Here is a 72,089-nt window from a genome sequence, read left to right as displayed (position 1 = left end):
CGATAGTGTCTAAGGCAAGCCAAGGCAGATCCTCCCACTGATCTCACTTACCTGACCAATTCGGTAGATCATATTTTGATTAGATTAATTGATTCGAGGTGACCCATGCCATTAAGATAAATCAGTATGATCGATGTAGATGTCTTTAGACCAGCTTGTATGAAGTCCTCTTCACGACTTGGTTGTTGGAAAATATATCCTAAAATCAATCATCTAGGTCATAGATGATAGAGCTCCTTATATGTATATGAATTATAAATTGATAAAAATTATTTGGTAAATTCATCATAAGGTGAGCATCTTCCTTAATTGAACTCCAATGTTATGATGAAGTCTTTAGAACTACTTCTAATCGATAAAGGAGGATTTATCGTGTAGTTCTTAAATAAGTTCGTGATCAAATAATATGCTATTAATAAGGACGATAATGTTTTATCAAGAATAAGTCATTATGTGCCATATGGATTGGTTATCCTCTAAATCACAGAGTGTAAAGACATTGATATAGCAAACATCGGAGATGTAGGAGTACATCATCACTGAATAGTGACCAAACTATGGAGCACTCTACTGTCAAGAGTAGCTCACGAAAGATATGGGTATAAGTGTCCCTCTGACTTGAAATCACCATGATGACTTACAAGCAATTCACCGTAATTTGGTGTCAGTGTTGGATTTTTTATAGGTGCTAGTGTATGTGGATTTCAAAACTTTTCTAAATTTAAAATATAGTAAAAAATTAGATTAAAATACTTTTAATCTAAGCATATATTTATCATATGAAAACATCTATGGATCTAGTTCATATGCTAAAATTAACATTAACTAATTTTAGGATGAATAAATAAAAGCCTGTAATCAATTCACATACCTGAATCGCTTTCTCTTTTGCCTCAAATCTGTAACTGAGGTTGAATCTAATTTAATCCCTGGATCTGGAGTTGAGTACCTTCTGAATCAGTAGCACAAGCATCCTACCTCTATAGATATCCAAAGAGCTGATCTAGATAAGCTCCTCTTAATACAACTTGAAAGAAGAGTGCCCTATAAGCCAATCGCAAGTGTACTGTGATGGAACTTTTCTTTATAATTTTTCAACTCATGAAATGATATTTATTATTTAAGGTATTGATTCATCATATTAGCTACATCTTATTATATCTAAGATTATGATGAACCCCAAAGATTAGAATAATAATTTTAGGAGATATGAATGGGTCATGCTAGTGAGACCTAAAATCCTAAAATTCTAATCTTAAATATTTCTGATCGTAGGAGCATTGAGTCGGAGATCAATATTTCAGATAGACTGGCACATCCTATGTATGCTCGATGGAGAGGATGGTAGATATCACTAACCACTTGTGTGGGACACTAATACAAGGATGTGGGTGCTCATTTAAAAAATGAGTCTACTGAAATGACTCAATGAAAAAGAACATCTTGTGGAAGCCTTACTTGCATGTCAAAGATGGTTCTCTAAGTAGGAGTTGTGTAAGTGATCCTTAGACCTGAGACCACTATAGAATCTTATACACATGAATTCATATTTTGGTTCATACCCAGACATGGCATTAAGACATGTACGTGGTATTCTAGATATGGTAAAGTGTATATGGAGGTTATGAGTTGGTCAACATGGAATCGATCACTCCTAGTAAGAGGAGATCGCATCCTGTGTATTCTCAATCCTAGATGACTTGGAAAAAATCTTTTGTCCGAAAGTAAAAAAAAGATTAGAAAGAGTTTCTAATACTTTTTCATTAGAGTCATCATTGATTAATTAAGAATCGATATAAATCTGTGTTTGAGTTTGACATGATTCCATACTCATAAATATATTCAGGGTGTAGAGATGATTGAAGGATTGAATTGTATGATAACTTACCAGTGAAGGATATATTTGATATTTTTATCAAAAATTTATATCTTCTAGGTAGTCATGATATATTACTAGACGTCAATCTTGACTTGTAAGTTTTTGATCAAATTAAAGAGTATAATTCGATCATCAATTAGAAAAGATTATAATTGTTGAACTCGGGTTAGCTCGATTGGACCTAAATCGATTAGATTGAAATCTAATCAAATTTGATCAACTTGCACCCAGACCTACTACTAATTAGATGTGAAACCCAATGGGTCACACACATATAAAAATTGGCCAAGGATCCTTTTGAAAAAGGTTGATTGAAATTTTGGATTCAATCAGGGCTCTAGTAAGCATGCTAGCACGTGTGGAACCCTTGCTCCTTTGGAAGTCAATTTGGTCTCATCCCTTGCTAATTAGCTAGCCCAATTTAGTGGATATTTGGGTTAGGTCATGCCACCTGGAAGCAACTCAAATTGGAGTGCCACATTTCATTTTAACACCAATTATAAAGAGTCCAAGTTGTGAAGGACTCTTGGCACAAAATAGGTTCTGTGTACAAGTGTTGGTATAGGCAGAAGAAAAGAGTCCTTCTGGCATGGGATTAAGATGTGTGTGGTAGCCCATATCACCCTCCATCCTCTGATGCATATCTCAAAGTATGCGATGTATTTTTTCTAGAATTTTTGAGATAGAGAAAAATTAGAAAAAGGAAGGAAGTCTCGCACGTGCGTGCGAAGCTGAAGGAAAAACTGCCTTTTTCCTTGTAGGATCTTTCAGATTTCATCAAATTTGAGATGGAATAATTTAAAAAAAAAAATTATCCTATATTTATTTCAAATCTAAATCTCTAGATCTAATTTTATTATCTAATATTAATTTAAAAATAAATCTAAAAATATGAGAAAATATGAAATACCTCAAGAGTAATCTGATTACCCTATAGATGATCACAGCAAGTCTGAGGTTCTGATTTAGCCACTCAATCATCTGGTCTCTATCAGTATCCACTCAGATAGGATCTGGATCATCTTCTCCTCATGAATCTTTGCTCCAAAAATTAAAACAAAATTTGATTAGAAAGATCTTCAAAAGTCTTCCTGAAGTTGAAGCAGCAGCCTGTCGAAGAAGTCCTACAGCCTTCCTGTTCAAGGCATCACCACGCCTTAGACCTTTGCCAGATGGACATCCAAAAGTGAATTTTAGTGCAGGGGTAAAACGATAATTTTAAAACTTTTTCAACATCACTATTTTACAGTAACAATTATTAATTAATTTAATTAATTAATATGTGTTTACCCTACACTAGGATCTAAATATAATATATAGCATGCATGCATTTAAATTTGAAATTCAAACTTCTACAGTAAATAATTTACTGTTATGTGTTCAGAATATATTACCTTTGTACGGGTAGTCGATCGCCATAATCTGATCACCGTCGGGAGGGTCTGATCGTCGCAACACAGCCACACAGTGTGTCTAGCCTCTGCAGATCATCCATATGAAGCTCTCGGTCTGATCGACACCTCACGAATGCAAGTTCGTGACTGCACCTTTTTGATGGCCGATGTTGATCGAACTCCTTCGATCGATGTCTGCCGACTCCTCAAATACTTTGGATCATCAGCAAAGATGGTAGAGAGGTTGATGATGCTCTCCCTGAAGTTTGGTGGGCTCACGATACTCGTAGCTCACGTTCTCACTTCCCGAATCCTAAGCCAAAACCCTAGGGTACACTCCGAAGAAACTAGCACCCACTTGTTTCTTTCTTTTATATCCTTTTCTTTTCTTTTCTCATGCAAGAAACCTCTCTCATGCCACCCTTTTTTCTCAGATATCCCGTGCACACGTCCTCTCTTATCTCCTTTTTAAAATGATGCAAGATCGCATTTTTGCAGTATTTTTACCGTGTGAGAGGATAAAGATAAGTGGTTGCTCATTTGAATTCAAATCGAATTTGAATTCAAATACCAACCAACTCATTCCTATCCACTTTATGTATGAGAAGAGAGGGATGTGAGCTCTCTTGTGCATGAAGAGTTTACACAAGAAACTCTTTCTCGTGTAAAGAAAATGGCACACAAAAGGATAAGGACATGGTGCATGGGATTAGTTATCCATTTAAATTCAAACACCCTTTGAATTTGAATGGCTAACAAATCATGTTTATCCAAATAATTGGCACACAAGTGTGGGTGTGGGAAGGCCTTTGCATGGGAGAAAATTTATGAGAAGTTATTTCTCGTGAATTCAAATGGGCGCAGAAGAAGTAAGGTGGCGCAGGGAGTTGATGTCAAGGTGGTTTCTAATTTTAAATCAACCTAATTGAACCAACTTAATTAAAATAAGTTAGATCCAATTAGACTAGTTTAAATCCAACACAATTAGGCTTAATTAGGCTTAATAAAATTCTAATCAAATCAGAAATTGACTAAGCCCAACCCCTGATCAAATCAGGGACCAAACCACTTCGACGATTAGGTCAACACTTAACCTAATCGGGTCAAACCCAACTGAATCCAATTCAATTGGACTTGATCCAAAAATAATTACTCAATCAAATTGAGTTAATTAGTGATAAAATCACTAATTAAACCTTCATAAATATTGAGTCCAAATCTGATGGGCAATCGGATATCAAAGTCCATCGATATGAAACCTTGATCGAAGAGTCCCAAACCAGTGGGACTCTTGACCCCGGTACGCAAAATGTGTGGGACTCATGATCAGAGAATCTTGATTCTCATCATAGAGTCTCAGACACATAAGACTTATAGTCCACGAGCATTAGGACTCTTCATCAGGCATCAGATCAGATAGGAACCTCTAATGTGTGTGACCCAGCAGGTTCGAACCTAAGTCGGTAGCATAGGAACCAATTCCTGTACTAATCGAAGTGACCATCTAGCAATGGTACCCGACATCTGGATAGGTCGAATAGTTATAATCACAACATTCAGAACCTACGTGAATATGGTTACTGTATAATTCATCCCTTTTGACCCCTATGTATAGGACGACTCCGGGTTAAACTGTCAACCCTGATTAAATCATCCGAATCGTGCTCAATTCAAACAGTCCTGTGACTCCTCACTAAGACTACCCTGGTCAAGGTTTTGCTAAATTGAAACATGACTGTACACAGCTCCTGAACTGGAGTGGTCAATCCCATCTTGACACATGCACCGACAAGTCAAGTACTTGACTACACCCAGCAGCCTTCCGTCACTGAATTAGAAATTCAGGTAGTCCAGTGCCTAAGTGCAGTGAGTTGCTTGCAAGTCACCGTGACGGTCTCAGGTCAGAGGGACAGTTATACCCATATCCCATCGGAGCAAATCTTGACAGCAGAAAAAGCTCCAGAGTCGGTCACGTTCAGTGCAGATGTACCCTTACATCTCACCTGTATGCCATACCAGTGTCTCCACACTCCTTGGTTAAGAGGACAACCAACCCATGTGGCACACAATGACCTATGCTTGATAAATGTTATTATCCTTGGTAATAATGTATCATTTGGTCGCGAACAGGTTTAAGGACTAAACGACAAATCCTCCTTTGTCGAGTCTAAATAGTCCTAAGGACTTCACCACAACACAGGAGTTCATTAGAAGATGAAACAATTTATGATGAAAAATATCAAAATAACTTTTATTAATTTATAATTCATATACTAATATAAGAAAGAGTACAACCGTCAACAGGCTAATGATTGGCTTTGTTGGGAAATGTGTCTCAAAAAGCCAATCGTCAAGCTGTTGACGGTTGAGCAACCAAGTATTGTAATTGATTTGTTAATAAATAAAATATATTTGGCATCTTCATCATAAGCTTTCATCTTCTAATAAACTCCGTTGTTATGATGAAGTCCTTAGGACTATTTAAGTTCGATAAAGAGAGGATTTATCGATTAGTCCTTAAAACTGTTCACGACCAAATGATAAGCTGTTAATAAGGACGACAGCTTCTATCGAGCATAGGTCGCTGTAGGCCATATGGGTTGGTTGTCCTCTTAACCAAGGAGTGTGGAGACACTGGTATGGCATACAGATGAGATGTAAGGGTACATCATCATTGAACGTGACCAACTCCAGAGTATTCTGCTGTCGAGAATGTCTCTGATGGGATATAGGTATAAGTGTCCCTTAGACTTGAGATCACCTCAGTGACTTGCAAGCAACTCACTGTGCTTTGGTACTGGACTAACTGAATTTCTAATTCAGAGACAGAAGGCTTCTGGGCACAGTCAAGTACTTGCAAAGTCAGAGTGTGATCGAGATGGGATTGACCACTCCAAGAGTTGGACAAGAATGAGTTGCTGTATTTCAATTTAGCAAAACCTTGGCCAGGGTAATCCATAAAATGGATTTGATATTTTGAAATACAATGTGGACAACCTGATCAGAGTTGACAGTTAAACTCTGGGGTGTCCTATGATCATTTTGGTCAAGGGGATGAATTATATGAAAACTATATCCGCATGGATTCTAAGGATGTTGTTCTACACATTCGACCTATCCGGTCGTCGGGTACCATTGCTAGATGGTCACTTCGATTGGTATAGGAATTTGTTCCTATACTACCGGATTAGGTTCAGACCTATGAGGTCACACACATTAGAGTTCATGATCCGATCAGATGGTTGATCAACGATTAAGAATCATTCTAAGGTTAAATGATCAATACGATTGACATTTAACCCAGTGCAAGTGTTGCAGGAGGATTTATTAGCAATTCGATTGCTGATTGGCTTAATTTGATTAAGCCAATGGGCTGAGATTAAGTCTAATTAAATATAATTTAATTAGATTTAGTTTGGGCTTGATTGGATCAAGTCCAATTGGTTTATTGGATAAGCCAAGTGCAAGGAAAAACTAGTCCTAGTTCAACTAGGACTTGGGTCAATCTAATTTCTAATTTGATTAAAAAATTAAATCAGATTTAAATCTAATTTAATCTGATTAAATTAGGTTCTTAATTGGGTTAAGACCTATTTTAATTGGGTTGATCTAATTTTGATTTGATTTGGTTTGGGAAACCAAATTAAAACAAGTCATAAGACAGAATCCTAGTAAGACTAGGATTCCACCTTGCGCCACATAAACCTTCTCCACGCCCTCTCTCTTATTCAATGCCAATCTCCACTTATTTTGTGCGACAAAAGCCCTCTCCCAGATCTCTCCCACGTTCACAAAAGGTCTCCTCTTTTCTTTCTTACATGGAAGGTGGTTTGGATCAAATCTAAAAGGAATAAGTTTGGATTTCGAATTCTATGAGATAGAGTTTTAGAAATCCAAAACTCTTTCAATTTTGCACCAAATTTATCCAAATTTTTTTTGAAATTTTTATGACATTTAGGGTATACATTGTGTACCCTTTTCTGATAATCCATGTATGAAAATATGAAGGAGGTGCTCAAGAGTTGGGCGTCCCTTAACTTGCCATGTTTGGATAAGCCTTGACTAGGTGTTTGACCTAGACAAGGACTCTATCATATCTCTCTATATAAGATGATTTTCTTTGTAAAATTTTAGAAGAATATAGAGATTTGAGAGACCTTTATTCCATCCAAAAATCAGAGAGAAAAAACTTTGGGTTGTGGAGATATAAAAGATGCAAGTTTGGATGTCTAGAGAGAAAAATGTGAAGAAGAAGAGGGTCTTCTTCCAGGGTTTTTGTTTTCATATCTTTCCTCCCTCCATCTTGAGTTTTCTGAGAGCATCTCAGATTTAAAACTCCACCTTCTACTTTCCATCTTTGGAAGAGTCCAAATCAAGAAGAAGGAGGCACCTGATCAACCATCAAAGAAGGATCAGTGCAGTACTAGCACACTGTGCTGATTTCCTGAAGCAGAACTTCTGATCGAGATTCGTGGGCTCGTGTGGATGAATCCTAGAGGCCGGATGCATGTGCGGCTTGAAACATCATCCTCAAGCCCAGATCAATAAGGTTAGAACGTCTAACTTGCAAGGTAATAGATCTGATCTATTGTTTAATACATACATTAGATGTAGTATAGAAACATGTTGATATGATCAACATGTAGTTCATGCTATATTTATATATTTTAATTTCTGATTTAGTACTATATAATAATCATGTAATCGGATCTTAGATTTAGAGATTTTATAATTTTAAAAAATAAATTTTGATTTATTTTAGTCTTCCGCTGTATGATCTTGAAAAAGTTTCAAGATCTAACCCTGAAACCCTAGATATGGTTCCTACAATTGGTATCAGAGCCTAGGTTCTTTATTACATGATTATTTATACATGCTTAGATTATTTTTTAGATTAGATATAATTTATAATCTAATTATTAAATCTAAAATTAAAATTTTAGATCAATCACAAACTGCAAGGTTGTCCTGCTGTAAGGTTTACCCCTTACAGTGCAAAGGTTGTCCTAGTTTGTGTAGATCTATCTTTAATCATAAATTTGTTAGATATGATCTAGATTAAATTTATGATTTATTAGATTTAAAAGATGTTTAAATCTGAAATAAAATCTCTTTGTTAATAATTTTTGTGCAAAGAAATTGTTTAAAGTTGAAATTATTTCAATTACATGAACCTGTTTAGATTAGATCTAAAGTAGTTTCATGTTTATTTCACTTGCATCTTGATTATGAATCAAACATGCAATATGGTTGGTAGAATCATATTTTAAAATTGTTTTACAAATATGAAAATTTTTTTTTGAAAAGCCAAACCCAACCCTCAGCCCAAAACTTAATTAAGAATTAAGAAGTTGTTTGATTAGGTTCTAGGATTGTGAATTGAAGAACCTAAGACACAAACCATAACACATTGGGTTAATGGGTTAGTGGGAATTAGGTCCATTAATTGGGTTAGACCTATGGTTAGATTGAAGATGGACTTAATTAGAGAATTGACTAAATCTAATCAATTGTTGTCTTAGATTAGGTCAAGGATTCTCTAGATCAATTACAATAGTTGTAGTTGGTCAAGTCCATGTCTTTAACGAGAACCAAATGGACTTGATTCTTGGCTAAGCGGTCTAGCACGAACTGTTAGGTTGATCTAATCGAAACTAATTAAACCAGTTGGTGTCTAAGGTAAACCAGATCGGTGGTTTTTAATTGGGAGCCTGCTTACCTGGCCATTTCTGATGGTGTCTAAGGCAAGCTTTGGCAGACCCTCCCACTGATCGAACTTACCTGACCTCTTGGTGAAATTATGTCTTGATCGAATCACTTGACTATTCGAGCTGACCCATGTCAGCTAGGTATATCAGTGTGACTGATTTAGGTGCTCCTAGACCAGTCCTGGTCTCCCTTAAGCTGACTTGGTGAAGCCAGTGGGAGGATCATGATAAGCTGGTTCATCTGACCTCATCCTCTATATTATTTAAATCTTCTAAAATTATTAGTCCTTAAAATGATAAAGTTATGGAGATAACTGAGTCATAGCCTCCCATTAAGGTGTTTGATAATGAGTCCATTAACTCAATAATCATTGCAGACCCAAAGGCCTGGTGCTTGTTGACTAATGGAATTATCACTCATCATATGACGACTTGGAAGTGTCTCTCTAATGGTGGTTAGGTGAGCCAACCAAAGTTGGGCTTAATCATTCGTTGGTTAGATACACCAAGTATGATCATGTTAATGGTTGGACCTAACCGGATCCTTACAGTGGAGGCCAAAGCCTACTGATTAGGTTTCTGGGGCAAAATTAAAATTACTAGAAATTGTTTAGAGAAACAATTGGTTATGAACCTACCCTTAGATGTACATGGGTTGGCCAACCAAAGTTGGGCTTGTGTGCAGTCTAAGTGGATTCTAGTACCCGCTAAGGAATTAGGGTAATTCCTCAAATTGGAGGTAGAGGCTACCAATTCGAATAAAATAATGGGAGAAACCTTTTGATTAAAGTCCAAATCTTTAGATTTAATGAATCAATTAATAATTAGGTTATGGTTCTCCTTTGTGCAAATATGGCCACTTCCCTATCGCTCCGATCATTATTAGACAATGATAAGTTGGTGGGACCCAACTTTGGTAGCTGGTACCGAAAGTTGAAGATAGTCCTGGAGCATGAACGGATCCTATATGTGATAATGGATCCTGCACCTGAGGAGCCACTGCCAATGCACGTGGAACAGTCAGAGACACTTACCAGAAGTGGCTCAGTGACCGGACCACGATGCACTGTATCATGCTGGCTATCATGAGCGACGAGTTCAGTCGTAGATTCGAGACGGCTCAGCCAAAGGATATGCTTCAAGTGTTGGAGGATGCCTTTGGCACACCCGATGACGTGGAGAGGCACAAGACTAGTTGTGCCATCTTCAACGCCAAAATGCGGGATGGTGCCTCTGTCACTGATCATGTATTGTACATGATCGAGCTGATGGAACGATTGAGCAAGCTCGGCTTTCCCTTATATGAGCAGCTTGGGAAAGATGCAATACTGAACTCGCTGCCCAAGTCTTATCTCCCATTCCTCACTCATTATAGAATGACAAAGCCTGAAGAGAACTACCACGGGTTACTGGGGTTGCTTCAGAACTTTGAGAAGGATCACCAACTTCACAAGGAGTCGGTGAACTTAGTGGGAGGTTCGTCTTCTGGTTCTTGACCTTTTGAGAAAGGGAAGAAGAACAAGAAGAAGAAAGTCAAGAAGGTGCAAGTTCAGGCTGGGACATCTGTGCAGAGCCAGACCAAAAAGATCAAGCCTGATAAGTGTCTATTCTACTGGCAAGCACCCTAGATTAGATAGTGTGTCAGATATCTACTTATGGCACTGTAGGCTAGGTCATATAAACAAGAACAGAATAAACAGGTTGACTCAAGAGGGAATCCTCGAAGTCAGTGATTGTGAATCACTTCCAACCTATGAGTCCTGTCTTCTTGGTAAAATGACCAAGTCATCTTTTACTGAAAAAGGTGAGAGAGCTACTGAGCTCTTGGGCCTAATACATACTGATGTATGCGGGTCCATGAGCACCAGTGCTAGAGGTGGATATTTCTACTTTATAACTTTCATGGATGACCTATCCCGATATGGATATGTCTATCTGATGAAACATAAGTCAGATTCATTTGAAATATTCAAACGATTCCGAAGTGAAGTAGAAAAACAAACTGGAAGAGTATTAAAACTCTTCGATCTGATCGAGGAGGAGAATACCTTTCTAGTAAATTTCTCACATATCTAGGAGAGAATGGGATTCTCTCCCAATGGACTCCTCCAGGAACACCACAGCATAATGGTGTGTCTGAAAGGAGGAATCGGACTCTGTTAGACATGGTCCGATCCATGATGGGTTTTGCTAGCTTGTCGATATCCTTCTGGGGATACGCACTCGAATCGGCCTGTTATCTGTTAAATAGGATTCCAAGTAAGTCTGTAATTAAGACTCCATATGAGATATGGACGGGACGTAAGCCAGCACTTTCACACCTTAGGGTCTGGGGGTGCCCGGCCTATGTCAAACGATTAGTCACAAACAAACTTGGACCTAGGTCTGACAAATGCTCATTCATAGGGTACCCCAAAGAGACAAAAGGTTATTTTTTCTACCATGCTGATGAACAAAAGGTGTTCGTCAGCCTTAAGGCAATCTTTTTAGAAAAGGAGTTCCTTGGTGAAGGAACAGTTGCCTCTAAGATTGAACTTGATAATGTTCAACAGGTAGAAGGACCGACACCAATAGCTGAACCTGAGTCTGATATGATTAGATCATATCTGGAGCCTAATGTACCTGCACCATTAAGACGATCTGGTAGAGTACCGCGTCAACCGGACAGATACTACAGTTTCTTGGTCCGAGACGGTGATCCCATCGAACTTGATGAGAATAATGAGGATCCGATCACCTATATGGATGCAATGCAGAGACCTAATTCCGAGAAATGGCTTGAAGCCATGAAATCCGAAATGGAGTCCATGAAGGTCAACGATGTATGGACATTGGTTGACCCACCTGAAGGGGTTAAACCCATTGGGTGTAAATGGGTCTTCAAAAGGAAGAGGGGCACAGACGGAAAGGTGGAGACCTATAAAGCCCGTCTGGTTGCCAAGGGGTATCATCAACGTTATGGTATTGACTATGATGAGATGTTTTCTCCTGTGGCAAAGCTCAAATCCATTCGGATAATACTTACAATAGCTGTCCATCTGGATTATGAGATCTGGTAGATGGATGTAAAGACAGCTTTTCTGATTGGAGAGCTGACCGAAGAGGTGTATATGATACAACCTGAGGGGTTTACATCCACAGATGAGTCCAAGGTGTGCAAGCTTCAGAGATCCATTTATGGATTGAAGCAAGCTTCTCGGAGTTGGAACATGCGTTTTGATAAGGTGATCAAAACGTATGGCTTCATTAAGAATGGAGAAGAGCCCTGCATCTATAAATGGGCAAATGGTCCAGTTGTGGTATTCCTTGTCTTGTACATGGATGACATTCTCTTAATCGGGAATGACATCCCCGCACTACAGGGAATAAATGTTTGGTTGTCATCACAGTTCTTCATGAAGGATTTGGGTGAAGCATCCTACATCTAGGGATGAAGATCTATAGGGATAGATCTAAAAGGATGCTTGGGTTATCCCAGTCTATGTACATAGACACTGTGCTGAAGAGGTTCAGCATGGAGAATTCCAAGAAGGGCTATCTACCGATAGGCCATAAAATTTCTCTCTCTAAGAAGGATTGTCCTACAACTCCTGAAGAGAGAGAGCGTATGAGTAGAGTCCCATATGCTTCAGCCATGGGATCTATCATGTATGCCATGACATGTACAAGACCAGATGTGGCATACTCACTAGGAGTAGTGAGTAGATACCAATCTGATCCTGGAGAAAACCACTGGAAAGTGGTTAAAGCCATCCTTAAGTATTTGAGAAATACTAAGGACCAATGGTTGGTTTATGGCGAGTCAGATCTGAAACTTGTGGGGTTCACAGACTCCAGCTTCCAATCTGACCATGATGACAGCAGGAGTGTGTCGGGTTATATCTTTACTCTGAATGGTGGAGCCATCTGCTGGAAGAGTTTCAAGCAGCATACTGTGGCAGACTCTGTTTGTGAAGCAGAGTATATCGCAGCATCAGATGCCATGAATGAAGCTCTGTGGCTGAGAAAATCCATCACTGAGCTCGGAGTAGCACCCTCCCTCGATGGTCCAGTCCTGCTCTACTGCGACAGCACTGGTGCCATAGCTCAGGTGAAGGAACCCAAAGCACATCAGCGGATGAAGCACATCTTGCACCGCTTCCACCTGGTCCGAGAGATCGTGGATCGAGGTGACGTCGACCTTCAGAAGATCGACGGAAAGGAGAACCTGACCGACCCCTTCACTAAAGCCCTGGCAATAAAGGAGTTCGACAACCACAAGTCGAAGATGGGTATTAGATACTGTGCCGAGTTGCTTTAGGACAAGTGAGAGTTGTTGGGAAATGTGTCCCAAAAAGCCAATCGTCAAGCTATTGACGGTTGAGCAACCAAGTATTGTAATTGATTTGTTAATAAATAAAATATATTTGGCATCTTCATCATAAGCTTTCATCTTCTAATGAACTCCGTTGTTATGATGAAGTCCTTAGGACTATTTAAGTTCGATAAAGAGAGGATTTATCGATTAGTCCTTAAAACTGTTCACGACCAAATGATAAGCTGTTAATAAGGACGACAGCTTCTATCGAGCATAGGTCGCTGTAGGCCATATGGGTTGGTTGTCCTCTTAACCAAGGAGTGTGGAGACACTGGTATGGCATACAGGTGAGATGTAAGGGTACATCATCATTGAACGTGACCAACTCCAGAGTATTCTGCTGTCGAGAATGTCTCTGATGGGATATAGGTATAAGTGTCCCTTAGACTTGAGATCGCCTCAGTGACTTGCAAGCAACTCACTGTGCTTTGGTACTGGACTAACTAAATTTCTAATTCAGGGTTGGAAGGCTTCTGGGCACAGTCAAGTACTTACGAAGTCAGAGTGTGATCGAGATGGGATTGACCACTTCAAGAGTTGGAGAAGAATGAGTCGCTGTATTTCAATTTAGCAAAACCTTGGCCAGGATAATCCATCAGATGGATTTGATATTTTGAAATACAATGTGGACAACCTGATTAGAGTTGACAGTTAAACTCTGGGGTGTCCTATGATCATTTTGGTCAAGGGGATGAATTATATGAAAACTATATCCGCATGGGTTCTAAGGATGTTGTTCTACACATTCGACCTATCCGATCGTAGGGTACTATTGCTAGATGGTCACTTCGATTGGTATAGAAATTTATTTCTATGCTACCGACTTTGGTTCGAACCTATGAGGTCACACACATTAGAGTTCATGATCCGATCAGATGGTTGATCAACGATTAAGAATCGTTCTAGGGTTAAATGATCAATACGATTGACATTTAACCCAGTGCAAGTGTTGCAGGAGGATTTATTAGCAATTTGATTGCTGATTGGCTTAATTTGATTAAGCCAATGGGCTGAGATTAAGTCTAATTAAATATGATTTAATTAGATTTGGTTTGGGCTTGATTGGATCAAGTCCAATTGGTTTATTGGATAAGCCAAGTGCAAGGAAAAACTAGTCCTAGTTCAACTAGGACTTGGGTCAATCTAATTTCTAATTTGATTAGAAAATTAAATCAGATTTAAATCTAATTTAATTTAATTAAATTAGGTTTTTAATTGGGTTAAGACCTATTTTAATTGGGTTGATCTAATTTTGATTTGATTTGGTTTGGGAAACCAAATTAAAACAAGTCATAAGACAGAATCCTAGTAAGACTAGGATTCCACCTTGCGCCACATAAACCTTCTCCATGCCCTCTCTCTTATTCAACGCCAATCTCCACTTATTTTGTGTGACAAAAGCCCTCTCCCAGATCTCTCCTACATTCATAAAAGGTCCCCTCTCTTCTTTCTTACATGGAAGGTGGTTTGGATCAAATCTAAAAGGAATAAGTTTGGATTTCAAATTTTATGAGATAGAGTTTTAGAAATCCAAAACTCTTTCAATTTTATATCAAATTTATCCATTTTTTTTTAGAATTTTTGTGGCTTTTAGGGTATACATTGTGCACCCTTTTCTGGTAATCCATGCACGAAAATATGAAGGAGGTGCTCAAGAGTTGGGCATCCCTTAACTTGCCATGTTTGGATAAGCCTTGACTAGGTGTTTGACCTAGACAAGGACTCTATCATATCTCTCTATATAAGATGAGTTTCTTTGTGAAATTTTATAACAATATAGAGATTTGAGAGACCTTTGCACCATCCAAAAATTAGAGAGAAAAACCTTTGGGTCGTGGAGATATAAAAGATACAAGTTTGGGTGTCTAGAGAGAAAAACGTGAAGAAGAAGAGGGTCTTCTTGTAGGGTTTTTGTTTTCATATCTTTCCTCCCTCCATCTTGAGTTTCCTAAGAGTGTCTCAGATCTGAAACTCTCCTTCTACTTTCCATCTTTGGAAGAGTCCAAATCAAGAAGAAGGAGGTACCTGATCAACCATCAAAGAAGGATCAGTGCAGTACTAGCATACTGTGCTGATTTTCTGAAGCAGGACTTCTGATCGAGATTTGTGGGCTCGTGTGGACGACTCCTAGAGGCCAGATGCATGTGCGGCTTGCAACATCATCGTCAAGCCCAGATCAACAAGGTTAGAACGTCTAACTTGCAAGGTAATAGATCTGATCTATTGTTTAATATATACATTAGATGTAGTATAGAAACATGTTGATATGATCAACGTGTAGTTCATGCTATATTTATATATTTTAATTTCTGATTTAGCTATATAATAATCATGTAATAGGATCTTAGATCTAGGGATTTTCTGATTTTAAAAAATAAATTTTGATTTTTTTTAGTATTCCGCTGTATGATTTTGAAAAAGTTTCAAGATCTAACCCTGAAACCCTAGATATGGTTCCTACAGGCTTTGGGACACTATTTCCAACAATCTTCCACTTGGCCTAAAGCCAATCGGTGCAGTATCTAATACCCATCTTTGAATTGAAGTCATCGAACTCCTTCACCGCAATGGCTTTAGTGAATGGGTCAGCCAGGTTCTCCTTCCCGTCGATCTTCTGAAGGTCGACGTCACCTCGATCCACGATTTTCCAGATGAGATGGTAGCGGCACAGAATATGCTTCGTCCATTGGTGTGCCTTTGGTTCCTTCACCTGAGCAATGGCTCCAGAGCTATCATAGTAGAGCAGAACTGGACCAAAAAGGGAGGGTGCTACTCCAAGCTCGATGATGAATTTTCTCAGCCACACTGCTTCTTTGGTAGCATCTGATGCAGTGATATACTCTACCTCGCAAACTGAATCAGCCACTGTGTGCTGCTTGGAACTCTTTCAGTAGACAGTCCCACCATTAAGGGTAAAAATAAATCCCGACACACTCTTGCTATCATCGTGATCAGACTGAAAACTAGAGTCTATAAACCCTATAAGTCTCAAGTTCGATTCACCATAAACAAGCCACTGGTCCTTATTATTTCTTAAATACTTCAGGATGATTTTAACAACCTTCCAGTGATTCTCCCATGGATCAGATTGGTATCTACTCACTTCCTCTAGTGAGTATGCCACATCTGGTCATGTACATGTCATGGCATACATGATAGATCCCACTGTCGAAGCATATGGAATTCTACCCATACGCTCTCTCTCTTGAGGTGTTATCGGACAATCTTCTTCGAGAGAGAAATTCCATGGCCTATCGGTAGATAGCCTTTCTTAGAATTCTCCATGTTGAACCTCTTCAGCATAGTATCAATATACATAGACCGGGATAAGCCAAGCAACCTTTTAGATCTATCCCAATAGATCCTCATCTCTAGGATGTAGGAAGCTTCTCCCAGATCCTTCATGAAGAACTGTGACGACAGCCAAATCTTTATTCCCTGTAATGCAGAGACATCATTCCCGATTAAGAGAATGTCATCCACATACAATACAAGAAATACCACTACTAGACCATTAGCCCACTTATAAATGCAAGGCTCTTCTCTATTCTTAACGAAGCCATACGTCTTGATCGTCCTATCAAAATGTATGTTCCAACTCTGGGATGCCTGCTTAAGTCCATAAATGGACCTCTGTAGCCTGCACACCTTAGACTCATCTGTGGATGTGAATCCTTCAGGTTGTATCATATACACCTCTTCGTCCAGCTCTCCATTTAGGAAAGCTGTCTTCACATCCATCTGCCAGATTTCATAGTCCAGATGGACAGCTATCGCAAGCATAATCTGAATGGATTTGAGCATTGCCATAGAAAAAAATATCTCGTCATAGTCTATACCATAATGTTGATGATATCCCTTGACAACCAAATGGGCTTTATAGATTTCTACCTTTCCATCTGTGCCCCTCTTCCTCTTGAAGACCCACTTACACCCTATGGGTTTTGCTCCTTCGGGTGGGTCAACCAATGTCCATACATCGTTGACCTTCATGGACTCCATTTCGGATTTCATGGCCTCTAGCCAGTTCTCATAGTCAGGTTTCTGCATTGCATCTATATAGGTGATCGGATCCTCATCATTTTCATCACGTTTGATAGGATCGCCGTCTCAGACCAAGAAACCATAGTATCTATCTGGTTGGCGTGGTACTCTACCAGATCGCCTTAAGGGTGCAGGAACAATGGGCTTTGGATCTGATCTAACCAAATCCGGTTCAGGTTCAGCTACTTGTGTCGATTTTTCCACCTATCGAACTTCCTCAAGTTTGAGCTTAGAGGCAACAGTCCCTTCACCAAAGAACTCTTTTTTCAAAAAGATTGCCTTAAGACTGACAAACACTTTTTGCTCATCAGCTAGGTAGAAATAATACCCTTTGGTCTCTTTTGGGTACCCTATGAAATAACACTTGTCAGACCTAGGTCCAAGCTTGTCCGTAATTAAACATTTAACATAAGTCGGACACCCCCAAACCCTAAGGTGCGAGAGTACTGGCTTACGTCCTACCCATATCTCATATGGTATTTTGGTTACAGACTTACTCGAAATCCTATTTAGAAGGTAACAAGCCGATTTGAGCGCATATCCCCAAAGAGAGATCGGCAGACCAACAAACCCCATCATGGATCGAACCATGTCCAATAAGGTCCGATTCCTCCTTTTAGATACACCATTATGCTGTGGTGTTCTAGGAGGAGTCCACTGAGGAGAATCTCATTCTCCCCAAGATATGTCAGAAACTCATTAGAAAGGTATTCACCTCCTCGATCAGATCGAAGAGTTTTAATACACTTCTCAGTTTATTTTTCTACCTCATTTCGGAATAGTTTGAACATTTCAAATGACTCCGACTTATGCTTCATTAAGTAGACATACCCATACCTCGATAGGTCATTTGTGAAGGTTATGAAGTAGAAATATCCACCTTTTGCACTTGAGCTCTTGGGTCCACATACATTAGAATGTACCAGACCCAAAAGTTCACTGGCTCGCTTACCTTTTCCAGTAAAAGGTGATTTGGTCATCTTTTCAAGAAGATAAGACTCACAGGTTGGAAGTGATTCACAATCACATACTTCAAGAATTCTTTCTTGAGCCAACCTGTTTATCCTATTCTTCTTGATATGACCTAGCCTACAGTGCCAAAGGTAGACTTCTGACACATTATCTATTCTAGGGCATTTACCGGAGGTTTGAACCACATTAACAGGCTGTGATAGTAAGTAAATTTTATTATTTAGTTGTCCAACAAATATTGTTACACCATTCAAAATGATATTATAAACATTTTTTTAATTAAAAATTCATAACCGTACATGGCCAAAAGGCTTATAAAAATAATATTTAATAAAAAGTTTGGACAATAGTGACATTCACTCAAAATTACATTACGAGAATTGATTACAAGATTTATGATTCCTAAAGCGAGAACTGGAACTTTGCTTCCATCTCCAACATTCAGAAACCACTTGCCTTCATCAAATCTCCTACTGACCTGCATATCCTGCATCGAATTGTAAATATGATAAGGGCTTTCGGTATCCAATATCCAGACAGTAGTATCACAAATGAAAAAGTTGTAAGGTGTTATCATATAATTACCTTGTTTCTTCTTTGGCCTGTTCGGGTCTAGGGAGACAATGTATAGAGGACAGTTCCTCTTCCAGTGCCCCTACTTCTTGCAAAAGAAGTACTCCGCCTGGCTCTGATCGGGCTTGCACTTCTTGGTCTGATCCTATGCAGACGTCCCAGTATGCGACTGCACCTTCTTATTCTTCTTCTTCTTGTTCTTCTTCCCTTTCTTAAAGGGTCGACAACCAGAAGAAGACCCTCCCACAATATTCACCGACTCCTTATAGAGCTGGTGGTCCTTCTCAAAGTTCTGCAGCAACCCCAACAAGCCAAGGTAGTTCACTGCAGGCTTTGTCATTCGAAAATGAGTAAGGAAGGGGAGGAAGGACTTGGGCAAAGAATTAAGGATCGCATCTTTACCGAGCTGCTCGTGCAAGGGAAAGCCCAGTTTACTTAGGCGCTCAATCATTTCGATCATGTATAGTACATGATCAGTGACTGAAGCCCCATCCCTCATCCGAGTATTGAAAATGGCACAACTAGTTTTGTATCTTTCAACGTCGTCAGGCGTGCCAAAGGAGTTGTTCAACATTTGAAGCATCTCCTGCGGCTAGGCGTTCTCAAACCTGTGGCTGAACTCATCATTCATTGCCGCCAGCATTATGCATCGAATGGTGGTGCGATCGTTGAGCCACTTCTGGTAAGTATCTCGGACTGTCCCTCTAGTGTTCAGGCTGGCTCCTCGGGTGCCGGATCTGTTACTACATAAAGGATCCGCTAATGCTCAAGGATGATTTTTAATTTTCGATACCAGCTATCGAAATTAGGTCCCATGAGCTTGTCATTATCTAATAATGATCGAAGCGATAGGGTAGTGGCCATAGCTGTATAAAGAAAAATCAGACCTATATTAGTATATAAATTATTAATAATAAAGATTTGGACTTTAGTCTAAAGTTTCTCCCAGTATTTTTACAAACTGATAGCCTCAACCTCTAATTCGAGGAATTACTTTAATTCCTTAGTGGGTACTAGAATCCACACAGACTACACACGAGCCCAACTTTGGTTGGTCAACCCATGTGCATCTATGGGTAGGTTCATAACCAGTTGTTTCTCTAAACAACATCTAGTAATTTATTTTGCCCCAGAACCTAATCAGTAGGCTTTGGCCTCCACTGAAAAGATCTGGTTAGGTCCAACCATTAACATGACTTGATTTGATGAATCGGATCAATAAATGATCAGGCCCGACTTTGGCCGGCCAACCTGACCACCATCAGAAAGACTCAACCAAATTATCATACTATGAATGATAATTCCATTAGTCAATAAGCACCAGGCCTTTGGGCCTCCAATGATTATTAAACTAATGGACTCATTATCACTCACTTAATGGGAGGCTATGACTTAGTTATCACTATAACTTAATCATTTTAGGGACCTAATAATTTTGAGAATTTTATTAAAGGAAAGAAGAGAAGAAATTAACCAGCCAATTGCAATCCTCCCACTGACTTCACCAAGTCAGATTAAAAAGGATTTAATTAAAGCCAACATTAGGAGCACCTAAATCAGTCACATTGATTTATCTAATGACATGGGTGAGCCCTAATCACCAAGTGATCTAATCAAAACCTAACTCACCAGATTGGCCAGATAAGTGAGATCAGTGGTGGGGATATGCCATTAACTCGTCAGAGATCGAATCAATGCGAGTAGCTCCCACTTAAGAACCACTGGTCAAACTGCCGAACTTATCTTAGACACCAACTGGTTCATTAGTTTTAATTTGATCAACTTAGTAAATAGGATTCCACCGTGTAGCCATGAATTAAGTCCATTTTGGTCTAGTTAAAGACATGGACCCATTCAACTACAACTATTGGAGTTAAGTCTAGAGTGTCCTTGACCTAATCTAATTCAATTTTTGATTAGATTTGACCAATTATTCTAATTTAGTCCATTTTTTTAAGCTAACCTTAGGTCTAACCCAATTATGGACCTAATCCATCTAACCCATTGACCCACAAGTTTATGCAATTGTCTTAAGTCTTAATTCACAATTTTAGACCAACTTGACAACACTTAATTCTTTTAATTAAGTATTTGGGCTGATGGGTCAGGATTTGGCATTTCAAAAATAATTTTTAAATTTGAAAGGTTTTATTTTTTATTCACCAAATGTGTTGACTCATTTCACAAACAGATCAGCATATTTCATAAACAGCAATCCTATTACTAATAACAGAAAATAACTCAATCAAAATAAATCATGAATATTCCTTTAGATCTAATCTAACACATTCATGATAAATTTTATAATTGAACCTTTACAATTAAGTCCTTTCGCTGCTTCATCTGTATGGGATATAATTGCAGCGGCACCCCTACCACCATAGGAGAACCCCATCGAATGGGAGGAGAGGGCCTTAAAACCCTATTTTTCTCCTATGACCAGACGACCATGGCAACCAACCCAATTAGACTACTTGCTACTTGGATCAAGTATATCTAAATATACCAATTTTAAAATTTAAATTTTAAATTTCAAATTTTAAATTTTAAATTTTGAATTTCAAATTTCAAACAAATTTCAAATTTCAAATTTTTGAATTTCAAATTTTGAATTTTAAATTTTGAATTTTAAATTTGAAATTTTAACCAAATTTCAAATTTCAATTTTTGAATTTCAAATTTTTAAATTTTGAATTTTGAATTTTGAATTTTAAATTTTAAAATTCAAATTTTAAATTTTGAATTTTAAATTTTTGAATTTTGAATTTTGAATAAATTTTAAAATTCAAATTTTAAATTTAAACTTTTAGATTACAACTTAATCTATGCATGCAAATATATATATCATATTTTAGAACCCGCTCTAATACCATTTGAAGTGAATTTTAGTGCAGGGGTAAAATGATAATTTTAAAACTTTCAAAATCACTATTTTACAGTGAAAATTATTAATTAATCTAATTAATTAATATATATTTATCCTATACTAGGATCTAAATATGATATATAGCATGCATGCATTTAAATTTGAAATTCAAACTTCTACAGTAAATAATTTACTGTTATGTGTTCAGAACACATTACCTTTGTGTGGGTAGTTGATCGCCGTAATCTGATCACCGTCGGGAGGGTCTGATCATCGCAATATAGCCACACAGTATGTCTGGCCTCTGTGGATCATCCACACGAAGCTCTCGATCTGATCGGCTCCTCATGAATGCTAGTTTGTGACTGCACCTTTTTGATGGCCGATGTTGATCGAACTCTTTCGATCGATATCTATCGACTCTTCAGACACTCTGGATCATCAGCAAAGATGGTAGAGAGGTTGATAATACTCTCCCTGAAGTTTGATGGGCTCACGACACTCGTAGCTCACGTTTTCACTTCCCGAACCCTAAGCCAAAACCCTAGGGTACACTCCGAAGAAACTAGCGCCCACTTGTTTCTTTCTTTTTATCTCCTTTTCTTTTCTTTTCTCATGCAAGAAACCTCTCTCATGCCACCCTTTTTTCTCAGATATCTCGTGCACATGTCCTCTCTTATCTCCTTTTTAAAACGATGCAAGACCGCATCTTTGCAGTGTTTTTACCGCGTGAGAGGATAAAGATAAGTGGTTGCTCATTTGAATTCAAATCGAATTTGAATTCAAATGCCAACCAACTCATTCCTATCCACTTTACACGTGAGAAGAGAGGGGTATGAGCTCTCTTGTGCATGGAGAGTTTACATGAGAAACACTTTCTCGTGTAAAGAAAATGGCGCACAAAAGGATAAGGACATGGCACATGGGATTAGTTATCCATTTAAATTCAAACACCCTTTGAATTTGAATGGCTAATAAATCATGTTTATCCAAATAATTGGCGCACAAGTGTGGGCATGGGAAGGCCTTTGCATGGGAGAAAAATCATGAGAAGTTATTTCTCATGAATTCAAATGGGCACAGAAGAAGTGAGGTGGCGCAGGGAGTTGATGTCAAGGTGGTTTCTAATTTTAAATCAACCTAATTGAACCAACTTAATTAAAATAAGTTAGGTCCAATTAGACTAATTTAAACTCAACAAAATTAGGTTTAATTAGGCTCAATAAAATCTTAATCAAATCAGGAATTGACTAAGCCCAACCCCTGATTAAATCAGGGACCAAACCACTTCGACGATTAGGTCAACACTTAACCTAATCGGGTCAAACCCAACTGAATCTAATTCAATTGGATTTGATCCAAAAATAATTACTCAATCAAATTGAGTTAATTAGCAATCAAATCACTAATTAAATCTCTCATAAATACTGAGTCTAAATCCGATGGGCAATCGGATATCAAAGTCCATCGATATGAAACCTTGATCGAAGAGTCCCAAACCAGTGGGACTCTTGACCCCAGTACCCAAAATATATGGGACTCATGATCAGAGAATCTTGATTTTCGATCACAGAGTCCCAAACACGTAAGACTCATAGTCCATGTGCATTTGAACTCTTCATCAGCCATCAGATCAGATAGGAACCTCTAATGTGTGTGACCCCGCAGGTTCGAACTTAAGCCGGTAGCACAGGAACCAATTCTTGTACTAATCTAAGTGACCATCTAGCAATGGTACCCGATATTCAGATAGGTCGAATAGTCACAATCACAATATTCAAAACCTACATGAATATGGTTACTGTATAATTCATCCCTTTTGACCCCTGTGTATAGGACGACTTCAGGTTAAACTGTCAACCCTGATTAGATCATCCGAATCGTGTTCAATTCAAACAGTCCTATGACTCCTCACTAAGACTACCCTGGCCAAGATTTTGCTAAATTGAAACACGACTGTACACAGCTTCTGAACTGGAGTGGTCAATCCCATCTTGACATATGCATCGACAAGTCAAGTACTTGACTACACCCAACAGCCTTCCGTCACTGAATTAGAAATTCAGGTAGTCCAGTGCCTAAGTACAGTGAGTTGTTTGCAAGCCACCATTGCGGTCTCAGGTCGGAGGGACAGTTATACCCATATCCCATCGGAGCAAATCTTGATAGTAGAAAAGGCTCCAGAGTCGGTCACATTCCGTGCAGATGTACCCTTACATCTCACCTGTATGCCATACTAGTGTCTCCACACTCCTTGGTTAAGAGGACAACCAACCCATATGGCACACAACGACCTATGCTTGATAAACGTTGTTATCCTTGGTAACAACGTATCATTTAGTCACGAACAGGTTTAAGGACTAAACGATAAATCTTTATTTGTCGAGTCTAAATAGTTCTAAGGACTTCACCATAACATAGGAGTTCATTAAAAAATAAAATAATTTATGATGAAAAATATCAAAATAATTTTTATTAATTTATAATTCATATACTAACACAAGAAAGAGCACAACCGTCAATAGGCTGACGATTGGCTTTGGGAGACTATTCCCAACATGTCCAACTCCTTGGACATGAAGGGGAGAGGGAGAGCTACAGATGGGACATGGAGAAGAGGAAAGGGGCAGCAGCTTTGATGGGTTTTTCGCATTCTCTTAAACCCTAGGCACAGACAGGGTTTATATAGACCCTGCTGTGCTGTGCAGTGCCACATCATTCGATCAATCAAAAAATTTTAATAAATCCAAAAAAATTCTGATTGGTGGAGTGATGTCATCTGATCACATCAGACAAGAATCCCTCCCTCTCTCCAAGATTTGGTGCCAACTTTGGATAAGCACAAAGGAAGGTTGGCGCCAACAAGTCCATGTTGATCAAGACTCTCCATCTTTATCCACTTGGGATGCCCACTTAATCCAATTGGGCTCACACCATAATCTGATTATGGCACCCAATTTAATGTGGTTTTGGTATGCGGACATTCTAAAATATTCTTCCAATGAGCTCTTTCCAAGTGGCCTTCAGTTTAAGACCCATATGTCAATATTTGACGGATGTCCTAAAATGAAAATGGCAGGTGACAGGAATTAGTAGGTGTTGTCTTAAATTCATCTCATGAATTAAGATAAGATTTTTTTTTGAGCTGGACAAGCTTCATTTAGACTGAGAGAAACTTTCTCAAGGTTCTCTGGGTGAGTCAAATCATATTTGGCTCAGTCGAGATAGAAAAGATTACACGAGGAGAAAGTTAGGTTCAATCGTGTGTTAGCACGATTTCTTTGAACCTAATTGGATCTAATCCAAATCAATTGGGCTAGCCCAATTGATGACATCCAGATCCTAATCTTTGTTAGTATGACTCAGTTAGGTTCAATTCCATATGGTAATGAGATATGTCATGATCTCATCATCGACATCTTCAAAACTTCTTTCGATGGATCAGAACTCTTCTGATTCAGACAATTAGAATGATCGATCATCAAGATCATTCTAATTACTCCCAAAATCTACCAGTGACACCTAGCAGTATATGGTGCCAACCCATCAGAACTGAAGATGAACCTCTCGGTGCAGCTACCTGTGTGATTGAGTTCCTCTATCATGAGTCCCAACTGAATTAGGATTAAGGTGAACTCATCAAACCCAACATCAGTCATATGAATCAGTCGATCGATTCGAGTCCGATGTGAAACCCTAATGGAAAACTCTTTTTTCATTATTTCACTCTGCCATGGCCATGGGCTTAAGGACTCGATCTTTTGATTATCATAGGACTACTCCTCTCATCTACCGAGGTTGATAGATCCCATCTTGGTGCGATCTAGTTCCTACAATGAATATGCTACAACCAACATACACCTCAGGGTTCTGAATGGCTAGGAGATCGAGTTATGGTGTAGTAAAACTATAACACACTCAAGGTGAACTGTCGATGCACCTCAGGTCAAAGAACTAGTCATACAACTGCAGCATCAAGCTAGTCATCGACGAGAAGGTAGACTTCCTTATGACTGCTCGAGGAGGTCATGCTCAATACTCTCGTTCTCAATGAATACCTATACTCTCGCTCTGGTGTCTCCACACCATAGACTCAAGACACATCTACCCTAAGAAAGTGATCGTACACTAACCTTTCGGATCGATCACCATCTTCGTGATGATCCTATGGTCAGGAGCTATTTATGAGTTAGTTATGTAAATTCATGCCTTAAATTTTTAACTCTTGAAAATATGAATTGATATTCCTACTAACTCAAAGGATGTATCACAGACACAATATACATAATGTGATAGAAGAATATCCCATTTATTGATTTATAGTCAAAATTATAAATTTGTCCTTAGATTTGTACAAGAATGTGTCAGCCAATCTGGCATCTAGGGCACACATCTGACAAACTCCCACTTGACCTAATGCCAATTGACTACATATCTAAGTCCCATCTTCTCAAGGTGGTCTTCGATCTTTTGCTGGCCTAATGGCTTTGTCAGTGGATCTGCCACATTGTCTGTGGAGTCGACTCTCTTGACCTCGACATAACCCTTTTTGAGGTAATCACAGATCAGATGGAATCACTGCTCGATGTGCTTGGACTTCTGGTGAGACCTTGACTCCTTAGCTAGGGCTATGGCACCATTATTATCACAGTAAAGAGGGATGGCATCTGATGACATCACTCCAATTTTTGCTGCAAACTTCTTGTACCAGAATACCTCCTTCGCAGCTTTCGATGCAGCAATATACTTTGCCTCCATGGTGGAATCAGCAATCACCATCTGCTTGAAACCCTTCCAGCTAACTGCACCACCATTGCAAATGAACAGACTCCCAGATATCGACTTTCGATCATCTATATCAGACATAAAGTCTGAGTTTGTATATCCCTAAATTTGGAGTTCTCCATTCTCAAAGACTAGAAATATATCCTTAGTCCTTCTCAAGTACTTAAGGATACATTTCACAGAAGTCCAGTGCTCTTCATCTGGATTCGACTGATATCTGCTTGTGACACTCACAGCATGGGCTATATCAGGTCGTGTACATAGCATGGCATACATGAGGCTTCCTATTGCCGAAGCATAAGAGATTTTGCTCATGTGTTAAATCTCCTCAGGTGTGCTAGGGCACATCTTGTTGGAGAGATAAATACCATGTCTAAAAGGTACTAAACCTCTTTTGGAGTTTTTCATGCTAAACCGTTTTAGCACCTCCTCTATGTACATTTTCTGTGAAAGTCCCAGCATCCTATTTGGTCTATCTCTATAGACCTTAATACCCAGTATAAAGGATGCCTCTCCTAGATCTTTCATAGAGAACTCCTTAGACAACCATACTTTGACTGAGGTCAACATGAAAATGTCATTCTCAATTAGGAGGATACCATCTACGTACAATACGAAGAAGACAACTGTGCTCCCACTGACTTTTTTAAACACACATGGTTCCTTCTCGTTCTTGATGAAACCAAATATTTTGATCATATCATTGAAATGAGTATTCTAGCTCTGAGATGCTTGCTTAAGTCCATAAATGGACCTTTGCAGCTTGCAGACCTTGTGATCATCATCACTGGATGTGAAACCAAGTGGCTATTCCATATAGATGTCTTCCTCAAGATGTCCATTTAAGAATGCCATTTTCACGTCCATCTGTCATATTTCATAATCGAAATAGGTTGCAACAGCAAGCAATATGCGGATGGATTTTAGCATGGCTACAGGCGAGAAGGTATCCTGATAGTCAATGCCTTCGCGCTGACTATAACCTTTCGCTATGAGCCTAGCCTTGAATGTCTCTACATTCCCATCTACACCTATCTTTCTCTTGAAGATCCATTTACACCCAATAGGTACAATACTTTCAGGTGGATCTACCAAGGTCCAGACTTGGTTTGAGTGCATCGAGTCAATTTCTGATCTCATTACCTCTAACCATTTCTCAGAGTCGATATCTGATATCGCCTCATCATAGATCTTGGGATCATCACTATGAGCCCCATTTTCCATGAGGAATATTTTCTCTACATCCTCTTGTATGGTACCTAAGTACCTTTCAGGAGGATGGGAAACCCTAGTCGATCTACGAGGTGGAAGAGGTTGTATTAGGACTGGTTCTAATTGATTGAGTTCCTCAAGTTTTTTAGCTCGTTGCTCTTGGGAGACATTCTCCTTGAGCTTAATTATTCTTCCGATGTCACCATCTTGAATAAATTATTTTTCAAGAAAAATATTATTTCGACTCACAATCACATTATGGTCTTTCAGAATATAAAAATAGTATCCTAATGACTCTTTAGGATATCCTATGAATCGAGCTCTAAAAGATCTGAACTCTAACTTGTCCGCCTGTTGTCTTTTGACATGAGCCAGACAACCCCAAATTCTGAGATGACTCAGACTTGACTTCTTACCATGCCATATCTCATACGGTGTGGTAGGAACGGTTTTAGAGAAAATCTTATTCAATATATATATTGCTGTCATGAGACAATATCCCCAAAGAAACTCAAGGAGGTCCGTGAAGCTCATCATGGAAGGAACCATATCTAATAGGGTCCAGTTTCTCCATTCTGAAATTCTGTTGAGTTGTTGTGTTTCAAGTGGAGTCCATTGAGAGACTATATCATTGTCCTTAAGATAGTCTAGGAACTCCCGACTAAGGTATTCACCTCCTCGATCTGATCGAAGAATCTTAATGGGCTTTTCTGTTTGTTTTTCTACCTCATGCCTGAATTCTTTGAACTTTTCAAAGGCTTCAAACTTGTGTTTCATTAGAAACATATACCCGTACCTAGACATATCATCGATAAAGGTAATGAAGTAGACATAGTTGCCTCTAGCCGACACATCAAATGGGCTGCACACATCCATATGTACTAGGGCAAGTAGGTCTGTGGCCCTTTCCCCATGTCCCACAAAAGGGAGCTTGGTCATTTTGCCTTGAAGGCATGATTCACAAACTGGATATGACTCGAAAGTCAATGGACTCAACAGCTCGAATTTCTCTAATTTGTTAACCCTGTCTTCCGCTATATGACCTAGCCTTAGGTGCCATAGATACCTATCATTTAGACTATCTCTAGGCCTTTTAATTCCTATGGCATTCACATTTTGCTCGATATTAAATACAGATACATCAATATATAGCTGATAGAGACCGTTAATAAGAAAACTATTTGCAACTTTATTATTTTCATAAAATATGTTACAATGATCCTTATGAAAGCTAATCACATAGCCTTCTTGTGCTAAACATGAAACAGAAATCAAATTTCTGCTTGCTGCAGGCACATAATAACAATCTCTAAGAATTAAATCTAATCCTAACGTAAATCACAAAGGGTAGGTTCCCACGGCCACAGCAGCAACTCTTGCTCCATTCCCGATGCATAGGATCATCTCCCCATCTCTCACCCTCCTGCTCTCCTCAAGACCCTACATAGAAGTGCACAAATGAGCACTAGAACTAGAGTCAAGCACCCAACTGGATGCAGAAGAAATCGTAAGATTAGATTCTAAAATGAGCATACCTCCAGAAGGACCATCCTTCTTATTCTTCAGGGTAGCCAGGTACTGAGGACAGTTCCACTTCCAATGGCCATCTGATTAGCAGTGAAAATATTTTTTCTTTTCAGTAGCCTTGTTCTTCAGTTCTGTCTTCTTCTTCTTCCCATCCACTTTTTGCTTCTTTGCAGACTTCTTTTTCTTTCTAAAAGACTTTCTCTTGAAAGAAGTCTGCTCCATAGTAAGGACTGAGCCTTTTGAATCCTTCAAAGAATACTCAGCCGTAACCAACATGTTCATTAACTCAGCTAAGGTACACTGCATCTTATGCATATAGAAGTTCATGATGAACTGACCATACGCATCGGACAAGGATGGAAGGATCACATCAATCTGAAAATCTTTGTCTAAGATGATATCGAGCTTTTCAAGCTCCTCAAGAGCCTTGATCATTGTCAAATAATGATTTTGGACTGACTGCCCATCATGCATTTTAGCCTTAAAAGGTCTTTGACAGACTTGATACTTGGCTGTGTGACTTTGTTCACCAAACAACTCTTGTAGGTGAGCCAACATTTGGTGGGTAGTCATAATATTCTCATGTTGGCACTGCAAGTCATCTGACATTGCACCCAACATGTAGTACCTTGCTTTGTTATCATCATCCATCCACTTTTCCAGAGACGCTCTTGTTCAGCAGTCGGACGTGCTGGCATGGCAGGTGGGTCCTGGTCCAAGACATGGGTCAATTTTTTGAAACCCAGAATAATTCTGTAGTTCTTTAACCAGTCCTTAAAATTGGGTCCAGTCAATCTGTGGGCGTCTAGTATTTTGGTCAGGGAGTTGGACGCAAACATATTTTCTGTAGAGAGTCAATAGTTTTTAGTTAGATTTTATAATTAGACTTAATCAATTTATTTAGATATTTTATTTTTAAAGAAATTAGGCTCCTACTATTTTTTCAGATCCCTATACTTCCTTGGTAGAGATGTTAAAATCTCTATGATTAGTAATTTCTAGTGGGTGGTGCGATCTCACCGACTGGCTCATTACCTCACCTAACAGTTATTGGTGATGGGTCAACCGATGAGTGGACAACTCTTTTCCAATGATTCTCTAATCATGGTGCACCCAAAACTTGGTCTCTAATTCATGAAGCTCACCATGCTCGGAATATTGCTCCAATCCTTAGTTAAGTTAAACCCACCATTTGCATGAACTAGATTTTTGATTGGATCTCTCACTGTATCCAAAATATTAAGCCCAACCCATCCTCTAATTCGTAACATCCAATGCCTAATGGACATGGTTGCATCTTTTCGGTGCAACTGAGCCACTGTATCCAGTCAAAAACAATCAACCTCAGAAAGGGCCTGCACATCCACAATGGTGGAAGACCTAGACTTAATATTTTTTTAGGAAGATTTAATTTAGGTCTCTTTAAACTTGACTTGACATAGTCATAACAATTATGACTAACCTAGTGGTATGGGTTAGCTCGAATTGTTAGCCATTTCAAATCAGAACTGGATTGACACATATGGCCAGGTAAGTGAGATCGATGGAAGGGATATGCCATTAACTCGACAAGAACGGATTCGAGTCGAATAGCTCCCAATTAAAAATCAGTCAGTTGCATCTGCCCAACTTACCTTAGACACCAAATTATCGAACCAGAACTAATTGAGTTAGCCTACAATCCACGCTCTAACCACTGAGCCAAATTAGGTCTTAACTTGATCGAGTCACATCTAAATGTGATTTGACCTTGACACAGACATAATCTTGTTAGGCTGATCAATTATTAGCTTTCATGATCCCACCTAACCAACTGTTGATTCGGTTTGATCAACCGCTAGATCTAATTGAGCTACCCAAGCCCGAACCCAATTTTATGAAAATGACTTAGATCTAAAATTCTCAATTTTAGATCTAATTTAATTTTATAAGCTTAATTCATTAATTAAGTCTTGGGTTCATAAATAAAATATGTAAAATAAATCCTAGGGTTTCAGGATCTAGGATTTTACGGAAAAGTAAGTTTTGATTTCTGATTAAGGATGAATGCAAGCACCCCTATATGTCATAAGAACATCCATTGAATGGGAGGAGAGGGCTTTTAAACCTTACTTTGTTCTTATGATCGGACGGCCATGAGGAACACCTTAATCAGAAATATAAATTTAACTACAAAACTAGTTAGATCTAAATTTACATATCACATATACAATTTAAGATCTAACTAATACATGCTTTGCATACATCTCATGTATCAAAAATTGATCTAATTAACATGCTTTCATATTTAATACATCACATGTAATATCTAAAAAATAAAATTTAAATTGAACTATTCAACATAAAATTTATTCTAGACAGTTACTAGAACAATTCTATAACTAGTCTAGGCATGCAACAAATCAATCTTATGTATTATCCAAATTTTTATTTTTTATTTTTGATCTGAATATAATATTTATATCATCAAAAAATAGAGAATAAATTAGATCTAAATTATATTTTAATCTCATTAAAACATAAACTTATAAGACTATTCATAGATCAAAACTATTCCTAGTCTAGTCATGCATCTCATGCATGTTAGATCTTCTCAGATTTAATTTTAAATATTTTAATTTTAGATTCTATCAATCTGATGTGATATTTGAAATCTTTTAATATCAGATAAATTAAAATTAAAATCAGATCTAAATTAGATCTGAAACTGAGCCATCAACCTAGCTCTGATACCAGTTGAAGGAAAAACCGCCTTTTTTCTTATAGGATCTTTCAGATTTCATCAAATCTAGGATGGAATAATTTTAAAAAAAAAATTATCCTACATTTATTTTAGATCTAAATCTCTAGATCTTATTTTATTGTCTAATATTAATTCAAAAATAAATCTATAAACCTGAGGAAACATGAAATACCTCAAGGGTAATCTGATTACCCTGTAGATGATCGCAGCAAGCCTGAGGTTCTGATTTAACCATGCAATCGTCTGGTCTCTACCAGTATCCACTCAGATAGGATCTGGATTGTCTTCTTCTTGCAAATTTTTTCTCTAAAAATTGAACTAAATCTGATTAGGAAGATCTTCAAAAGTCTTCCTGAAGTTGGAGCAGCAGCCTGTCGAAGAAGTCATGCAACCTTCCTGTTCAAGGCATCACCACACCTTAGACCTTTGCCAGATGGATGTCCAACTCCTTGGATGTGAAGAGGAGAGAGAGAGCTATAGATGAGACATGGAGAAGAGGAAAGGGGTGGCAGCTTTGATGGGTTTTTCACAATCTCTTAAACCCTAAGCGCAGACAGGGTTTATATAGACCCTGCTGCGCTGTGCAGTGCCACATCATTCGACCAATCAAAAAGTTTCAATAAATCCAAAAAAAATTTGATTGGTGGAGTGATGTCATTTGATCACACCAGATAAGAACTCCACCCTCTCTCCATGAGTTGGCACCAACTTTGGATAAGCACAAAGGAAGGTTGGCACCAACAAGTCCATGTTGATCAAGACTCTCCATCCTTATCCACTTGGGGTGCCCACATAATCCAATTGGGCTCACACCATAATCTGATTATGGTGCCCAATTTAATGTGGTTTTGGCATGTGGATACTCCACAAAATTCTTTCAATGAGCTCTTGCTAAGTGGTCTTCAGTTTAAGACCCATATGTCAATATTTGACAGATGTCCTAAAATGAAAATGGTAGGTGACAGGAATTAGCAGGTGTTGTCTTAAATTCATCTCATGAATTAAGACAAGACTTTTTTTTGAGCTGAACAAGCTTCATTTAGACTAAGAGAAAACTTCTCAAGGTTCTCTGGGTGAGTCAAATCACATTTGGCTCAGTCGAGATAGAAAAGATTACACGAAGAGAAAGTTAGGCTCAATCGTGTGCTAGCACGATTTTCTTGAACCTAATTGGATCTAATCCAAATTAATTGGGCTAGCCCAATTGATGACATCCAGATTCTAACCCTTGTTAGTGTGACCTAGTTAGATTCAATTCTGTATGGTAATAAGACATGTCATGATCTCATCATCGACATCATCGAAACTCCTTTCGATGGATCAGAACTCTTCTGATTCAGATAATTAGAATGATCGATCATCAAGATCATTCTAATTACTCTCAAAATCCACCAATGATACCTAGTAGTATATGGTGCCAACCCATTAGAACTGAAGATGAACCTCTTGGTGCAGCTACCTATGTGATTGGTTCCTCTATCATGAGTCCCAACTGAATTAGGTTTAAGGTGAACTCATCAAACCCAACATCAGTCATATGAATCAATTGATCGATTCGAGTCTGATGTGAAACCCTAATGGAAAACTCTTTTTTCATTATTTCACTCTACCATGGCCATGGGCTTAAGGACTCGATCTTTCGATTATCATAGGACTACTCTCATCTACCGAGATTGATAGATCCCATCTTGGTGCGATCTAGTTCCTACAATGAATATGCTACACCCAACATACACCTCAAGATTCTAAATGGCTAGGAGACCAAGTTATGGTGTAGTCAAACTATAACACACTCAAGGTGAACTGTCGATGCACCTCAAGTCAAAGAACTAGACACACAACTGCAGTATCGAGCTAGTTATCGATGAGAAGGTAGACTTCCTTATGACTGCTCGAGGTGGTCACGCTCAATACTCTCGTTCTCAATGAATACCTAACTCCCACTCTGGTGTCTCCACACCATAGACTCAAGACACATCTACCTTAAGGAAGCGATCGTACACCAACCTTCCCGATCGATCACCATTGTCATGATGATCCTATGGTCAGGAGTTGTTTATGAGTTAGTTATGTAAATTCATGCCTTAAATTTTTAACTCTTGAAAATATGAATTGACATTCCTACTAACTCAAAGAATGTATCACAGACACAATGTACACAATGTGATAGAAGAATAACCCATTTATTGATTTATAATTAAAATTATAAATTTGCCCTTGATTTATACAGGAATGTGTCAACCAATCTGGCATCTAGGGCACACATCTAACAGAAGCATCGCATATCTCTGAGATTTGGAGAGTCCTTCTTCCCATCAAGTACTTTCAAAATATAATAATTTTTATTGATAACATTCCACATTTGACAAGATATTTTTGGTAATTTTTTTGGAATTTTTTCACATTTATCTGGATGCCAAAGGGGTGCCATAAGTTCCTCCTCACGCCTGCACACGTGGTGATCAGACTTTACATGAAAGGATATGAGAACACATCTATTTGTGGGAATTTTTATCTACTTATTATATGTTATAGAATTAAAATTGAATCCTCTATAACATAGATTTTTGAAAATTTTTTTGATTTGAGAAGGGATGCAAAAATATCCCTTCTCTGATCGCGTGCGCAGAGTAGGGTGCTGATCGACGTATCATTGATAAGAGTCCTTCTATTTGAAGGAACTCTTATCTCTAATAATCAGATCAGATAGGCCTCTTGGATGAGGTGCATCTCTCTCTTTTGGCATCCCTCTAGTGGCTATAAATTGGTCGGGGCACTGGGTGTCCGAGACATTCAGAAAGAGTTTCCAATTTGATCTCCATTGCTCTCCTCTCTTTCTTACAACCTATCTTAGTTTTAGGACAAGGCTTTGAGATTTAAGACAAGGCTTTATCTAATTCTAACAAGAATTGTGAGGGTCTTAAAGAAGGAAAATCAAAAATTCAAAGGAGATTCTAAGAGGGTGGAGTCAGATTCTTGAAGAAACTTGACCGGTACAAGGCTAGTCGAGTTCTAGGGCCTAAAACTCTTAAAGTAAGGTGAAGAAGGAGCGCTGTCCTTGGTTCAATTTCTAAGTGGATCACCATTGGAGGGCAGAGTGAAAATTAAAATTAGCACTATAAATATTCTTCTTATCCTAATTTACATTTATTGTACTTTGATTATTATAGTCAAGGGTTTCTGGGCATTGGGATTTTTGATGCATCGGGTGTTTTGAATAAAAATTTTAAACACCTAACCCTTCCACTATGCCATCGAAACCTAATAGTGGTATCAGAGCCTACCTTGATCTTTATAATCAAAGGTTAGAATGTTGTCTTGATTGTGATCAAACATGGATTTTTGGATTGGTTCAAGTCGGGTCAAAGGTTAAACCCGATTGAACATCCAAACCCTCGCATGTCTTAGAGACATGTTTTTAAATATAAAATGCATGATGCATGTATAAAATTTTTTTTAGTAGCTTAGTACTCTAATTGGGTTCATCACCAAGCCATCCGGTCATAAGAGCAAGTAGGGTTCAGAGACTCTCTCTTCCTATTCAATAGGGTACTCTTATGATGCATAGGGGTGCCATTGTGATGTCCTAAGAAGAAGAACCATGAAAAGAATATTTTGTATTTATGCATATTGTTGGTGCAAAAATCCACGTGCGTCGGAGAAGCTGGAGTCGCGGTCGCCATCGGGATCTGCAAAAGAAGTCTAAACTGGAGGTGGGGTTGCTCCGGCAAGATCCTCCGACGCTCAAGTCAGTTCTCTGCCTCAACAAGAATGGAGCGCTCGAACGAAAATTTTAGCAGAGTTTTGAGATAGATATTAGAGCTTAGAGAATAACGTATCTAGGATCTCCCTTTTTATAGGCGGAGGGTGCAATAGGCTGATGGCGACATTTTGTAACTGCCTGTCAGTGCACCGTTCGGAGCCAAGAGGGGTCTGTTACGAAGAGTAGTGGAGCAGGATCGTGGCCATTATTGTGGCCTGCCACGTGGAACCTGTTGTGGCTAGTGGAGCAGAATCGTGGCTATTATTGTGGCCTGCCACGTGGAGCCTGTTGTGGGTAGTGGAGCGGCGTCCATTATCACGGCTTGCCAGAGGGTGGAGAGACTGTGCGGTATCCATCGCAGGAAGTGGAGCAGAGTCGTAGCCGTTACTGCGGCCTGCCAGGGAGTGATGGAGCCACGCAAAATTCATCGCAGGAAGTGGAGCAGCGTTGTGGCCATTACTGCGGCCTGCCAGGGAGTGATGGAGCCGCATGAAATCCGTCGCAGGAAGTAGAGCAGGGTTGTGGCCGTTACTGCGGCCTGCCAGGGAGTGATGGAGCCGCACGAAATCCATCGCAGGAAGCGGAGCGGGGTTGTGGCCGTTACTGCGGCCTGTCAGGGAGTCTAGGCCCATCGATCGAAGTTCGGTTGAAGTCTTCGGTGGAGAGAAGTAGTTATTCATTTGAAAGGAGCTCGGATGTTGCTGGGGGCCATCTACCGTTGGATGCCTTGAGCGTTAGTACCATTGGCGGGGGCCATTTGCTGTAGGAGCACAGTCAGAGGCTTTCTGTAGACGAGGTCCGGCTCGCGTAGGAGTCCGGACGGAGTCTACCAACAACTGGAGTTGGGGACGAGGTCCGACTCCCGTAGGAGTCCGGACGGAGTCCACCTGCTGTTGAAGTCGGGGGTGAAGTCTGGCTCCCGTAGGAGTCCGGATGGAGTTTACCTGCAGTTGAAGTAGGGGATGAGGTCCAGCTCCCGTAGGAGTCTGGACGGAGTCTACCTGCAGTTGAAGTCGGGGACGAGGTCCGGCTCCCGTAGTATTCCGGATGGAGTCTACCTGCAGTTGAAGTCGGGGACAAGGTCCGGCTGCTGTGGGAGTCCGGACGGAGACTACCTGTAGTTGAAGTCAGGGATGAGGTCCGGCTCCCGTAGGAGTCCAGATGGAGTCTACCTGCAGTTGAAGTCGGGGATGAGGTCCGGCTCCCGTAGGAGTCTGGACGGAGTCTACCTGCAGTTGAAGTTGGGGATGAGGTCCGGCTCCCCTAGTAGTCCAGACGGAGTCTACCTGCAGTTGAAGTCAGGGATGAGGTTTGGCTCCCGTAGGAGTCCGGACAGAGTCTACCTGCAGTTGGAGTCGGGGGTGAGGTCCTGCTCCCGTAGTAGTCCGGACATAGTCGACCTGCAACTGGAGTCGGGGGTGAAGTCCGGCTCCCGTAGGAGTCCGGACGAAGTCTACCTGCAGTTGAAGTCAGGGACGAGGTGCGGCTCCCGTAGGAGTCCGGACGGAGTCTACCTGCAGTTGGAGTCGGGGGTGAGGTCCGGCTCTTGTAGGAGTCCAGACAGAGTTGACCTGCAGTTGAAGTCGGGGGTGAAGTCCGGCTCTCGTAGGAGTCCGGACAGAGTCTACTTGCAGTTGAAGTCGGGGATGAGGTCCGACTCCTGTAGGAGTCCGGACAGAGTCTACCTGTAGTTGAAGTCGGGGACGAGGTCCGACTCCCGTAGGAGTCCGGATGGAGTTTACCTGCAGTTGGAGTCGGGGGTGAGGTCTGGCTCTCGTAGGAGTCCGGACGGAGTCGACCTGCAACTGGAGTCGGGGGTGAAGTCCTGCTTTTGTAGGAGTCCAGACGAAGTCTACCTGCAGTTGAAGTCGGGGATGAGGTCCGGCTCCCGTATGAGTCTGGACGGAGTCGACCTGCAGTTGAAGTCGGGGATGAAGTCTGGCTCCCGTAGGAGTCCGGACGGAGTGTACCTACAGTTGAAGTCGGGGACGAGATCCTGCTCCCATAGTAGTCCAAACGAAGTCTAACTGCAGTTGAAGTCGGAGATGAGGTCCGGCTCCCGTAGGAGTCCGGATGGAGTCTACCTGCAGTTGGAGTCGGGGGCGAGGTCCGGCTCCCTTAGGAGTCCGGACGGAGTCGACCTGCAATTGGAGTCGGGGGCAAAGTCTGGCTCCCGTAGGAGTCCGGACGAAGTCTACCGGCAGTTGAAGTCGGGGATGAGGTCCGGCTCCTGTAGGAGTTCGGACGGAGTCGACCTGCAGTTGAAGTCGGGGGCGAGGTCTGGCTCCCGTAGGAGTTCGAACGGAGTCGACCTGTAGTTGAAGTCGGGGGCGAAGTCCGGCTCCCGTAGGAGTCCGGACGGAGTCTACCTGCAGTTGAAGTCGGGGATGAGGTCCGGCTCCCGTAGGAGTCCAGACGTAGTCTACCTGCAGTTGAAGTCGGGGATGAGGTCCGGCTCCCGTAGGAATCCGGACGGAGTCTACCTGCAGTTGGAGTCGGGGGCGAGGTCCGGCTCCCGTAGGAGTCCGGACGGAGTCGACCTGCAACTGGAGTCGGAGGCGAAGTCTGGCTCCCGTAGGAGTTCGAACGAAGTCTACCTGTAGTTGAAGTTAGGGACGAGGTCCGGCTCCCGTAGGAGTCTGGACGGAGTCTACCTGCAGTTGGAGTCGGGGGCGAGGTACGGCTCCCGTAGGAGTCCGGACGGAGTTGACCTGCAGTTGAAGTCAGGGATGAGGTCCGGCTCCCGTAGGAGTCTGGACGGAGTCTACCTGCAGTTGAAGTCGGGGACAAGATCCGGCTCCCGTAGGAGTCCGGATGGAGTCCACCTGCAGTTGAAGTCGCCCTGCTGGTCGGACACCGGTAGAATCCCCCAGAAGTCACTCCTGATCCAAACTTCGGCTGGGTGGTATTTTATATCCAACACCAGTCCCCCTACTTCCGAGTTTGAGTTTTGAATGAAGGAAGTACAGAAAAAATTTTCACAGTCGAAGTCGTTTCCTTGAATCCCGCATGCGATCGCCCTCAGATATTTTGGCATTTATTGCGCGCGTGCTGGAGTCTTTTCGAATCGTGGCGATCCGAAGGGGCCTTTCAAAATTCCCGCTGGTGTGCTGGCCCAGGTACAGCACAGTAATGGCTCTATCAGCCGTCAGCCACTTTTAGCCGCTTGCAGTTACGAGTGGGACACATGGTGAGCATGGGCCGACCTGGGGAGATCCGCGATTATTATAGCGCCGGATCCCAGGGTCTATTTAAACCCGCCTTTCCACCTTCAGGAGCCTCATTCTGCCTGAGAGTTCTGTCGGTGTCTGCTTCCTCTCCGAGAGCCCTGACCCTCTTTGGCGTCTTCCTTGGCCCTAGGCGTTCCTCGAGTCATCCCTGTCCTCGCCCCTCTACATCGTCTGAGCGATCTAGGTTAGTCCCGGAGCCTTCATTTCTCTTCTTGTCATTTCTCTTCTTGCCATCTAGGTGCCCTTTCTCCTCCATTTCTCTTCTACCGCATCCCTCTGGCTTAGTCCCCCGCAAACCTTTTGCCTCTTGTCCTGCCTGATTTCTCTTGGATCTCTAGGGCCTTTGTTTGAAATGTCCTCCAGCACCTCCGCCTCTAGTGGTTCCAGGAGTTCGTCCGCCTCAGCCCCCAGAATCCCCACACTGTAGACGATCGCACGTCTAGGGCTAGGCCTCTCCCAGTTTTTGCGTCGGGGGCTATTCCCTGTTCCCTGACTCCGGATGAACTTCTACTGATAAGGGTTCAGTATGGAGTTACTCCGGAGTACGATCTGGAGCTTCCTGGTCCCGCCGACCGGGCTAGCACCCCCTCGCCTGGCCATTTTTGTCTGTATCAGGAGGCCTTCCGCGTCGGACTCCGGCTTCCGCTTTCGTCCTTCGTCGTCGCCCTTTTCTACTTTTTAGACATTTCTTTAGCTTCGGTTGTACCGAACTCCTTTAGATTTTTGATAGGGTTCCTCTCCCTTTGCCATGTAGTCGAAGTTCAGCCCTCTCTTTCCTTGTTTAGGTATTTTTACACCTTCAAACGTCACCCCTCGACGAAGGACGGTGGTATTTTTCCCCCCAATTTGGCAAGAAGGGGTTGCTGAAAGGTGCTCCCTCTTTAATCCACAACTGGAAGGGGAAGTACCTCTTTGTCCGATGCCCGACCTTGAGGCTGGGATTGCCTCCTTGGGGCTCCTTAAGGGACTCCGCCCGCAGGGCTCCTTGCCTGGGGGAGGACGACCTTCAGGCCGCCCGGAAACTTCTTAGTTACCCAACTCCTTCTCTTCCCAACCTTCTGAGGGAGCAGTTTTTGTTCAACATCGGCTTGAGCCCCCTGGACCCTGCGAGTATCCCATCATTCCCTTCCTTTTCTTTTCTCCCGCTCTTCCTCTCCCTCTCTCTTTTCCTTCTTCTCTCTTTTCTTTTTTTTTTTACTGATCTCTTTTTCTCTCTCTTCTTTTGTTTACAGGAATGGATGCCGAAGCTGCACGGATGCTCGCCAGGGGCCTCAAGGCTCACAAAAGGAAAGGCGCCGTGGCCTCTGGATCAGCCAAGAAGGCCAGGACGGAGGAGACGAGCTCGGCCACACCCGCCCAGGTGGCCCCTGCGGTCGACATTCCTTTAGACGCCGAACCTCCGACTCTCCGGGCTTCTTCAAGGAGTCCCCCCGCTAAGGCTCCCGCTTCGGGGGTCCGCTTCGAGGAGGCGCCAGGGGCTGAGAGGGGGAGGAGAAGGAAGTCGGTGGCCCGCAGGGTGAGTCACCGTCGAGCCACCATCGAAGAGTCCCCCGATTCTGAAGAAGAGTCAGGGGACTATTTCTTTAATGATAGGGACCTGGTCAAGCAATTGATCGACGGCTGCATCCTGCCCGAAGTCGTCCGAAGGATTGATCGCGCCGATCCCGAACAGCGGGTCTGGGACTCCCTAGGATCCTTTCTCAAGGTAAACGATTCACCTTCTTCCTTCCCCTCGCGCCTTCATTTAATTAGCTTCTCAACCTTCATTCTGACCTCCTTGCCGCCCTTGCAGATCGGGCACCAGCTCCTTGCCAATATCTAGGCGACGAACCGAGCGAGGAGGGATGCCATTCAGGCAGAAGAGAGTCGCCGGGCCAAAGTCGCCCGCTTCAAGGAAAAAGTCATGGGGGTAACCACCTTCCAAGAGGCCCTGGAGAGGGAGAAGCAGGCCTTGGAGAAAGAAAAACAGACCTCGGAGGAGACAACGAGGAAGGCGGAGGCCGAGGTCGCAAATTTGGCGGAGCAGATCCCGATCCTGGTCTCAGAGGCCAGGGTTCTAGCGGTGGAGGAGTTCAAGGCCTCTGCAGAGATGAGGGACTTGAACATCAAGTTCGGCCAAGAAGCATTTATCAAGGGATTCGAGCTCTGCCAGGAGAAGGTGGCCAAAAAATTTCTTGAGCTCGACCTCGACTTCTTGGACAAGGCGTCCGAAGATGAAGCCGGTCCCTCTCCCACTGCTACTGCTACCGCGGCCCCTCTTCTGGGGACACCGAGCTCCCCAACTCCTATCCCAGAGGTCTGAGACCTCTGACCTTGTATTTTTCTTTCATTGCAATTTTTCCTTTTCCTCCTGTCTTTAAGAAACATTTAATCAATGAAATTGAGTTCCTCCTTTTGGAGGGCTTCTCCATTTCGCTCCCCCCTTTTTTTTGTCTTACTTTATGCAATGAGATGCGCCTTGACGCCTTTATCTCCCAATGGCAGCATCCTGCCGAAGCGCTCCCCTGCCATAAGGGATTCCGCTGAAGTCCACAATCCGACGTCTGAAGAAGGAAGTTCATCATTTAACGAAAAGGTCGAAGGAGATGGACGGCGAGCTTCGCAGGCTGAGGAAGAGCCACTCTGAAGCCACCGCGGAGGCCACCCACTTTCGGAACCTCCACGTTAAGGGGATCATGGAGTACAGTCAGAGGAAAGCAAACTTTGAGAAGGAGCTGGAGGAACACAAGAAGCACGCCAGCGATCGATCTTGGGCTCAAGCTGCCAAGATCAGTTCTCTCAGAGTGGAGCTGTCGGCTGCACAGGAGAGGATTAGTCAGTTGGAAGGAAGCTCATCCTTGCTTCCGACACGGGCCGACTGTGATCGGGAATGATCAAAGAAGCTCTCCAACCTTCAGCAACAGCTCCAGGATGCCGAGGTGAGCTATGACGCGTACCGGACCGGCTGGTGCAAGTAGGTGGATGAATACAGGGGGAAGCTCAGGATGGCGACCGACGAGGTTGCCCGCCTTCGAGGGCAGCTAGCTGAAGGGGCTCAGTTTGCTTCCGTTCGGGATTCCGACGAACTTCAATCCCTGAGAAGAACCGTAGAGGAGCTATCTGTCACCCTTGGGGAGGGGAAGGCTGAATTGCAGCAACTGAAGATCCAGCTAGTGTGCGAATAGCAGGCCGTCAAGGATGCGGAGGCGAAATCTGAGGTCCTGAGAAAAAGGCATCGAGAGGTGGAGAATGAAAGCCAGCGATTTCATCGGAGGTACATGGAGATATTAATGAGAGAGAGAGAATTGGAAGGAGAAGTCGAGAGCTTAAGGCACTCCCTGATGAGGGCCGAAGCTAAAAGTTCGAAGTCAGAGGAAGCTGGGCCCCCTTAAGGCTCTTTTTGTCCTTCATCCCTCTGAGTGTCTTCTTTTGCTGCTTGTCTGTTTGTTATCGTCGTTGTTGTTATCATTACAGTTGTCTATTTTTGTCTTCTTCTTCTTCTCTTTTTTTTTTTTTTGGCCTTTCAGGCTCTGTAATGCACATTTTGCTAATGAAATGAAAAAGTCTTTGTTATCTTACCCGTACGTCGTGCCGAATTGTCGAGTGCCAGACTTCTTTCATTTTTGTCCCGTGCGATGTAGATGTTGTTCGGAGGTTCCCTGTTCATCCTTGCATTAGGTCATCATTGCTGAGTTTCTTATGCTTTTGATTAGTTCGGCATCGATGCCGCTTGGAGGTTCCTAGTCACCGCCGTGTCAATTTGCCTTTTGTTCGCGACTGTAGATCTTATTTTCTCTTCTTCCCTCTCCATAGAGATGAGGTCCTTTGTGCTTTTAGTATAGTTCGGCCTCCATTGAAGTTCGACTCCCATAGGAGTTCGGATGGAGTTTTCCAGCAATTGAAGTCGGAGACGAAGTCCAGCTCCCATAGGAGTCCGGACGGAGTCTACCCGCAGTTGAAGCCCGTCGCTGTTCCTTCACATTTCCCTCCTCTTTTTCTCTCTTTTTTCCCTAGGCAAGGGTTCTCCCTAGCTTTTCACAGAGTCGTGGTAGCGTAGAAGGGTCGTCGAGGATGTTTTCTTCTTTCTTGCCAGGTCTCGGACGGTCGGACCTTGATTGGTGTCGAGACGGGGCTCCTCCCCTATTTCTGATGTGATCGGTTTCAGCTCAGGTTAGGACAAGATTCTTCTTCTGTTCCTAACCGGGCTGCGGGGCTCATATGGGCACTGTATGGCCTCTCCCCCCATCCGGTCTACAAACAACTGGGCCTTCGACCTTGCTCATGCTAGGGTGAGGTCCTCCACCTATCCCTAACATGGCTGTGGGGGCACATATGGGCATTGCAGGGCCTCTTCCCCCATCTGATCTAAGAAGAACCGGGCCTTCGACCTTGCTCATGTTAGGGCGAGGTTCTCCTCCTATCCCTAACATGGCGGTGGGGGCGCATGTGGGCGCTGTATGGCCTCTCCCCCCATCCTGTCTAAGGAGAACCGGGCCTTCGACCTTGCTCATGTTAGGGTGAGGTTCTCCTCCTATCCCTAACATGGCTGTGGGGGCGCATGTGGGCGCTGTATGGCCTCTCCCCCCATCCAGTCTAAGGAGAACCGGGCCTTCGACCTTGCTCATGTTAGGGCGAGGTTCTCCTCCTGTCTCTAACATGGCTGTGGGGGTGCATGCGGGCATTGCAGGGCCTCTCGCCCCATCCGATCTAAGGAGAACCGGGCCTTCGACCATGTGGTTAACAGCCACATTGGGGTTCGTTTTCGTTACCCGAAGGGGTCATCCCCTGTTGTTTCAAGTTCATGCAAAAAAGGGAAAGATGTGCAAGTCTGAAAGAAATCTTGATTTAAAGCATTCGATATATTTACAAGTTTTCAAACCCTAGGGTTGTGGAAGGTCGGCTTCCTGTCAAGGTCCTATAGAGACGGAGTTGATGATCCCAATTGGGGGCTGATCTCCGGGCCGCTCTTCCCTCCTTGGCGGCTCAGGTTGCGGTACGGCCCACGATCGGTCCTCTCTACCCTCAGGCCGACGTCGAATGAACCTATCGAGCTGGCCTCAACGGATGAGCTCCTCGATCTCATCTCGAAGCTGGATGCACTCCTCTGTGTCGTGGCCATGGTCACGATGGTAGAGTAGAATTTATTGGGATTGCGCTTCCCGAGGTGCGTGCACATCCTTTCGGGCCTCGGGAGCTGCTCCCTGACTTCCATCAGTACTTGGACCTTCGACGCGTTGAGGGGGGCGTAGCTGTGAAATCGTCCTAGGGGAGAGCTCCGTTGAACCCGGTGCTCCGGGCTTCTCTGCCTACGTGACTGGGGCAGAGTCTGGGCACGCTTGTGCCTGGGAGGAGTTCGAAATCATGGTCGAGCTTCCCTCGGCCCTTTTTCAATTGCGGGCTTGCTCGAGTCTCCCGCCTGCTGCTCTCTTGCGGCCTCCTCATCCTTCATTCTGAAGGCTTCCTCCGCTCGGGCGTACCCTTCGGCCCGAGCCAACAGATCAGCAAAATCTCTGGGGTACTTCTTTTTAGGGAGAATAAAAGGTCGTTCTTCTGAAGGCCGCCTTTCAGGGCGGCCATAGCTACCGATTGGTCCAAATTCCGGACCTCCAACACGGCAACATTGAAATGGTTGATGTAGGCCCGGATGGACTCCCCCTCCCTCTGCTTGATGTTGATGAGGGACTCCGAACCCTTTCGGGGGCGCCGGCTGCTAACAAAATGGGTCACAAACTGGTGGCTCATCTGGTCAAAGAAAAAGATGGTACCCGACTTCAGTACCGAGTACTAGTTTCTCGTCGCTCCCTTCAGGGTGGATAAAAAAGCCCGGCACAGGATGGCGTTGGGCGTGCCGTGAAGCAGCATCATTGTCCGGAAGGCCTCCAGGTGGTCAATCGGATCCGAAGTCCCATCGTAGCTTTCAAATTGAGGGAGCTTGAAGTTTGGCGGGATCGGTTCCTGCATGATCATTTGAGAAAAAGGGGGGTCAGTACAAATATCCTCACCATGAGCGGGGGGAGCGTGGCGGAGTTCGTCGATCCATCGGTTCATCTCCCAGAGTCGTTGATCCAGGAAATCCTCTTGACTGTGAGTCTCGAGGTTCTTCTGGTGAGGGGAGGTAGGGATCTCCCGGGGGTAGAATCGTGATCCGACTGAGGGCTCTCCACCCTCGGATTCGTCCTTCCGGGGAAGATGGGGCGGCTGGCCCAAGTAGCCCGCCCTATCGTTGGATTTTGGGATTCTGGCGATGCTCTCTCTAGTCGCACCGACGCCTGTGACTGCTGCTGCTGCTGCATGGCCTGCACAGCTTCAGTGAGGCCTTTAACCTGTTGAGCCAGTAGGTCGAATTGCTCCGTGCCAACTACCATCGTCGGGGGAGGAAGAGGAGGCTGGGAAGCTGGAGGTGAGGCTGGAGCCTGAGATCTGGCTGCGGAGGCCGTAGATCGTCGTGTGGATGCTCTGCGGGGCGGCATCGGGCAAAAATCTAGCAGAGGAAGGAGAAGAGGATGCCGGGGAAGATGACCGAAGGTGGTCCCGTTGAGCGCTCCTTCAAGAACAAGGGTACTATGAAGACACACCCCTTCCTCTAGCGCCAATCTTGTTGGTGCAAAAATCTGCCTGCGTCGGAGAAGCTGGAGTCGCAGTCACCATCGGGACCTGCAAAAGAAGTCTAAATCGGAGGTGGGGTTGCTCCGATAAGACCCTCCGACGCTCAAGTTAGTTCTCTGCCTTAACAAGAATGGAGCGCTCGAACGAAAATTTTAGCAGAGTTTTGAGATAGATATTAGAGCTTAGAGAATAACATATCTGGGGTCTCCCTTTTTATAGGCAGAGGGTGCAATAGGCTGATGGCGATGTTTTGTAACCGCCTGTCAGTGCGCCATTCGGAGCCAAGAGGGGTCTGTTACGAAGAGTAGTGGAGCAAAATCATGGCCTGCCACGTGGAACCTGTTGTGGCTAGTGGAGCAGAATCGTGGCTATTATTGTGGCTAGCCACATGGAGCCTGTTGTGGGTAGTGGAGCGGCGTCCGTTGTCGCGGCTTGCCAGAGGGTGGAGAGACTGTGCGGTATCTGTCGCAGGAAGTGGAGCAGAGTCGTGGCCGTTACTGCGGCCTGCCAGGGAGTGATGGAGCCACGCAAAATCCATCGCAGGAAGTGGAGCAGGGTTGTGGCCGTTACTGCGGCCTGCCAGGGAGTGATGGAGCCGCACGAAATCTGTTGCAGGAAGCGGAGCGGGGTTGTGGCCGTTACTGCAGCCTGCCAGGGAGTCTAGGCCCATCCATCGAAGTTTGGTTGAAGCGTTCGATGGAGAGAAGTAGTTATTCATCTGAAAGGAGCTCAGATGTTGCTGGCTGGCTGTCTACCGTCGGGTGCCTTGAGCGTTAGTACCTTTGGTGGGGGCCATTTGCTGTAGGAGCACAGTCAGAGGCTTTCTATAGATGAGGTCTGGCTCCCATAGGAGTCCGGACGGAGTCTACCTGCAACTGGAGTTGGGGACGAGGTCTGGCACCCGTAGGAATCCGGACGGAGTCCACCTGCAGTTGAAGTCGGGGGCGAAGTCCGACTCCCGTAGGAGTCCGGACGGAGTCTACCTGCAGTTGAAGTCGGGGATGAGGTCTGGCTCCCGTAGGAGTCCGGACGGAGTCTACCTGCAGTTGAAGTCGGGGACGAGGTCCAGCTCCCGTAGGAGTCCGGACGGAGTCTACCTACAGTTGAAGTCGGGGATGAGGTCCGGCTCCCATAGGAGTCCGGATGGAGTCTACCTGTAGTTGAAGTCGGCGATGAACTTCAGCTCCCGTAGGAGTCCAGACGGAGTCTACCTACAGTTGAAGTCGGAGATGAGGTCCGGCTCCCATAGTAGTCCGGACGGAGTCTACCTACAGTTGAAGTCAGGGACGAGGTCCGGCTCTCGTAGGAGTCCAGACAGAGTCTACCTGCAGTTGGAGTCGGGGGCGAGGTCCGGCTCCCGTAGGAGTCCGGACGGAGTCGACCTGCAACTGGAGTCGGGGGCGAGGTCCGGCTCCCGTAGGAGTCCGGACGAAGTCTACCTGCAGTTGAAGTCGGGGATGAGGTCCAGCTCCCGTAGGAGTCCGGACGGAGTCTACTTGCAGTTGGAGTCGGGGGTGAGGTCCAGCTCCCATAGGAGTCCGGATGGAGTCGACCTGCAGTTGAAGTCGGGGGCGAAGTCCGGCTCCCGTAGGAGTCCGGACGGAGTCTACCTGCAGTTGAAGTCGGGGATGAGGTCCGGCTCCCGTAGGAGTCCGAACGGAGTCTACCTGCAGTTGAAGTCGGGGATGAGGTCCGGCTGCCGTACGAGTCTGGATGGAGTGTACCTACAGTTGGAGTCGGGGGTGAGGTCCGGCTCCCGTAGGAGTTCGGGCAGAGTCGACCTGCAACTGGAGTCAAGGGCGAAGTCCGGCTCCCGTAGGAGTCCGGACGAAGTCTACCTGCAGTTGAAGTCGGGGATGAGGTCTGGCTCCCATAGGAGTCAGGACGGAGTCTACCTGCAGTTGGAGTCGGGGGCGAGGTCCGGCTCCCGTTGGAGTCCGGACGGAGTCGACCTGCAGTTGAAGTCGGAGATGAGGTCCGGCTCCCATAGGAGTCTTGACGGAGTCTACCTGCAGTTGAAGTCGGAGATGAGGTCCGGCTCCCGTAGGAGTCTGGACGGAGTCTACCTGCAGTTGAAGTTGGGGACGAGGTCCGAGGTCCATCTCCCGTGGTAGTCCGGACGGAGTCTACCTGCAGTTGAAGTCGGGGATGAGGTCTGTCTCCCGTAGGAGTCCGGATGGAGTCTACCTGCAGTTGGAGTCGGGGGTGAGGTCCGGCTCCCGTAGGAGTCCGGACGGAGACGACCTGCAACTGGAGTCGGGGGCGAAGTCCGGCTCCCATAGGAGTCCGGACAAAGTCTGCCTGCAGTTGAAGTTGGGGATGAGGTCTGGCTCCCGTAGGAGTCCGGATGGAGTCTACCTGCAGTTGGAGTCGGGGGCGAGGTCCAACTCCCGTAGGAGTCCGGATGGAGTCAACCTGCAGTTGAAGTCAGGGGCAAAGTCTGGCTCCCGTAGGTGTCCGAACGGAGTCTACCTGCAGTTGAAGTCGGGGATGAGGTCCGACTCCCGTAGGAGTCCGGATGGAGTCTACCTGTAGTTGAAGTCGGGGATGAGGTCCGGCTCCCGTAGGAGTCCGGACGCAGTCTACCTGCAGTTGGAGTCAGGGGCGAGGTCCGGCTCCCACAGGAGTCCGGACGGAGTCGACCTGCAACTGGAGTCGGGGGTGAAGTCCGGCTCCCATAGGAGTCCGGACGAAGTCTACCTGCAGTTGAAGTCATGGACAAGGTCCGGCTCTCGTAGGAGTTCGGATGGAGTCTACCTGCAGTTGGAGTCGGGGGTGAGGTCCGGCTCCCGTAGGAGTCTGGACGAAGTCGACCTGCAGTTGAAGTCGGGGATGAGGTCCGGCTCCCGTAGGAGTCCGGACGGAGTCTACCTGCAGTTGAAGTCGGGGACGAGGTCCGACTCCCGTAGGAGTTCGGACGGAGTCCACCTGCAGTTGAAGTCGCCTTGCTGGTCAGACACAGGTAGAATCCCCGAGAAGTCACTCCTGACCCGAACTTTGGCTGGGAGGTATTTTATACCCAACACATATTATTAGAACTTCATACATATATGATATGCTTGAGATGCTTAGTGTTGGTGCAGAATTCCACCGACGTCGGGGAAGCTGGAGTCGAGGGGATCGTGGCCGCTGTCGGTACCTACAAGGAAAGTCTAAACCGGAGTTGGGGGTGCTCCGGCAAGATCCTTCGATGCTCAAGTCAGTACTCTACCTCAACAGAAATGGAGCACTCGAATGGGATTTTAGCAGAGTTTTGACATAGAGTTTAGAGCTTAGAGAAGATCATATCTGGGGGTTCCTTTTATAGACGGAGAGCATAACTGATTGACAGCGACATCTGTAACAGCCTGGTAGTGGGCCGTTCGGGGCCACACAGAGTTTGTTATGGAGAGTAGTGGCGTTAGTGGGCCGTTCAGGGCCACGTGGAGTTTGTTATGGAGAGTGGAGTGGTGTCCATTGTCGTGACTTGTCAGAGAGTGGTGGAGCCATGTGGAATCTGTTACAGAGAGTGAAGTGGTGTCCGTTGTCGCGACTTGTCGAAGAGTTCGGGTCAGACGGCTGAAGCTCGGTTGGGATGTCTGATGGAGCGGACTGGCTCTCTATCTCAATAATTTAAGAGAGGCTTGGATATTTTTGATGTTGCTGACGAGTCCACTGTTGTCGGGTGCCTTGGGCGCTGATGCTGCAGGCAGAAGTCATCTGCTGTAGAAGCTCGGATGGAGACTTTCTGTTGGAGAAATTCGATAGGAGTCTGATTGCTAGAGAAGTCCGTCTGAAATTTGCCTGATGTAGAAGCTCATCTGAGGACTGTCCGTCGGAGAGGTCTGATTTCACGAGGAATCTAACAGAGGGTCGACCGACAGTGGAGTTTGGATGGCGTTGTGGAGGTTCATTCGCTGGAGGAGTCTTAAGGACACTGTGGAAGGTCGAACGTTGGAGGAGTTCGACATTCAATTCTGTTGTAGAAGTTCGGATGGAGTCTGGCTCTTGTAGGAGTTTGGAAGGAGGCCGCTTATTGTAAAAGCTTGGACGAAGATCAGTTGTCGTGGAAGCTCGGATGGAGACTTCTTATTGTAGAAGCTCGGACGAAGATCAGCTATCGTTGAAGCTCGGATAGAGACTTCTTATTATAGAAGTTCGGACGAAGATCGGCTACTGTGAAAGCTCGGATGGAGACTTCTTATTGTAGAAGTCTCACTGCTAGAGAAGCTCGATCATTGACGAAGTCCGAAAGAAGTTCGGAGTAGAGATTTGGCTGGTGGAGCCCGTCCGTTGTAGAAGTTCGTCTGGGATCCATCCACTGTAGAAGTTTGGATGGAGTCCGGCTCTTGTAGGAGCTCGGATGAAGTCCGCTTGCAATAGAAGTTTGGAGTAGAGCCGATCGTGGCTGAAAGAAGTCAGGAAGAGATTCAGAGAAAGGTCGATCACTGTAGAAAATTGGCTGATAGTGAAGATCAGAGAGCATTTGGAGCAGTCCGGTAGATGAATGGAGGAGCTCATTATTGGAGAAGTTCAGATGGTATTATGGAAGCTCGAACAGTCGGGGGAGTTCAGAAAGACACCGCACAAGGTCAGAAGCCAAAAGAGCCCTGGGAGAATCGGCCTTTTATGAACTTTAGCTGGGGGTATTTTATACCCAACACTAGTCCCCCTACTTCTGAGTTTGGGTTTCAAATGAAGTACAGAGAAATTTTCACAGCCGAAGTTGCCTCTCTCGATTTCCATACTCGGTTGTTTCCAGATATTTTGGCGTTTGGCGTGTTGGTGCTGGAGCCTTTTCAAATCGAGGTGATCCGAAAAAAAATTTTTAGAATTTCCACTGGAGCGTTACTCTAGGTATGGTGCAATAATGATTCTGTCAGTTGTCAGCCACCTTCAGCCGTCTGCCATGATGAGTGGGACATGCGGTGGTTGTAGATCAGCCAGAGGAGATCTGCAATCATTATTGCGCCGGACCCCATTGCCTATTTAAACCCGCCTCCCTCCTTCAGGGGTTTCACTTTGTCTGAGAGTTTCTTCGGTCCCTTCTTTTCGAGAGTTTCATTCCTCTCCAGCATGTCCCTCTCAGTTTTAGGTGCTTTTCGGGTCGATCCGCATCACTCATGCTACCTTCCTGCATCTTTCGGACCAGTTTAGGTTAGTTCTGGTACCCCTCTCTTTCTTGTTCTTCTTCCATTTTTTATCCTTCATGTTTCGTCCATTCGATTTTCCATGAGTGCCCTGTTTCTTATTTTTTTCAATTTTTTCGAGATTTTTGAGATTTTTTCTTGATTCAAAATATCCTCCAACACTTCCTCCTCTAGCAGTTCTAGGAGTTCGTCCGTTCTAGCTCCCCAAAATCTTAGTTCTGTAGATGAACCTCATCCGATCTCTGTACCAAACACCATCCCCAGCTCTCTAACTCCAAAGGAACTCTCACTGATTAGGATTTAGTACGGGGTTCCTCCGGAGTATGAGCTGGAGCTTCCCAGGCTGACTGGTCAGGCTAGCGCTCCTCCCCCCGGCTGCTTCTATTTATACCAAGAAGCTTTCCACGCCGGGCTTCGACTTCGACTTCCACCTTTTGTTATTTCTCTTTTTCGCTTCTTAAATATTTTTTTAGTTTCTGTAGCGTCGAACTCCTTTAGATTTCTGATAGGATTTCTTTCCCTCTATAGTTTAGCCGAAGTTTGGCCAACCCTTTCTTTGTTTAGAAATTTCTATACCTTCAAGCGTCATCCCTCGGTAAAGGACTGGTGGTACTTCTCCCCCTAGTTTGATAGAAAGGGGTTGTTGAAAGGCGCCCCTTCTTCTATCCACAACTGGAAGGAGAGGTACTTCTACGTCTGATGCCCGACCTTGGAGCTGGGGTTGCCCCCCTGGGGCTCCCTGAGGGATTCCATCCATCGGGCTTCTAGCCTGGGACAGGACAACTTTGAAGCCTCCAATAAACTCGAGGCTTATCTAGCTCCTCTTCTGTCTGACCTCCTGAAGGAACAACTTTTATTTAATGTCGGCCTAAGCCCTCTCAACCCTGTCGGTATTTTTTTTTTTTGTCATTCGCTGCTTCCCCTTTCTTCTTGTTCTTTTGTTAAGTTGTGTCGATCCTCTTTCATTTTAGATATGGATGCTGACGCAGCTCGAATGCTAGCCCAAGATCTCAAGACCCACAAAAGGAAAGGCGCCGCATCCTCAGGGGCGGCGAAGAGGGCAAGGGCAGAAGAGACTAGCTCGACCGTGCCTGCCCAGGCGGCCATTGCCATCGATGCCCCATCCGACGTCGAGCTCGCAGTCCCCTGGGCCTCTTCAAGAAGCCCCCCGATCGAGATTTTTGCTCCAGAGGCTAGGCCCGAGGAGGCACCGGGGGTCGAACGGAGGAGGAGAAAGAAGACATTGGCCTGCAAGAGCCACAGCAGCAGGGCTGCCACCGAGGGGGCCGACGACTTCGAAGAGGACCTGGGGGAGAATCCCTTCAACAATAAGAATTTAATAAAGAGATTGGTCGACGGGTGCGTCCTGCCCAAGGTCGTCCATAGGATCGTCCATGCCGATCCTGAGCAGCAGGTCTGGGACTCTCTGGGGTCCTTTCTCGAGGTAGATCAATTTACTTCTTTCTTTTTCTCACCTCTTCACTTAGCTTATTCCTCAGCTTTTATATTGACTCTCTGACTGCTCTTGCAGATTGGACATCAGCTCATCGCCAACATCGAGGCGATGAATAATGCCAAGAAGGAGGCCATCCAGGTAGAGGAAGGTCGCCTGGCTGAGGCCACCCGCCTAAAGGAGAAGATTGCCGAAGTCGCGAGTCTCCAAGAGGCGCTGCAGAAGGAAGGGCAAACCTCGACAGACCTGAGGGCCACCTTGGAAGAGAAAAGAAAGAAGGCCGAGGCCGAGGTCTCCGAGTTGAAGGCATAGATCCTGATCCTGGTCTCGGAGGCAATGGTCCGGGCAGTGGAGGAGTTCAAAACCTCCTCCAAGATGAGGGATCTGAAGGTCCAGTTCAGCCAGGCCGCCTTCATCAAGGGCTTCGAGCTCTGTCAGGAGAAGGTGGTCGGGAAGTTTCCCGAGCTGGACCTCGGCTTCTTGGATGAGGCATCCGACGATGAAGCCAGACCTTCTGAAGCTGCTGCCGGTCTTCCTCTAGTCGGGACTTCCTCGACTACCGTGGCTGCCGCGGTCGACCTTCCGGGGGCGTCGAGCTCCCCCACTTCTACCCCAGAGGTCCAAAATCTCTAATTTTATATTTTTTTTTGTTGCAACTTTTCCTCGTTCTCTTGTACATAAGAACTATTTAATCAATGAAATCAGATTCTTCTTTACAAAGAGCTCCTTTTTCTTACTCTGCATTCTTTTTCTTCTCTTTTGTTTTCTTGCACTGATTTGTGTTGTGTTACTCTTGTCTCCCAATGACAGTGCCCTGCCGAAGCTCTTCCCCTACCACAGGGGATTCCTCTGAAGTTGATGATCCGGGACCTCAGAAGAAAAGTTCGTCACCTGATGAAGAAATCAAAGAAGCTGGATGACGAACTTCACCGACTGAGGAAGAGCCATTCAGAAGCCATCGCGGAGGTTACTCACCTTCGGGACCTCCACAAGAAGGGCTTCATGGACTACACCCAGAGGAAGGCTGACTTCGAGAAGGAGCTTGAGGAACTCCGAAAATATGCCAGCGATCGATCTTGGACTCAAGCTTCCAAGATCAGCTCCCTTGAGGTCGAGCTTGCGGCTGCACGGGAGAAGATCAGTCAGTTAGAAGGGAGCTCATCTAGGCTCACGACTCAGGCCGATCATGATCGGGACTGATCGAAGAAATTCTCCAACCTCTAAAAGTAGCTGCAAGATGCTGAGGCGAACTACAACGCCTACTGAGTCGGCTAGTGCAGGCAGGTAGACGACTATCAAAGGAGACTCAAGATGGCAATCGACGAGGTCGCCTGCCTCCAGAGGCAGTTGTCCGATAGAGCCCAGGCCATCTCGGTACAAGGCTCCGATGAGCTTCACTCCTTGAGGGAGACTATGGAAGAACTATCCATGGCCCTTGGGCAGGAGAAGGCCAAACTACAGTGGCTGAAGATTCAGCTGGCCTACGAGCAGCAGACGGTCAAGGATGTCGAGGCAGAGTCTGAGGTTCTGAAGAAGAGGCTTTGGGAGTCGGAGGGCGAAAGTCGATGGTTCCATCAAATATACCAGGAGATGCTTTTAAGAAAGAAGGAACTGGAAGAAGAAGTCAAAAATTTAAAGCAATCTCTGACAATGGCTGGAACCGAGAGTTTGAAGTCGGAAGAAGTCGAGCTTCCCTAGAGCCTCTTTTACTTTTCGTTCTTCCATGTATTCTTTTATTTTTTTGTCATTTTTTTTTTGGCCTTCAAAGGCTTTGTAACGTGCACTTTACTAATGAAATAAAAAAGAATTTTATCATTACCTTATCCATTCTTGCATTAAGTTGTTGTTTACCGAGCTTCTTTTGTCTTCTGTCTTATTCGATGTCGACGTTGTTTGAAGATTCTTGGTCATCGCCGTGTTGATTCGCTCTTAGAGACTGGAGATTTTTGACAAGGGTTTTCTGAAAGGAATATGTCCTATAAGCCAATCAAAATGTGTAATTTGATGGATATTCTTTTGTCTCCCAACTCATGTACTGATGTTTTAAATAAATAAAGGCATTTAGTTCATCATATGCTGTGTCATATTTTTGATTATGATGAACCCCATAAATTAGGGCTATGGTTTTAGGGTTATGATGTGATCATATCAATGAGACCTAAAATCTTAAAACCCTAATTTTAAATATTCCTAGTCGATGGAACATTGAGTAGGGGATCAATATTTCTGGTAAGACTGGTACATCCTGTGTATGCTCGATGGAGAGAGTAATTGATCTCACAATTACTTGTGTATGACACTAATATAAGGATGTAAGTGCTCATTAGAGAATGAGTTTACTGAATTGATCCAATTAAAGAACATCTGATGGAGTCTTATCTACATGTCCACAGATGTTTCTCATAGTGGGAATTGTGCATGTAAATCTTTTGACCTGAGACTGCCATAGAACCTTATAAGCATGAATCCATATTTTGGAACATACTCATTCATGATTTAATCATGTACGGGGTATTTTGGATATGATGGATTGCTTATGAAGATTGTGAATAGGTCAATATGGAAACGATCACTCCTAATAAGAAGAGATCGCATGCTATCTGCTTCGATCGAATAATGATTCAGGAAGACTTTGATCAGAGCATTATGAAAAATTAGAAATGGTTTCTAATGTTTCATAAATCGAATCATTATTATCTGATCAAGAGAAATATGAATATAAAATTGGGTTTGATATTTTTTCATACTCAAACTTATATTCGGGATGCAGGATGATTGTAAGATCAAGTTGCACGATAATTTTTCACTGAAGGGTATTTTTAGTATTTTTATCAAAATTTTATATCTTCCAGGTAGACATGATATGTTGCTAGACTTCAATCATATTTTATGAGTTTGATCGAATTAAAGAGTTTATTTCGATTATTAATTAGAAGCTGTTCTGATTGATCGAAACGGGTCAGCTTGATTTGATCTAAATCGGCTCGATTGTGTTCTAACCAAATTAGGTCAAATTGCACGCAACTCACTGCTGGGTAGATGTGGAACCCAATGGGTCACACACAAAGGGAATTGATCATGGGTTTATTTTGATTAAACCATGTTTGCAAGTTGAACATGCTAGCACATGTTGCAAACCCTAGCATCTAAATTCGAATCGAATTCGAATCGGGTTCCGATTTGGGCTACTTTAGAACCAATTTGAGCCAAATTGGATTTGGTCTTGAAATGGGTTCGAAGTATTCTGATTGGGCTTACTGTTGGGTGCCAAAAACCATGGAACCACACACCTAAGAGTCTCTCTCTTGGCATGTGGATTTAAATCCATGTGCATGTGCCACATGGCGCATGGATGGAGTTGGCGCCCCCCTTAACTTGGTCTTATCTATTTTTCTCCATGGCTTTTATTCTACAAAAGAATTTCAGAAATCTTAAGAGGCATCTAAGAGTCCTTCTGAGTATTAAACTCTTCGTAGAAAAATTAGGAGAAGAGATAAGGATGTATCCATGCGCATGTGCCACATGGTGCATGGATGGAGTTTGCGCCCCCCTTAACTTGGTCTTATCTATTTTTTCTCCATGGCTTTGATTCTACAAAAGGTTTTCAGAAATCTTAGGAGGTGCCTAAGAGTCATTCTGAGTATTAAACTCCTCGTAGAATAGTTAGGAGAAGAGATAAGGATGAAGCCATGCGCCACCCTTTGGAAGCACCCCTTTGGACCAAGTCAAATCTCAAAGTTGTTTTGAATTGTTCCACGCCCCTTATCTCTTCCGCCCTTCCTGAAGTTCGCACCCTCTATCTTGGATATTGGATGGGCTTCCTTCCAGATCCAAAGGCTTGGGTTGATGGTGCCAGTAAGAGAAGCATTGCGACTTCTCATGTGAACACCATAAGTTGAGTTCGAAGAGTCCTTCTGAAATAAGGCACCTCTTCAACCCAACTTTGATGTCCACATGGCTTTTTCTCATCAAATAGAGTGTGAGAAATTGAGAGGAGGCATGAGATATGGTGTGAGTGGGCGTGAGATGCTTGGTTTGCACCCCTACGTGCAATATAAATAGGGGTGCACGCCGAGGAGTATTTGCTCATTCCAAACTCTTCCTTCTTTCTTACAATAGGCTCATCTTGTCCAATTCTCTTTATTCTTCTTCTATAGCCTAGAAAAGGTCCTAATAAAAAATAAGAAGTCTTCCAAAAGGCTTAGAGAATTGGAATAAAAATTAAGGTGACAAGGAGCAAGAAAGGAAGACAAGAAAAGGTCCAACAGTGTGACAGCAAAGCCAAGAAAGGAGATTCTGTCCAAATTGTATTTAAATTATGATAAATTAGAATTTAATTATAGAGAATATTTAAATAGGTGCTAGTGAGTTGATCGAGTCCCCGCGTGGATCAACGTTGGAGGGTGAACACGTGGGCACTGGTGGAAACCCTGACGGACTGCTGCCGACGACCGAGCACAAATTAGGGTCTAGCGATAAGAGGTATGTTTCTATACCTTATATTATGATATTAATGCATATTATATGGTTTAAATTCTGATAAGGTGATCTTGGAGTTAGGTTTTGGTTTTATGATTTCATAATAATTGCTTTGAAATCCATGCTTTCGCCTTGACACTAAACCCTACAGTGGTATCAGAGCCACCTTGTTAGAATTAAATCATATGATGATATGTTAATGATTTAATAGTAATATTATAAATATGATATGATCATAATTTATAATTTTTATATGATATTGATATGATGAGATCATATTCATTATTTCATAATTAAATTATGACGTATATAATTATGGAATGTTGCTTTGTCATATTGAATTGTGTTCACTATGATGCTAATTTCTTTTATTCATGTATTTAGTATGATATAGAAATTAAATGTGCATTGAGACCTGAAAAAGCCTCTGTAAGATGATATTAAGTTGTAGTGTAATTAACCAATAGCAGAACCAATCTAGATGTCTAATTGATCAATCGGTATCTAGGAAAGTGGTTCATGATTGGTAAAGAGAACGTGGTTTATAATTGGTTTAGTTGTCTGACCTGGCCAATTTATTGATGTCTAAGGAAAGCAACGAGGAGACCCCCACCTCTCTCCCACTTACCTGGCTGATTAGATTAATTTAATTCTTGGCTGGGATGCTTGGGGTTATATTTACTACATTATGGCCTTCCTTCATGCTAGGACATTATTATGTCACGAACCATATTAGGTTCGTTGTGTAACCACAAGACCAATTATGGAAACTGACATAATATTGTTCTGACGCATCGAGATGCTTACAGCATTTTTGAGTATAATGCTTTGTTGTGTAACCATAAGAGCATTTATATTCTATTTTGACTGTATTGAAATGAAGGGTCCTACTTAACTAAAACATTATGGTTTGTTGTGTAAACACAAGGCTATTAATATTTTAGAGGCCAGGGTTTTTTGTTGAAAATTGCATGAGATGCAATTGGAAAAAGTTTCCTACCTTTAAACTTATAAAAGATTTGTTATGCAACCACAAGATCTTTTATAAGGAATTAGGGTCTCAATCCTACTAAGAAAATCAATCAGGGTTTTCTCGAACATCATACTAGAGGGTTATGATGTCTGATAAAATAGTGAGAGACATAATAAAATTAAAGTCTTAATTTAATTATGCATATCATCTTAAGTTGTTAGCTTATGTAATATTCTTTATTATGTAGATTAATGGCTTCTTCACTTTCACTTCGCTCCATTTTGGATACAAATAAATTGACTAGTACCAACTATGTGGACTGGTTAAGAAATCTTAAAATAGTACTTAGTCAAGAGAAGCTTTCTTACATCCTCGATACCCCTGACATTGAGCCAGTTGGGGAGGATGCCACAGAGGAAGAAAAAGCCACATATAGGATGTGGCAAAATGATTCTTTAATTGTCAAGTGTATCATACTTGCCTCTATGACAAATGAGTTGCAGAGGCAGTATGATAGCATGGACACTCATTCCATATTGCTTAATTTAAAAGAGCTTTATGGGGAACAGAGTAGGACTGCTAGATATGAGATATCTAAGCAGTTATTCCATACCAGAATGGCAGAGGGGTCATCCATACAAAACCATGTTTTGATGGTTATTGACGTGATCACTCGATTAGGTCAATTAGGTTTTGTTATGGATGGAGAGTTGAGTCAGGATCTAATCCTGCAATCACTCTCAGAATCATTTTCTCAGTTTGTTGTGAACTATCACATGAATAAACTGAATTTTTCCTTGCTTGAGCTGTTAAATATGCTCAAGACAGTAGAGAGCTATATCAAGAAGGATAAGGCTCCTCTTCTTCTTGTGGGTGGGATCTCCAAGAAGAAGGCAGGCAAAAAGGGTTCTAAAAGGAGGCTGAACCCTAAAGGTAGTATAAATAAGAGGAAGAAAGGAAAGAAGAGCTCCAGACAGTCAACCTGCTTTCACTGCGGCAAGGTAGGTCATTGAAAAAGGAATTGCAAGGTTTACCTTGCAACAGTGAAGACTAGTGCAAATAATGCACCAAAAGGTATGTATGAGATACATACAATATTATCATTGAATTCTTCTATTTCAAATTCTTGGGTATTGGATACCGCCTGTAGTTTTCATATCTGCAAATCATTGCAGGGGCTATAGAAAATTAGAAGTTTGAGGAAGGGAGACTTCGAGCTCTACAGTGCTGGAGGAGAGTCCATCCAAGCAGAAGCTGTAAGGACAAATATCTTGAAGTTTTCTTCTGGGAAGATCTTAGAGCTAAGTATTGGGTATAAAATACCCACAGCCGGAACCCACGGCAGCTCCGCCCGGACTCCTACGGGAGCCGGGCTCCACCGCCATCAGCGAGTGTAGCTCCGCCCGGACTCCTACGGGAGCCGGGCTCCACCGCCACCAGCAAGTGCAGCTCCGCCCGGACTCCTACGGGAGCCGGGCTCCACCGCCATCAGCGAGTGCAGCTCCGCCCGGACTCCTACGGGAGCCAGGCTCTGCCGCCATCAGCAAGTGCAGCTCCGCCCGGACTCCTACGGGAGCCGAGCTCCACTGTCATCAGCAAGTGCAGCTCCGCCCGGACTCCTACGGGAGTCGAGCTCCACGGTCGACATCAGCGCAGCTCCGCCCGGACTCCCACGGGAGCCGGGCTCCGTTCTCAGTATCGGCGGCTGGTAAGCTCAATCCGGACTCCTATCAGAGCCGAATTTCACCCTTAACTTTGTTTACAGTGCAGCTCCGCCCGGACTCCTACGGGAGCTGGGCCCCACCGCCATCAGCAAGTGCAGCCCCGCTCGGACTCCTACGGGAGCCGAGCTCCACTGTCGACATCAGCGCAGCTCCGCCCGGACTCCCACGGGAGCCGGGCTCCGCTCTCAGTATCGGCGGCTGGTAAGCTCAATCCGGACTCCTATCAGAGCCGGATTTCACCCTTAACTTTGTTTACAGTGCAGCTCCGCCCAGACTCCTACGGGAGCCGGGCTCCACCGCCATCAGCAAGTGCAGCTCCGCCCGGACTCCTACGGGAGCCGAGCTCCACTGTCGACATCAGCGCAGCTCCGCCCGAACTCCTACGGAAGCCGGGCTCCGCTCTCAGTATCGGCGGCTGGTAAGCTCAATCCAGACTCCTATCAGAGCCGGATTTCACCCTTAACTTTGTTTACAGTGCAGCTCCGCCCGGACTCCTACGGGAGCCGGGCTCCACCGCTATCAGCAAGTGCAGCTCCGCCCAAACTCCTACGGGAGCCGAGCTCCACTGTCGACATCAGCGCAGCTCCGCCCGGACACCCACGGGAGCCGGGCTCCGCTCTCAGTATCGGCGGCTGGTAAGCTCAATCCGGACTCCTATCAGAGCTAGATTTCACCCTTAACTTTGTTTACAGTGCAGCTCCGCCCGGACTCCTACGGGAGCCGAGCTCCACTGTCGACATCAGCGCAGCTCCGCCCGGACTCCCACGGGAGCCGGGCTCCGCTCTCAGTATCGCGGCTGGTAAGCTCAATCCGGACTCCTATCAGAGCCGGATTTCACCCTTAACCTTGTTTACAGTGCAGCTCCGCCCGAACTCCTACGGGAGCCGGGCTCCACCGCCATCAGCAAGTGCAGCTCCGCCCGGACTCCCACGGGAGCCGGGCTCCGCTCTCAGTATCAACTGCTGCTCCGTCAGGACTCCTACAGAAACTGGGCTCCGATCGTTACCGAGCTCCAGTCGATAGATCCGCGCCTCCTGACAGGCCCTTAAAATGGCCACGACCCTGCTCCACTTCCTGTGGCGGACTCCGCGCAGTACCATCATTCCCTGACAAGCCGCAGTGGCCATAGCCGCCCTGCTCCATTCCTGTGGCAGACTCCGCACAGCTCCACTATCCTTTGGCAAGCCACAGTGACGGCCATGAATCTGCTCCACCTCCTGCGACGGATACCATGCGATTCTCCTGACAACGGACGCTGCTCCACCCCTCGTAACAGACTCCACGTGGTGGGTCGAGGTGATGCCCACATATCTGCTCCATTATATTTCGCAATCAATTCCCCTGACCATGGGCGGCCCACTACCAGGCGGTTACAAATGTCGCCATCAGTCCGTTGCCTCCCCCACCTATAAAAGGGGGACTCAGATACGTTATTCTTTAAGCTCTTTTGCCTTATCTCAAAACTCTGCTAAACTCTCCGTTCGAGCACTCCATTCTTGTTGAGGCAGAGAACTGACTTGAGCGTCGGAGGGTCTTGCCGGAGCAACCCCACCTCCGGTTTAGACTTCCCTTGCAGGTCCCGGCGGCGACCACGGCTTCCTCAACTCCAGCTTCTCCGGGCAGGCGGATTTTTGCACCAACAGGATTGGCGCGAGAGGAAGGGCTGTGTCTCCAGCCATCTCTCCGTCATCTACTCCTAATCCTCCCCCGCGAGATCGACACCCGATGCCTCCACGCAGGGCATCCACCCGGCGGTCCACGGCCTCCGTGGCCAGATCTCAGGCTCCGGCATCCCCTCCCGTTTCTCAGCCAGCTCTCCTCCCCCTCCGGCGATGGCGGTCGGCACGGAGCAGTTTGACTTGCTGGCACAGCAGGTCAAAGGCCTCGTCGAGGCCGTACAGGCAATGCAGCAGCAGCCGCCGCAGGCGTCGGCGCATCCGGAAGGGGCATCTCCGGAATGCCAGAACCCGACGGTGGGGCGGGCCACCTGGGCCAGCCGCCCCGTCCTTCCCGGGAAGGCGAATCCAAGGGTGGAGAGCCCTCGATCGGACCACGACTCCACCCCTGGGAGATCCCTGCTCCGTTCTGCCAAAGGACCCTCGAGACTCGAAGTCGAGAGGATTTTCTGGACCGGAGGCTCCAGGAGATGAACCGGCGGATCGAAGAACTCCGCCATGCGCCTCCCTCTTACGGTGAGGATATCTACACTGACCCTCCCTTCTCCCAAATGATTATGCAGGAACTGATCCCGCCGAATTTCAAGCTTCCTCAGTTCGAAAGCTACGACGGGACGTCGGACCCGGTCGATCATCTGGAGGCCTTTCGAATGATGATGCTGCTCCACGGTGCTCCTGACGCCATCTTGTGCCGGCTTTCCCGTCTACCTTGAAGGGAGCAGCAAGAAACTGGTACTCAGCTCTGAAGCGGGTACCGTATTCTCCTTTGACCAAATGAGCCACCAATTCGTGGCCCATTTTGTCAGCAGCCGACGTCCCCGAAAAGGTTCGGAGTCCCTCATCAACATCAAGCAGAGGGAAGGGGAGTCCATACGGGCCTACGTCAACCGCTTCAACATCGCGGCGTTGGAAGTCCGAAACTTGGACCAGTCGGTTGCCATGGCCGCCCTGAAAGGCGGCCTTCAGAAGAATGATCTCTTATACTCCCTGGAGAAGAAGTACCCCAGGGATTTCGCTGATCTGCTGGCTCGGGCTGAAGGATACGCCCGAGCGGAAGAGGCCTTCAGAATGAAAGATGAAGAGACTGTGAGGTAGCGCCAGGCGGGAAATTCTGGTAAGCTCGCAGTTGAGAAGAGGCCAAAGGAAGCCCGGCCTCGCTCCCGATCCGCTCCTGGGCATAAGCGCGCCCATACTCCCCCCCGGGCGCGCAGGCAGAGGAGCCCGGACAACAAGTTTCGGCGGGGTTCCCCTCAGGGAAGTTCCGCAGCTACGCCCCCCTCAACGCCTCGAAGGCCCAGGTACTGATGGAGGTCAGGGAGCTGCTTCCTAGGCCGGAGAGGATGCGCACACACCCCGAAAAGTGCAACCCCAACAAGTTCTGCCTCTACCACCGCGACCACGCCATGACACCGAAGAATGCATCCAGCTCCAGGACGAGATCGAGGAGCTCATCCGATGAGGCCGACTCGACAGATTCATCCGCCGCAGGCCTGAGGGTAGAGGAGACCGGCCGAGAGCCCTCCCACCGCCCGAACCACAGAAAAGGGAGGAGCAGCCCGGGGATCGGCCTCCTATCGGGACCATCGACTCCATCGCCGGAGGGCCTCAAGGAGGAGAGGGAGAACTGTAAATGTATTGCTTACTATTTCATTTTGAATCTACTTTTCTTTCTAGCTAACGCGCTCCTCCTACTTAACACGGATGTATTATGACTGGATATGACCCCTCCAAAAACAACGGCCATGTCGGGAACAGGAGGAGAACTTGTCCTGACATGAGCAAAGTCAAAGGCCCGGTTCTTTTAGATCGGATGGGGGGAGAGGCCTTACAACGCCCTAATGTGCCCCCACAGCCCTGTTAGGGACAGGAGGAGAACCTCGCCCTAACTTGAGCAAAGTCGAAGGCCCGGTTCTTTTAGACTGGATGGGGGGAGAGGCCTTATAACGCCCTAATGTGCCCCCACAGCCCTGTTAGGGACAGGAGGAGAACCTCGCCCTAACTTGAGCAAAGTTTAAGGCCCAGTTCTTTTAGACCGGATGGGGGGAGAGGCCTCGCAATGCTCTAATGTGCCCCCACAGCCATGTCAGGAACAGGAGGAGAACCTCGTCCTGACATGAGCAAAGTTGAAGACCCGGTTCTTCTAGACCGGAGGGGGGAGAGGCCTTACAGCGCCCTAACGTGCCCCCACAAGCCAGGCTGATAACGAGAACTCGCGCCGGCTCAAGCAAAATGGAAGACCCGAACTCCTACGGGAGCCGGGTTCCGCCACCAAGGTAAGCTTCGCCCGGACTCCTACGGGAGCTGGGTTCCACCACCAAGATAAGCTTCGCCCGGACTCCTACGGGAGCCGGGTTCCGCCACCAGGAAAGCTTCGCCCGGACTCCTACGGGAGCCGGGTTCCGCCGCCAGGAAAGCTTCGCCCGGACTCCTACGGGAGCCGGGTTCTGCCGCCAGGAAAGCTTCGCCCGGACTCCTACGGGAGCCGGGTTCCGCCGCCAGGAAAGCTTCGCCCGGACTCCTACGGGAGCCGGGTTCCGCCGCCAGGAAAGCTTCGCCCGGACTCCTACGGGAGCCGGGTTCCGCCGCCAGGAAAGCTTCGCCCGGACTCCTACGGGAGCCGGGTTCCGCGCCAGGAAAGCTTCGTCCGGACTCCTACGGGAGTCGGGTTCCGCGCCAGGAAAGCTTCGCCCGGACTCCTACGGGAGCGGGTTCGCCGCCAGGAACTTCGCCCGATCCAAGCGGTTCGCCCCGAACTCCCCCTACGGGAGCCGGGTTCAGCCGCCAAGAAAGACTTCGCCCGGGCTCCCAAGAAAGCCGGGTTCCATCTGCTACTTTGCCAGCAAGGGTTAAGAATGGTGGCGAGGCTTGGCCACATGACGAGATCGGATGGAAGGGAAGAGCCCCTTCCCACGACGACCTCTAAGCCAAACAGGCCAAACGACGAGAAAGGGTCAACGAACGACAATATTGGTGCTACGCACGGACAAGGTAACACAAAGTGCTTTTTCCTCATTTTCGATATATGTACTACAGGGCCAGGACGGCCAGAGAAGGAGGGACAAAACGACAAGAGAAAAAGGGGCAGCTACAAAAAGAGGGTGACTACAAAAGGACTCTAAGCAGGTCCTGCTCCCTCTAACCTAGGGTGATCACCTCCATCCCTCGACCAGGACTGCCTCAGGCTCTCCACCGTTTCCTCTAGTTCTTCCTTCTTTTGCAGCATATCCTGGAGCGCCTGACGAAGTCGCCGGCTCTCAGCCTCCGCTTCCCGATGCCACTTCCGCAAAACTTCGGACTCTGCCTCTGCGTCCGCGACGGCCTTCCGCTCAAGCCCCAGTTGGATTTTTACTTGTTGGAGCTCGGCTGTCTTCTCCCCAAGGGAGACAGAAATCCCTTCGACGGTGCCTCTCAAGGCTTGGAGCTCTTCGGTATCTTGGGCGTTAGCAAGCTGCGCCCTAGTGACCAACTGCCCCTGGAGACGAACAACCTCATCCGTCGCCCGACAGAATCTCCCTTTGTACTCTTCTACTTGCCGGCGCCAGCTGGCCCGCTGCACATCGTGGCTCACCTCAGCATCTTGAAGCTGCCTCTGGAGGTCAGAAACTTTCTGTGACCATATCTGCTCGTCCCGCACTGCGAGCCGGGATGAGTTCCCTTCCAGTTGGCCGATCCTCCTCTTCGCAGCTGACAGCTCCACCTTAAGGGCGCTGATCCTGGCTTCTTGAGCCCAAGTTCGGTCGCTGGCGCTCTTCGTGCATTCCTCGAGCTCCTTTGCGAAGTTCGCCTTCCTCCGGCTGTAGTCCATGATTGCTTTCACTTGGAGACTCCTGAAGTGGGCGGCCTCAGCGGTGGCCTCGGAATAGCATTTTTTCGACTTGCGGAGCTCGTCCTCCAACTTTTTCAGCTTCTTCGTCAGGTGAAGGACCTCCTTTTTTAGCCGTTGGATAGTTGACTTCAGTGGGACACCCAGGGGCAAGGGGAGTGCTTCGGCGGGACACTGCCATCGGAAGAAGCAAACGTCAAAGACCAACTTATTACAAGAAGAAAGGCAGAAAAGAAGGAGCGGGGGGAAGGAAAGGCCATCCAATAAGAAATTCAACTTTATTAATTAATTTTGAAGACAAGCGGAAAGAAAATATGGCGACAAAAGAAAGATACAAGATCGGAGGTCTCAGACCTCGGGGGCGGGGGTGGAGAGCTCGGCCCGGGGGGCACGACTGCGGCAGCAGCAGACGGAGGGGCGGCCTCGTCGTCAGACTCCTCCAAAAAACTGAGATCAAGGTCGGGGTATCGGCTGGCCACCCTCTCCCGGCAGAGCTCGAACCCCTTGGTGAACACCTCCAGGCCGAACTGGACGTTGAGCTCCCTCATCTCCGCGGAGGCCTTGAACTCCTCCACCACAAGGGTCCTGGCCTCCGAGACTAGAACCGGAGTTTGCTCGGCCAGATGGGCGACCTCGGCCTCCGCCTTCCTTGCCGACTCCTCCAAGCTTCGCCTCTCCTCCTCCCGGACTCGTCTTTCCTCTTCCCGGTCTTGTCTCTCTCTCTCCAGGGCCTCCCGGAGGGTGGCCACCTCGGCCGTCTTCGCTTGAAGATGAGCAACCTCGTCTTGGCAGCGCTCCTCCGCCCGAAGAAGATCCCTTCTCATGCAGCCCGACGCCTCGACGTAGGCGAAGAGCTGGTGCCCGATCTGCAGGGACAGATAGAGAATCACAACGAAGACCGAGCAACTGTGCCAGTAAAAATCCGCTTACCTCAAGAAAGGACCCCAAGGTGTCCCAGGCCCGCTGTTCGGGATCGGCACGGTCGATCCTCTCCACGACATCGGACAGAATGCAACCATCGAGCAGCCAATGAATCAGAGCCTTGTCGTTGAAGGGGTTCTCCGATCCCCCCTCGGAGCAGACGGACTCGTCTGCAGCGGTTCGGTGACTGCTCGGCGGGGGCCATCGATTTTCTCCTCCTCCCCGCGGCGGGCGCCTCCGCGGGGCGGACCTCCGGAATGGGGACCCCGGTCGGCGGGCTCCTTGAGGGGGCCCGGGGGGCCGCTGGCTCGGCATCCGAAGGAATGTCGATTGCCGGGGTCGCCTGGGCGGGGGCGACCAAGCTCGTCTCCTCCACCCTGGCCCTCTTCGCCGAGCCAGAAGTCATCGCGCCCTTCCTTTTCTGGGCTCTCATGGCCTTGGCGAGCATCCGTGTGGCTTCGCGTCCATTGCTAAAAAAAAAAAAAAAAAAAAAAAAAGAAAAGAAAGGAAGAAGGAAAAAGCGACATCGATCAGTCCAGAGTCAAAAAAAAAAAAAAAAAAAAAAAAAAAAAAAGAGAAGAAGAAAGGAAAAAGAGGAGAGAAAGAAAGAGAGAGAAGAAGAAGACAAGAAAAGGAAAGATATATACTTGCTGGATCCTGAGGGCTCAGGCCGATGTTGAAAAGAAGCTGCTCCCTCAGTAGGTTCAGAAGAGAAGGAGCGGGGTAACTCAGGAGCTTCTGGGCGGCCTGAAGGTCGTCCTCTCCCAGGCTGGGAGCCCGGCGGACGGAATCCCTCAGAGACCCCAAGGGGGCAGGCCCAGTTCCAGGGTCGGACCGTAAATGAAGAGAAATTTTCCCTTCCAATTGTAAATCGAAGAAGGGGCGCCCTTCAGCAACCCCTTCTTACCGAACTGGGGGGAGAAGTACCACCAGTCCTTCGCTGAAGGATGGCATTTGAAGGTGTAGAAATGTCTGAACAGGGAGAGGGAAGGCTGGACCTCGGCTATGTGACAGAGAGAGAGAAACCCTATCAAAAACCTAAAGGAATTCGGGGCGACAGAGGCGAGAGAAATGTCTAAGAAACGAAAGAAGGTGGCAACAAAGGCAGGAAGCGGAAGCCGGAGTCCGGCACGGAATGCCTCCTGGTACAAACAAAAGCGACCAGGAGGGGGAGCGCTGGCCCGGTCAGAGGGGCCAGGAAGCTCCAGGTCGTACTCTGAAGGGACCCCGTACCGAGCCCTTATCAGGAGAAGTTCGTCCGGAGTCGACGAACAAGGAATGGCGCCCGATGCGAAAACCGGGCGAGGCCCTGCCCCGAACGCGGGTTCATCCATAGAGACAGGGGCCTGGGGGTTTGAAGCAGAAGAACTCCCAGAACTTGCGGGGCAGAAGAATCGGAAGACATTTTTCTTTGGGGGAGAACCTAAAGGACCCTATAAAAGCAAGACGAGAGGGGAGGGAGACACCGGAGGTCAACTCAGGAGAAAATACAAAAGTGAAAGGAGGAGAGGACCCTAGGCGGTAAGAAGAAGAAGGTGGGCACTAACCTATCTTGCTCTGGAGGCCTGGGGAGCGAGAAACGGAAGGCGCCTACGGCTCGAGAGGGCGTTCGTTAGAGCGGACTCTCAGGGAGATGACAGACGCCAGCAAGAAATCAGAAACGGAGTGGGGCGCCTGAAGGGGAGGACGGGTTTAAATAGGCCCTGAGATCCGGCGCCATAATGATCTCGAATCCCCCCAGGCCAGTCCGCATCCGACGCGTGTCCCACTCCCCGTGGCAGGCGGCTGGCAGTTGGCAGGGTCATAATTACGCCGTACCTAGGCCAGCGTACCTGCGGGGTCTTCGAAGCATCCTCTCGTACCGCCCCAATTCGAAAAGACTCTGGCACGCGCTCATTTAATGCCAAAATATCTGGGAGCGGCGGGGCGCGGGATTCGAATGGACGGTTTCGGCTGTACTTCTGTGTACTTCCTTCGTTTGAAATTCAAAACTGGATGTAGGGGGACTGGTGTTGGGTATAAAATACCCACAGCCGGAACCCACGGCAGCTCCGCCCGGACTCCTACGGGAGCCGGGCTCCACCGCCATCAGCGAGTGCAGCTCCGTCCGGACTCCTACGGGAGCCGGGCTCCACCGCCCCCAGCAAGTGCAGCTCCGCCCGGACTCCTACGGGAGCCGGGCTCCACCGCCATCAGCGAGTGCAGCTCCGCCCGGACTCCTACAGGAGCCGGGCTCCGCCGCCATCAGCAAGTGCAGCTCCGCCCGGACTCCTACGGGAGCCGAGCTCCACTGTCATAAGCAAGTGCAGCTCCGCTCGGACTCCTACGGGAGTCGAGCTCCACTGTCGACATCAGCGCAGCTCCGCCCGGACTCCCACGGGAGTCGGGCTCCGCTCTCAGTATCGGCGGCTGGTAAGCTCAATCCGGACTCCTATCAGAGCCGGATTTCACCCTTAACTTTGTTTACAGTGCAGCTCCGCCCGGACTCCTACGGGAGCCGGGCCCCACCGCCATCAGCAAGTGCAGCCCCATCCGGACTCCTACGGGAGCCGAGCTCCACTGTCGACATCAGCGCAGCTCCGCCCGGACTCCCACGGGAGCCGGGCTCCGCTCTCAGTATCGGCGGCTGGTAAGCTCAATCGGACTCCTATCAGAGCCGGATTTCACCCTTAATTTTGTTTACAGTGCAGCTCCGCCCGGACTCCTACGGGAGCCGGGCTCCACCGCCATCAGCAAGTGCAGCTCTGCCCGGACTCCTACGGGAGCCGAGCTCCACTGTCGACACCAGCGCAGCTCCGCCCAGACTCCTACGGAAGCCGGGCTCCGCTCTCAGTATCGCGGCTGGTAAGCTCAATCCGAACTCCTATCAGAGCCGGATTTCACCCTTAACTTTGTTTACAGTGCAGCTCCGCCCGGACTCCTACGGGAGTCGGGCTCCACCACCATCAGCAAGTGCAGCTCCGCCCGGACTCCTACGGGAGCTGAGCTCCACTGTCGACATCAGCGCAGCTCCGCCGGACTCCCACGGAGCCGGGCTCCGCTCTCAGTATCGACGGCTGGTAAGCTCAATTCGGACTCCTATCAGAGCCAGATTTCACCCTTAACTTTGTTACAGTGCAGCTCAGCCCGGACTCCTACGGGAGCCGAGCTCCACTGTCGACATCAGCGCAGCTCTGCCCGGACTCCCACGGGAGCCGGGCTCCGCTCTCAGTATCGGCGGCTGGTAAGCTCAATCCGGACTCCTATCAGAGCCGGATTTCACCCTTAACCTTGTTTACAGTGCAGCTCTGCCCGGACTCCTACGGGAGCCGGGCTCCACCGCCATCAGCAAGTGCAGCTCCGCCCGGACTCCCACGGGAGCCGGGCTCTGCTCTCAGTATCAACTGCTGCTCCATCAGGACTCCTACAGAAACCGGGCTCCGGCCGTTACCGAGCTCCAGTCGACAGATCCGCGCCTCCTGACAGGCCCTCAAAATGGCCACGACCCTGCTCCACTTCCTGTGGCGGACTCCGCGCAGTACCATCATTCCCTGACAAGACGTAGTGGCCATAGCCGCCCTGCTCCACTTCCTGTGGCAGACTCCGCACAGCTCCACTATCCCCTGGCAAGCCATAGTGACGGCCACGAATCTGCTCCACCTCCTGCGACGGATACCATGCGATTCTCCTGACAACGGACGCTGCTCCACCCCTCGTAACAGACTCCACGTGGCGGGTCGAGGTGATGCCCACGTATCTGCTCCATTATATTTCGCAATCAATTCCCCTGACCATGGGCGGCCCACTACCAGGCGGTTACAAACGTCGCCATCAGTCCGTTGCCTCCCCCGCCTATAAAAGGGGGACTCAGATACGTTATTCTTTAAGCTCTTTTACCTTATCTCAAAACTCTGCTAAACTCTCCATTCGAGCACTCCATTCTTGTTGAGGCAGAGAACTGACTTGAGCGTCGGAGGGTCTTGCCGGAGCAACCCCACCTCCGGTTTAGACTTCCCTTGCAGGTCCGGCGGCGACCGCGGCTTCCTCAACTCTAGCTTCTCCGGCGCAGGCGGATTTTTGCACCAACACTAAGAAATTGTTATTACATGCCTAAGATCATTAAAAATATTATATCTGTACCTTTGTTGACAAAATAAGGATATAAAATATTTGTAACGAGCAATGGTTGCTCGATTAATTTTTCTAATGAAATAATTTGCCATGGTATTTTTGATAATGGTTTGTTGACTCTATGTTTGAATGATAATATTTTTCATGTTGATGAAAATTGAAAACATAAGAGAGATAATATAAATAATACCTTACTTTGGCATTATCAACTTGGTCATATTAGTGAGACCAGGATTAACAAGTTGTACAAAGAAAAGTTCTTTGATCCTTATGATTGTAAATCATTAGAAACTTGTGAATTATGTCTCATGGGTAAAATGACCAAGGCTTCATTTAGTGGACAAGGAGATAGGACAAACGAGTTGTTAGGACTTGTACATACAGATGTATGTGGCCCTATGACAACCCAGGCCAGAGGTGGATACTCTTATTTTATTATATTTACAGATGATTTATCTAGGTTTGGATATGTGTATCTTATGAAACATAAATCCGAAGCCTTTGATAAATTCAAAGAGTATCAAAGTATGGTCGAAAAACAAACTGGAAAAAGTATAAAAATCCTTTGATCTGATCGAGGAGGAGAATACTTATCCAATGAATTTTTAGACCATCTTAAGGTAAAGAAAATTATCTCTGAATGGACACCTCCTTATACGCCACAATTAAATGATGTAGCCGAAAGGAAGAATCGTACCTTATTAAATATGGTGCGATCCATGATGTGCTTCACTGAGTTGCCTATTTCCTTCTAGGGTCATGCTTTAGAGACCACAATAATTATCTTGAATAGAGTACCTTCTAAATCTGTATCTAGCACTCCATATGAGATAAGGAGAGGTAAGAAACCCAATCTTAAATATTTTAAGATATGGGGATGTTCAGCATATGTCAAAAAAAATTTTGGACATAAGCTAGATGCTAGAGCAGATAAAATATTTGTTTGTAGGATATCTTAAAGATAGTATAAGATATCTATTCTACCACCCTATTGAACAAAAGGTATTTGTAAGTAGGCATGCCACTTTCATAGAGAAAGAATTTATCCTAGAAAGAGGCAGTGGGAGAAATATTGAAATAAATGAAGTTCAAAAAAAATAAATAGATATTTCTCAACCAAATATTTATATAAATAAAGAAGAATCAGAACACATAACTCCTATCCGTAGATCAGATAGAGTACGATATGTACCTATAAGGTATGGGTTCATTATTGAGAATAATGAAGCCCAAGTCATTGAGAATGATGAACCTTTGACCTATACGGAAGCTGTCATGAGTAAGGACTCAGACAAATGGCAGGATGCCATAAAATCTGAGATGGACTCCATGTACACCAACAAAGTATAGACTTTGGTTGATGCACCAGAAGGAGTAAACCCTATTGGGTGCAAATGGGTCTATAAGAAAAAGATTGGAGCAGATGGTCAAATAGAAATCTATAAATCTAGATTGGTAGCTAAAAGTTTCAGGCAAAAACAGGGTATTGATTATGATGAAACTTTTTCACCTGTTGTCATGCTCAAATCTATTTAGATTATGCTTGCAATAGCAGCATACTATGATTATGAAATATGGCAAATGGATGTTAAGACTGCCTTCTTGAATGGTTTTCTAGAAGAGGAGGTTTACATGTCACAGCCAGAGAGTTTTGTCTCAAATGACAGACCAAATCAGGTATGCAGGCTTAAGAAATCTATTTATGGATTAAAGCAAGCCTCAAGGAGTTGGAACATCCACTTTGATGTAACAGTCAAAGAGTTTGACTTCATCAAGAATGTGGATGAACCATGTGTATACAAGAAGACTAGTGGGAGTGCTATAGTTTTCTTGGTTCTGTATGTAGATGACATACTCCTCATTGGGAATGATATCCCAATATTACAATTAGTCAAGTTATGGCTATCTAATAAGTTTTTCATGAAGGACTTGGGAGAAGCATCCTATATACTTAGAATTAAGATCTATAGAGATAGATCTAAAAGGATGCTAGGCTTATCTCGGTCTAAGTACATTGACTTAATACTGAAAAGATTCAGTATGGATGGGAGTAAAAGAAGTTACTTACCCATGAGTCAAGGCATACATCTCTCTAAGAAGATGTCTCCTAAGACACCTGAAGAGAGAAATAGAATGAGTTCTATTCCTTATGCTTCGACTGTA

Source organism: Elaeis guineensis, chromosome 8, assembly GCF_000442705.2.
Source record: "Elaeis guineensis isolate ETL-2024a chromosome 8, EG11, whole genome shotgun sequence".
Taxonomy (NCBI): domain Eukaryota; kingdom Viridiplantae; phylum Streptophyta; class Magnoliopsida; order Arecales; family Arecaceae; genus Elaeis; species Elaeis guineensis.
The sequence above is the reverse complement of the archived record's forward strand: the minus strand, read 5'-3'. Positions refer to the sequence as shown.